Raw genomic sequence first — 72,089 nt, forward strand, 5'->3', positions numbered from 1 at the left:
CTCCACTGGCGGTTGTCAGAAAATATCCGGGAACAAAGGTGCCGACTTCTCGCGGATGAAACGGCGAGCAAGGTTGCAAGAAAACTCTCTACGTACGAGTGTCAGTGTCTGCAGTCGAACGTTCCAGAGGACACATTGTACAGCAGACCCCAGGCCACATTCCTGGAAAAATAGAGGGTTACGGGATAGTGTGGGTTTAGTACATTTTTTAAGGAAGATATGGGTCGGCACTACATGGAGGTCTGAAGGGTCTGTACTCTGCTGTAATCTTCTATGTTACATTGGTTCTATGGCAAAACCGCTGATTGGTTTGTTTTCAGTTACTCTATTGTTGGCTTCTTTATAATTGCACAGTTAGAGCGGCAGGGGTCACTGGCAAGAGAGTTGAATGTTCTTCTTGCAGGACATGGGACGGAAGAGAGACCTCCAGTCACAGCGACGACGTCACCTGTGTGAAGTGCATCCAACTGGAGCTTCTAGCACTCGGCGAACACTAGGGGGCAGCACATTCTCCCGCCTGGTTGCCTCGCCACACCGCCCCACGTTGCACAGCCACTTCACTGTCTCTCCAAGTGAGTCACCTCTCAGTTTAAACCTGAACTGGAGTGGAGATAACACCCCAGCGGGAGGTTTGCATTAAAAAGGAGGAGTGGTGGGGTTTAAATTACAGTTGCAGGGGAATGAAAACCAGACTGACACAACAGAGAGTGGAGTGGTTTTTGGGGCAGATGTTGGTAAGTCCTCAGACAAAGTCAGGAAGTAAAATGTTGAGCCTGCTGGGACTCACTGAGCTGCGAACGTTTCAATGCAGGAAGTTTTGTACGAAAGGCAAATGAGCTCAGGACTGGGACAAAGTCTGGAATTATGATATTACAGTCATTAGAGGAGGTGGTTGCAGGGCGGGCAGGGCAGTTAGCTCAACATTCCGGATTTTGGTTGAAGAGGAAATAATTCAAGGGAGATAGGCGGCTTTAACTGTCATATCAGATGCATTGACAAACACAGGGGAAGAGGGGTTCAAGTGGCTGTTTCGCTCTGAGTCTGACTGATGGATTTTTTTTTCATTGGGACAGCGTCTCGCGTTTCGTTGAACCACAAAAAATTAGGGAATCGGATTCATCAGCAAGGACAAAAATTTAAGAAGCTGGCCAACCTCTGATGGATTTGTTTTCAGTTTATTTATTGTTTCCTTCAGTTAGAGCAGTAGGCAATGCCTATCAGGAGAGTTGAATGCTCCTCTTGCAGGACGTGGTACGGCAGGGAGTCCTCAGTGTCTCTGACGACTTCATCTGTGAGAAGTTCATCCTGATGCAGCTTCTCGGAATCGGCATTAAGGGGATGGAACTGGATGAAATCGGTATCATTCGGGAATCTGAGGGGTGATAGGGAGGACATATTGGGAGGATGCTATTCCCAATGTGCAGTTAACAGGATACTGGGTGACAGTCAGTCGAATGAAAGTTGTTAAAAAGACCTGCCCAGATTAGAGCTCCCCCTGTGGCCAACCCTCTCAATAACAGGTCTACCACTTTGTTATATTTTGGATGGGAGGAGAGGGGTGAAATTACCAAGTAGAGGGAAGTATCTCAGGTCAGGTCTCTGGCATTGATTGTGTCTCTGTGGTTCAGAAGGGAAGGGGAAGGGCGAGATGAGGCGAACTGTAGTAATAGGGGATCATTTGTTAGGGGATTATAAAGGAGGTTCTGGGTGCAATTGAGAGATTCCTGGATGGTATTTGGCCTCCCGAGTGTCAGGAACACTACCACTCTGATGGGATCTTCAGCAATCTTTAGGTGGGAGGGTGAGCAGGCGAAGTTCGGTACGTGCTGGTGAGGCCTGAAACAGGAAGACAACACCGATTAACACGTGGCTAAGGTGGCGTGATATGAATGAGGGCTTCTGATAGTTGGATCATTGGGTTCTCTTCCGTGGAAGGTGCGACCAGTGTATAAGTCCTATTTCAATACAATGAAAAGTTTAATTTTCATTCAATCTTACATGAATAGCCATTAATACAGCTGGAAGAAACAGCGTTACTCCAGGACCAAGGTGCAAAAACACCTATAATATATAAGGCTTAAAATCGGCCACAACGCAGCTTGAGTCCCGGGGTCCGCAGAATGCGACCGAAATCTGGATTCGACACCAACAGAGGTTGTCTTCTGCCGAGTGAACACTAGGGGGAGGCACGTACGACTGTCCGGAGGGCGCCCCACACCATGTTGCGCAGTCCCTTCATTTTCTCCGCTACTGAGCAAATCTCACCGTTTCCCCCGCGACTGGACAGGACTAATATCCCAGCGGGAAGCTCTGCCAAGTATTGTACGAATGACCGATGAGCTCAGGGCAGGGGTCAACGGCTGGAATTATGATATTGTAGACATTAGTGAGACGCCGTTGCTGCGGGCAGGAGCGTCAGCTCAACATTCCTGGTTTCGGTTGTATTAGTCGTGATGAAGCGGGAAGTATTCAAAGTTGAGGGGCGGCTTTACTAGTCACATGGGATTCATTGACAAACTTAGGGAGAGAGGGGTTCATGTGCCTCTTTGACAGGGACGTTAATGTACGGGGAATGAAGGGAGATGGTTGTTGTGCAGTCAGAAGTGATTTAGAGCAACTGGTATAACACATCATTGTGGGCCGTAGGGTCTGTTCAGTTCGGTGACTTACGTTCACTGCTCTGCAGGAGCGGCAAAAAGACAGACTTAAACTCATCGAGTGGGCAGAGAAGGGAGTGGGGTAGGTCAAGGACTTTGACGATAGATTGCGAAACACAGAGAACAGCAACTACACAGACAGCATAGGCAGTGAGCGAGCCACACAGCTGTCACCGTGACACCTACACACCCCTCAACATGACATAGACACAACGTCGACCGGACGCTAAGCGACTCCACACCGTGACACCCACACGCATCTCGCCGTCATACTCTGTGTAACAGCGTTGGAACTGGAACTGGATGAACTCGGGATCATTCGGGAAGCTAAGGGGATGATGTGGAAGACATGTATTCAGGTATTTACAACCACGGTGTCGGATACAGAAATCTGGGTGACAGACAGGAACGTGAAAAGGGTTAATCAGCCAGGGCCAGTGCAGAGACCCCTTGTGGCCATCACACTCAATAACAGGTAGACCACTTTTGATAAATCTGGATGGGAGGAAACGTGCAAATGACCAACCAGGGGAAAGTCTCACCGGTCAGGTCTCTGGCACTGACTATGGCTCTGTGGCTCAGCAGGGAATAAGGTGTGAAATCTGGCGAGCTGTATCTATAGGGTTGTCTTCGTCTGGGAACGGAAAAAAAGGTACTGTAGACGAGAACGAGATTCCTCAATGATATGCGGTCGTTAAGGTCACCAGTGTATAGGTAGGAAATGGGAGTCAATTCTCCAAACTTATGTATGGGCAAAGTTATAGAGAACATTCAGTTTAAAATGTTGGTTAAAGGGTTTGGGTTGCAGCGTACAAAATATGTATGAAATATAAAGATAGCCAGTATATGGAGATTATCAGTAAGTACATTCACCCATTATGTATACACAGACAAGCTCACACACACACACACACACACACACACACACACACACTCGCAAGCACAAACACAAACTCACACACACACACACACACACGCACACACACACACACACACACACACGCACACACACACACACACACACACACACACACACACACACACACACATTTATGCAGCTTGAGGCCCTCTGGGCATTTTGAATACCACAGTAATCTGCAATTGTTCACAACTGAGATTTTATTCTGCCGAACGAACACTGAGGAGCAGCACAGACTCCTGCCTGGAGGCGGCGCCTCACCGTCTCCACCTTGCTCAGCTCCGTCATTTCGTCTCCCATGAGCAACTCTCTCAGTTTACACATGAACTGGAACAGAACTAATATATAACAATATAACGATATAACAATTACAACACGGAAACACCTTACTCTCACCTAGTCCCACTGACCCGCATTCAGCCCTTAACCCTCCATTTATTTCCTGTCCATATACCTATCCAGTTTTCCCTTCAATGGCAATACCGAACCTGCTTCTACCACCTCCACTGGAAGCTCGTTCCACTCAGCTATCACTATCCCAGCGGTAAGGGTTGCAATGAAAAGGGGAGAGTGGTGGTATAAACGAAAGTTTCAGAGGGATGTAAACAAGAACGCAATTACAGATAGTTGAGTGGCTGTTGGGACAAATGTTGTTAAGACCACTGACAAAGTGAGGAAACAAAAGGTTGAGCCTGCTGGGACTCATGTTCTGAGCTGCCTCCGTTCCAATGCAGGAAGTGTTGTGCGAAACACCGATGAGCTCAGGACAGGGGTCAACGGCTGGAATTATGATATTGTAGAGACGCCGTTGCAGGGCGGGCAGGAGCGTCAGCTCAACATTCCCGGTTTCGGTTGTATTAATCGTGATGAAGCGGGAAGTACTCAAAGTTGAGGGGCGGTGTTGCTGGCCACATGGGATTAATCGAAAAACTCAGGTACAGAGGGGATCATGCGCCCCTTTGACAGGGATGTTAATGTTCAGGGAATGCAGGGAGATGGTTGTTGTGCAGTCAGAAGTGATTTACTCAATTGATATATCACAACATTGTTGGCCGAAGTGTCTGTTCCGTTCGGTGATTTACGTTCACTGCTCTGCAGGAGGGCAAAAAGACAGATATAAACTCATCGAGGTGACAGATAAGGGGATGGGGTAGATCAAGGACTTTGACGATAGATTGCGAAACACAGAGAACAACCACTTCACAGACAACATAGGCAGTGAGCGAGCCACACAGCTGTCACTGTGAAACCTACACACCCCTCACCATGATATGGACACAACCCCGACCGGACACTAAGCGACCCCAAACCGTGACACCCACACGCATCTCGCCGTGACGCTCTGCATAACAGCGTTGGAACTGGAACTGGATCAACTCGGGATCATTCGGGAAGCTGAGGGCGTGATAGGGAAGACATGGAGAGGTATTTACACCCACGGAGTAGGATACAGGAAACTGGGTGACGGACAGGAAGGGGTTAAACAGACAGAACCTGTGCAGAGACGCCTTGAGTCCAACCCGCTCAATAACAGGTAGATCACTTTAGATACTTCAGCATGGGAGGAGAGAGGTGCAAATGACCAAGCAGGGGAAAGTCTCACCGGTCAGGTCTCTGGCACTGGGTATGGTTCTGTGGCTCAGCAGGGAAGTGCTGAAATATGGCGAGTTGTATCGATAGTGTTGTCTTTGTTAGGGGAACGGAAAACAGGTACTGTGGACGAGAACGAAATTCCTCGATGGTATGCGGTCGTTACCGTCACCACAATACACGTAGAAAGAGGGGGCCGATATGCAGGTGTGCACAAAATTAGAAAAAAAATACATTCAGTTTAAAATGTGGCTAAAGAGTTATGGTTGGAGCGTACATAATATGCATAAAATATCAAGATAGCAAGCATATGCAGGATATCAGTCAATACATTCACGCATTATGTATACACACACGCACACACACACACACACACACACACACACACACACACACACACACACACACACACACACACACATTTATGCAGCTTGAGACCCCCTGGGCATTTTTGATGCCACGGTAATCTACAATTGTTCAGAGCAGAGATTGTCTTCTGCCGAGCGAACACTGGGGGGCAGCACAGACTCCTGCCTGGAGGCCGCGCTACATCGCCCCCACCTTGCTCAGCTCCTTTATTTCCTCTCCCATGAGCAACCCTCTGAATTTACACCTGAACTGGAATCGAACTAATATCCCAGCGGTAGGGTTTGTCATTAAAAGGAGAGAGTGGTGGTATAAACTAGAGTTGCAGGGACATGTATACAAGAACGCCATTACAGATAGTTGAGTGGTTGTTGGGACAGATGTTGCTAAGACTTCTGAAAATTCAAGAAGCAAAAGGTTGAGCCTGCTGGGACTCATGTTCTGAGCTGCGTACGTTTCAATGCAAGACGTATTGTTTGAAGGGCAGATGCGCTCAGGTCAGGGGTCAACGCGTCTAAGCCTGACACGGCAGATATTAGTGAGACTAGATTGCAGGCGGGACAGTACCGTTTGCATAAGCTATGAACCAGACACACAACCCTCACTGTGACACGGAGATGTTCTTCAATGGGACACTGAAAGTGTTTCGATGTCACTGCCACAACCCACATCTGACATGAACACGCCCCTCATCGTGACACTGATACACTGACAGGCTCTGCACCACAGCAGGATCTCACCACTCAACGATACCAACACAGAGTCAGGCCCTGCACTGTAACTCGAATACAGTCTTCCCCGTATGCATAACACCCTCCCTCTCCAAAACCACACCCCTACTCCATCACCCTACTCCTACACGATTCCCAGTCACTGTCACACAGACTGCAGTACACCACTCCCGTCTCCGTCACCCATCCCTCGCCTACAAGCAACCCCGTTTCGTGACCCACATCCTCTCCTGTACAACACACACAAAGTGCTGGTGGAACACAGCAGGCCAGGCAGCGTCTACAAGGAGAAGGACTGTCAAAGTTCCGGGCCGAGACCCTTCGTCAGGACTAACTGAAAGGAAAGATAGGAAGAGATTTAAAAGTAGTGGGCGGGGGGGAATGCGAAATGATAGGAGAAGACCAGAGGGGGTGGGATGTAGCTAAGAGTTGGAAAGGTGATTGGCGAAAGTGATACAGAGCTGGAGAAGGGAAAAGATGATGGGACGGAAGGCCTCGGGTGAAAGAAAGAGGGAGGGGAGCACCAGAGGGAGATGGAGAGCAGGCAAAGAGTGATGGGCAGAGAGAGTGAAAAAAACAAACAACTATGTCAGGGATGGGGTAAGAAGGGGAGGAGGGTCTTTAACGGAAGTTAGAGAATTCAATGTTCATACCATCAGTTTGGAGGCTACCCAGCCGGTAAACTGATGGCATGAACATTGACTTCTCTATCTTCCGCTAATGCCCCTCCCCTTCTTACCCCATCCCTGATATATTTAGTTTTTTCCCTCACTCTCTGTATTACACCTCCCCCCCCCACCCCCCCCCCCCCCCCCCGTTCCACCGGATATCGATCACCAGGATCTGAGCCTCTCCACAACTCTGCATGCACAGGCCGGTCACGTGTTCCACACCACTAGCATCAGTGCTTGCAAACTCACCACCCGTTCCCTGGCCTCCTCTCTCCTCCCCTTCCTTCCTCTAACGACAGCACACAATCCGCTCACAGATCCGCACACCATCTCCGAGAGACACACACGATTCAAGACTGCTGGAAAGCCGAAACGCTGGGTATTGGTGAGTGGGGAGACCGGAGGAGGGAGAGGGCTGCGCACTTTTGCTGACTCCGGTAGGGTGTGCTGCGACGGAGCGGGAGGTACTTCACATGTCCAACCACGGGAGTGTGATGGGTTAATATTTAGGGACCTTCGCCGGTTATCCGAACGAGGGACTGCGTGTTTGGGCGTTGTGGACGGAGCTTCACTCGGTGTGTGACCCCGGAGTGTGTGTTGAAACAATATGGAATGAGTTGCACTCTGTGTATGATCCCGGGGGTGTGTGATGGATCGTTGCGGAGGGAGCGTTACTCAGTGTTTGTTTCCAGGAGTGTGTGATGGAGGGATTCTCACTCTGTCCGTGACTCCTGGCCGCCATGGGTCAGTGGATTTCGGCGTTTAAACAGACTCCATTCAGAGATAGGGAGCAGGAAAATGGTGCCTGACACGTTCTGCTCCAACGGCTGCAAACTGAACACCCTTTCTGTGGCCTCACTCTCCTCCCCTTCCTTCCTCTTTCACAGCACACCGTTCCTTCTCTATGATTCTTTTTTATTTGTAATATATTTTTTATTGAAAAGGTCACTGTACAGAATAATAATGAATTACATTTTCCTCCATTTTGCTTTTGTATCTTACCCCGAAACAAACCTCCCCTCACCCGCCCTCCCCGAACATATAATGGCAACTAATGTATTTACAATACAACCTTTCACAAATACAAGTACGGACATTTCACAGCCATACCCCCACACTGCTTCAAGACGAATCCCCACACACATCTACAACATCTCTGATGATCCAGGATACACTCATATTACAATTCATCCACCAGTCTGTGAGGTAAACCATAAACGTGTTAAAAGGGAAGCAACTTTCCAAGTACAATCAAATGCCCTCAGCTAGTAGGTAATTCCTTAAGACTCCCAAAATATGACAAGAAGGGCCCCCATTTCGAATAGAACTTTCTCACAGACGCCCTCAGAGTGAATTTAATCTTTTCCAATTTCAGAATAAAACATTACGTCCTCTAACCAAGCAGCAGCAGATGGGGGAGTGGCAGATTTCCAGACCAGCAAGATTCTCCTACGGGTCAAAAGCGATGTAAGTGAAATGATATCCGACTGGTTTGCATTTAAACCCAAAACATCATCTGCCACACCAAATACAGCTATAAGCGGGCAAGGTCTCAGTGTCACCCCCAAAACCTCACTGATAATTTTAAAAACAAGTGTCCTGTAGCTATCAAGCCGAGGGCAAGACCAAAATGCATGCACTAAACCAACCGGAGAGAAGGAACACCTGTTACAGCCAGCGTCTGTCCCAGGATATATGTCAGCACGCCCGGCTTTACTTAAATGTAACCTGTGTAAAAGTTTAAATTGTATGAGCCCTCGTCTCCCACATGATAATGAGGAATGAACCCTATTCAGTGCTTTTGCCCAATATCCCTCAGCCAGATCCACACCAAGGTCATCCTCCCAGCTAGTCGTAGTTTTGTTTAGATCATGAACTTCCAAATACATCAGCTGAGAGTATAGTACGGAGATCAGCTCTTTATTATTAAAGCTAAGAGTGAGTTTGTTCCACAACATAGCACGTAGTAGATCAGGAAAAGAGGGAATTTTTTCCTTGACAAAGTGGAGAATACGCAGGTATTGAAAAAAATGATTATGCGGAAGGCCATATTTACTGCACAGGTTTTCAAAACTATTGAATATATTTTCAGTGCACAAATCCTTAATGCGCATAAGGCCATTCAAACCCCATTGTCTAAAAACTGAATCGAGTGTGGAGGGAAGAAATAGATGGTTTCTGTGAACGGGACCCAAAACTGAACTGATGTGAACGTATAGTAGCAGCGAAATTGATAAAACATTTTGAGGGTGGATAACCCGACAGGCTCAGATCCGAATTGACAGGATTTCAATGGGAATGTTCTATGACCCCTCTCCTAACACCTTGAAATAATGTAGTTGACTTAAGTGCCATAGAAAGAGGCTCAACTGCAAATGCAAAAAGATTCTATGATTCTTATGTGGGTGAGTGAGCAGCTCGACGTCTTGATCCATATATGTACCAATGAAATCGATATGCATGGGAAGGTGTTTCTGTAAAGTGAGGTCAGAGATTTAACTATTAAATTAAAGGATAGGACCACCACCCGTCCCAGTGTGCCCAGACACAGGAAGACCATACAGTTCAGCACGTGGCTCAAGCTACGGTGCAGGTGGGAGGGCTTCAGAATTCATTGTGTTTATTCCAAGGAACGTGGGATGTCTGCTGAAGAGATGGAAGACAGTTTACACATATAGACAATAGACAGCAGGTGCACGAGTAGGCCATACGGCTCTTCTAGCCAGCACCGCCATATACTGTGATCATAGCTGATCATACACAATCAGTACCCAGTTAATGCCCTCTCCCCATATACCTTGACCCAGCTATCTGTAAGAGCTCTATCTAACCTCTCTTGAAAGCATCAATAAATTTCGCTTCCACTGCATTCTGGGGCAGAGCATTCCACAAATCCACCACTCTCTGGGTGAAAACGTTTTTCCGCATCACTGTTCTAAATGGCCTACCCCTTATTCTTAAACTGTGGCCTCTAGTTCTGGACTCACCCATCAGCGGGAACATGCTTCCTGCCTCCAGCCTGTCCAATCCCTTAAAAATCTTATATGTTTCAATCAGATCCCCTCTCATCATTCTAAATTCCAGTGCATACAAGCCCAGTCTCTCCAATCTTTTAACATATGAGAGTCCCGCCATTCCGGGAATTAACCTTGTGTACCTACGCTGCACTCCCTCAATAGCAAGAATGTCCTCCCTCAAATCTGGAGACCAAAACTGCACACAATACTCCAGATGGGGTCTCACCAGGGCTCTGTACATCTGCAGAAGGACATCTTTACTCCTATACACAAGTTATCTTGTTATAAAGGCCAGCATGTCATTAACTTTCTTCACTGTCTGCTGTACCTACGTGCTTGCTTTCATTGACTGATGTACAAGAACACCTAGATCTCGTTGTACTTCCTCTTTTCCTAACTTGATTCCATTTAGGTAGTAATCTGCCTTCCTGTTCTGGCCACCTAAGTGAATTACCTCCATTTATCCACATTAAACTGCATCAGCCATTAAAGGGACCCATTAATCGCTACTCTTTGTTTCCTGTCAGCCAGCCAATTTTCAATCCATGTCAGTTCTCTGCCCCCAATACCATGAACTTTAATTTTGCAAAATTACCTCCTATGTGGGACTTTATCAAAGGCTGTCTTAATGTCCAGGAACATTACATCCACTGGCTCTCCTTTGTCCAATTTGACAGTTACATCCTCAAAAAACTCCAAAAGATTAGTCAAGCATGATTTTCCCTTCGCAAATCCATGCTGACTCGGACTGATCCTTCGACTGCTATCCAAATTTGTCGTAATTTCCTCTTTTATACTTGACTGCAGCATTTTTCCCACCACTGACGTCAGGCTAACCTGTCTATAATTCCCTGTTTTCTCTCTCCCTCCTTTCTTGAAAAGTGGGACAACTTTAGCCACCTATCCGCAGGAACTGATACTGAATCTATAGAACATTGGAAAATGATTACCAATGCGTCCACAATTTCTGGAGCCACCTCCTTAAGTACCCTGGGATGCAGACCATCAGGTCCCGGGGACTTATCAGCCTTCAGACCCAACAGTCTATCCAACACCTTTTCTTGCCTAATATCAATTTCCTTCAGTTCATCCATTACCCTAGTTCCTTTGGTCGCTATTACATCTGGGAGATTGTTTGTTTCTTCCCTGGTGAAGACAGATCCAAAGTGCATTTTCAGCTCGTCTGCCATTTCCTTGTTCCCCACAATAAATTCACCCGTTTCTGTCTTCAGTGGCCCAATTTTGGTCTTAACTGTTTTTTTTCTTCTTTTCACATACCTAAAGAAGCTTTTACTATCTTCCTTCATATTCTTGGCTAGTTTGCCTTCGTACCTCATTTTTTTTTCTCTGTGCATTGTCTTTTTTGTTATTTTCTGTTGCTCTTTAAAAGCTTCCCAGTCCTCCGGCTCCCCGCTCATCATTGCTATGTTATACTTCTTCTCTTTTATTTTTATACTGCCCTTTACTTCCCTCGTCAGCCACAGCCGCCCCTTACTCCCCTTAGGATATTTCTTCCTCTTTGGAATGAACCGATCCTGCACCTTCTACATTATTCCCAGAAATTCCTGCCATTGTTGTTCCACTGTCTTCCCTGCTAGGGTATTGTTCCATTGAACTTTGGCCAGCTCCTCCCTCATAGCTGCTTAGTTCACTTTGTTCATCTGTAATACTGACACATCCGATTCTCCCTTCTCCTTCTCAAATTGTAGTTTAAAGTACATCATATTATGGTCACTACCTCCTAATGGCTCCTTTACCTCGAGGTCCCTGATCAAATCCGGTTCATTGCACAACACTAAATCTAGAATAGCCTTCTCCCTGGTAGGCTCCAGTACAAGCTGTTCTAAGAATCCATCTGGGAGGCACTCCACAAACCTCGTTTCTTGGGGTCCAGTACCATTCTGATTCTCCCAGTCGACCTGCATGTTGAAATCCCCCATGACAACTGTATCATTACCTTTGCGACATGCCAATTTTAACTCTTCGTTCAACTTACACCCTACATCCAGACTACTGTTTGCATGCCTGTAGATAACTTGTATTAGGGTGTTTCTACCCTTAGAATTTCTCAGTTCTATTCACACTGACTCTGCATCCCCTGTGGGCTTTGTGGGGGGAAATATAGAAACATAGAAAACTACAGCACAATGCAGGCCCTTCGGCCCACAAAGTTGCGCTCAACATGTCCCTACCTTAGAAATTACTAGGCTTACACTTAGCCCTCTATTTATCCAAGCTCCATGTACCTGTACGAAAGTCTCTTAAAAGAGCCTATTGTATCCGTCTCCACCACCGTTGCCGGCAGCCCATTCCACACACTTACCACTCTCTGCCTATAACACTTACCCTTGACATCTTCTGTGTACCCAGTCACCAGCACCATAACCCTGTGTCCTCTTGTGGCAACCATTTCAGCCCTGGGAAAAAGCCTCTGATTATCCACACTATCAATGCCTCTCATCATCTTATACACCTCTATCAAGTGACATCTGACCCTCCGTCGCTCCAAGGAGAAAAGGCCAAGTTCCCTTAATCTGTTTTAATAAGACATGTTCCCCAGTCCAGGAAACTTCCTACATACTTCCTATAGCGAGGAGACCAGAACTGAGCACGGTCCTCCAAGTGGGGTCTGACCAGGGTCCCATAAGGCTGCAACTTTACCTCTCTGCTCCTAAATTCAATCCCAGGATTGATGAAGGCCAATACATCGTATGCCTTCTTAAACACTGAATTAAACCTGCGCAGTTGCTTTGAACTTCCTGTGGACTCGGACCCCAAGATCTCTCTCATCCTCCACACTGCCAAGCGCCTGATCATTAAGACTTTATTCTGTCATCATACTTGACCCACCAAAATGAAACACCTTACAGTTATCTCGGATGAACACCATTTGTCACTTCTCAGCCCAGTTTTGCATCATATGAATGTCCCGCTGTAACGTCTGACAGCCCGCCACACTATCCCCAACACATTCCTGAGAAATACCTGATCTGCTACTGCGGCATGAAACAAGGCAGGTGTCAGAGTTTTATGCCAGGGTACACATTGTACTTAGTGATCAGAAAGTCATTAGTTTCAAATAATTATCGGAAACGATAGGACGTTCCTAAAGTTTAGATTCTAAATTGGAAAAAGGCGAAGTTTACCTTGGATCAGAAAGCATCTGGAATGTGTGGGTTTTGAGAAGATGTTTTCTGGCAAAGGTGCTCTTGGTAACTTGGAACCCAAGCGGTGCTTACTTCGTTGTAGCAGGGAACGACCGACACTGTGAATAGTAGGAAGTGTTGAAGGAGAGATGGATTTTGGTGTGCAAGGCTGGGGAATACACAATGTGAATATAGGGACCCCTGACGCCCCCTTCACTCTACCCTCCCTTAAAAAACTCCATGACTCAGAACCGAATTCCCTCCCCCATAATCCTCTTCGTAGGCGTCACCCCGTCCTCCCCTACTCCCCTCTCCATTTCCGTCTTCCCATACCTCCACTGCCCCCTCAGTATATCTGCACCTCACTCCGCTACACCACTCCCTCTCCGTGATCAGAGGGATGTGTGATGAGGAAAGGGAATATTGGTGCCAGTTGTCACACCTCCTCCTTTCCACCGGATATTGACCTCTGGGTTCTGAATCACTCCACAGCTCTGCGTGGACACCACTCCCCCCTAGTGTCCGCTATATCACCAGCAATATATTCCCATTCCGGCCTCTGCCCACCCCCCTTAGTGTGTGTGTGTGTGTGTGTGTGTGTGTGTGTGTGTGTGTGTGTGTGTGTGTGTGTGTGTGTGTGGTGTGTGTGTGTGTGTGTGTGTGGTGGTAGTTGCTGACAGCAGTTTGGTGGCTCTGTTTAATGTTCTGTGACTCAGAAGGGAATGTGAGGGAGAGCAGAGGCGAGCTGTCCTGACAATGGATTCGTTACTATGGGTAACAAACGGAGACTCTGTGGAGAGAACGAGAGTCCTGGATGGTATGTTGCTGGGACCCATTTTCTATGTTCCGTAATTTTCATAGAATCATAGAAAACTTACCGCACAATACAGGCTGTTCGGCCCACAGTTCTGTGCCGAACATGTCCCCTGCCTTAGAAATTACTAGGCTTACCTATAGTCCTTCACTAAGCTCCATGTACACATCTAAAAGTCTCTTAAAAGACCCTATTGTATCAGCCTCCACCACTGCTGCCAGTCGCCATTTCCACGTACTCACCTCTCTCTGATAAAAATCATACCCCTGACATCTCCTCTGTACCTACTCTCCAGCTCCGTCAACCTGTGGCAGCCATTCCAGCCTGTGGGGGGAAAAATCCCTGATTATCCACACGATTAATGCCTCTCAGCATGTTTTCCACCTCTGCCATGTCACCTCTCATCCTCTATCACTCCAGGAGAAAAAGCCGAGTTCACTTAACATATTATCATAAGCATGCTCACCAGTCCAGGCAACATCCCTGTAATTCTTCTCTGCACCCATTCTATGGCTTCCACCTTCTTCCCGTAGTGAGGCCACCGGAACTGAGCACAGAACTCCAGGTGGGGCCTGGTCAGGGGCATATATAGCTGCCACATTACCTCTCGGCTCTAATTTGTATTCCACGATTGATGAAGGCAAATACACCGGACGCCTTCTTAACCACAGAGTCAACCTGCGCAGCTGCTTTGAGCGTCTTCTGGACTCGGATCCTAAAGTCCTCTGATCCTCCACACTGCCAAGAATATTACCATTAGTACTCTCAGATTATTGAGCTACTAAACAGAACCACTTCACAAGTGTTTGGGTTGAACTCCATCTGCTACTTCTCAGACCAGTTTTAATCCAATCAATGTCCCGCTGTAAAGTGTGACAGCCCTCTACACTATCCACACACCACTAACCTTTGTGTCATCATCAAACTTACGAACCCACCCCTCCGCTTCCTTATCCAGGTCATTTATAAAGATCACGAACAGTAAGGGTCCCAGAACAGATCCCTCAGGCACCCCACTGGTCAACGACCCCCATGCAGAATATGACCCGTACACACCCACTCTTTGGCTTTTATGGGCAAGCCAGTTCTGGATCCACAAGGCAATATTCTCTTGTATCCCATGCCCACATTACCTTCTCAATAAGCCATGCGTGGGTACCTTATCAAATGCCTTGCTGAAATCCATATACACTACATCTACTGCTCTTCCTTCAGCAACTTGTTTTGTCACATCCTCATAAAATTCAATCAGGCTCGTACGGCACAACTTGACCTTGACAAACCCATTCTGACTGTTCCTAATCATATCATACCTCTGAAAAAGTTCATAAATCCTGCCTCTCAGGATCTTCGCCATTGACTTACCAAACAGTGAGGTAAGACTCACTGGTCTATAAATTCCTGGGCTATCTCTACTCCCTTTCTTGAATATAGGAACAGCATACACTACCCTGCAATACTGCAGATCCTCTCCCGTCCCAACTGATGATTCAAATATCATCGTCAGAGGCTCAGCAGTCTCCTCCCTCGCCTCCCATTATAGCTGGGGTACATCTCATCCGGTCCCGGCGACTTATCCAACTGGAACCTTTCAAAAGCTCCAGCACAACCTCCTTCTTAATATCTACATGCTCAAGCTCTTCAGTCTGCTGAAGTTATCACTACTATTACCAAGATCCTTTTCCACAGTGAATACTGAAGCAAAGTATTCATTAAGTATCTCTGCTATTTCATCCGGTTCCATACACACTTTCCCACTGTCACTCTTGATGTGTCCAATGCTTTCACGTCTTATCCTCTTGTTCTTCACATACTTGTAGAATGCCTTGGGGCTTTCCTTAATCTTGCTCGCCACGGCATTCACATGGAAACTTCTGGCTCTCCTAATTTCCTTGTTAAACTCCTTCCTTTTAGCCTTATAATCTTCAAGATTTCTAATATTACCTAGCTCTGTGAACCTTTCGTAAGCTTTTCTTTTCTTCTTGACAGAGATTCGTCACTCTCCGATCACTTCCGACCGAACCCAGAAGGCTCTTTGGGAACAATATCAGCAGATGAACAGCAACCGGTGCTAATACCGTCTAAATGTCTATGAGTTGTATTCGAACATTCAATACGGGATAAACGCGAATTCCATTCTGTTCCTCTGCCAGACAAACTGTCTCGAGAATGCTTACACCCTCAACAAACTCCTCTCTATCTACAAAGCAAATTCTTCTGCCAACTGTTGACCAGCAGGAAAGGTGAGGTAAAATTCCCCATCCCCCGCTCCTAATCTTAAGGAGAAAGAGAGAGAGAGAGAGAGAGAGAGAGAGAGAGAGAGAGAGAGAGAGAGAGAGAGAGAGAGAGAGAGAGAGAGAGAGAGAGAGAGAGAGAGAGAGAGAGAGAGAGAGAGAGAGAGAGGGAGAGAGAGAAAGACTCGCTGTCTAACCCCAGGAGTGTGTGATGGGACAGTGTGGAGGGAGATTCACTCTGTGTAGATTCACTCTGTGTCAGACCCCGGGAGTGTGTGATGGGACGGTGTGGAGGGAGATTCATTGTGTCTGACAATGTGAAAAGATAATTGGACGGTGTGGAAGGAGATGCACTCTGTGTCTGACCCCGGGAGTGTGTGATGGGACGGTACGGAGGGAATTTCACTCTATGTCTGAGACCGGGATTGTGAGATGGGACGGTCTCTCTTTCTACGCGGACGCTCTTCTCTTTTGTTCAAAAGAACAAATAGAGTTTGACACACACTTTTTAACCTCTCTCACATCCTGTACGTTCCCTACACCTATTTGTGTCTCCGAGATACACGCCATCTGCTAAACGCTCCCAAACTACCTCGCCCCCCGCTTCCTCCTCCCTCCCTGTGTCACAGCCTATTGTGGCGAGTGTAAGGGAGAGATGAAGTCCAGTATCACACCTCGCCCCTTCCACTGGATATCTATCACCAGGTCCTGAGCTTCTCCACATCTCTGTATGTCCAGACCGGACGTGTGGTTCCACACCACTTGCTTCAGTATCTGCAATCATAACACCCTTTCCCCTCGCCTCGTCTCTCCTCCCCTTCCTTGCTCTTCCTGCAGCAATGATCCATCACACACACACACACACACACAAACACATACACACACACACACACACACACACACTCACACACACACACACACACACACACACACACACACACACACACACACACACACTCACCACACACACACACACACACACACACACACACACCATCTCCGAGAGTCACACCCAATTCGAGACTAGGGGAACGCCGAAATGCAGGTATTGGAGAGTGGGGAGAACGAAGGAGGGGGAGGGCTGTGCACTTTTTCTGACTCCATTAGAGTGTGCTGCGATGGTGCCGGAGCAACTTTACATCTGTGACCGCCATGTCTGCGTGGACAGCACCCGCTGTAGTGCACATTGTATCACCATATCATTCTGTCTTTTAGCCCGCACACGTACACAATCAGTTTGGTGTGTGTGTGTGTGTGTGTGTGTGTGTGTGTGTGTGTGTGTGTGTGTGTGTGTGTGTGTGTGTGTGTGGTGTGTGTGTGTGTGGTGTGTGTGTGTGTGTCTGTGTGTGTGTGGTGGTAGTTGCTGACAGCAGTTTGATGGCTCTTTTTAATGTTCTGTGGCTCAAAAGGGAATGTGAGGGAGAGCAGAGGCGAGCTGTCTTGACAGGGGATTCGTTCATGTGGGTAACAAAAGGAGACTCTGTCGAGAGAACAAGAGTCCTGGATGGTATGTTGCTGGGACCCATGTTCTGAGTTGCGCAGTTTTCATAGAAACATAGAAAACCTACAGCACAATACAGGCTCTTCGGCCCACAAAGTCGTGCCGAACAAGTCCCTCTTTTAGAAATTACTTGGCTTACATATAGCCCTTCACTAAGCTCCATGTGCCTATCTCGAAGGTACATTTCCACGCACTTCCCACTCTCTGAGTAAAAATATACCCCTGTCATCTCCTCTGTACCTATACCCCAGCTACTTAAACTGTGTTCTCTTGTGGCAACCATATCAGCCCTGGGAAAAATGCCTTGGACTATCACGATTAATGCCTCTCATCATATTTTCCACCTCTGTCAGGTGACCTCTCATCCTCCATGGATCCAAGGAGAAAACCTCAAAGGATTATCATAAGGCATGCTCCCCACTCTGGGAAACATCCCTGTAAATGTTCTCTGCACCCTTTCTATGGCTTCCAAATCCTTTCCGTAGTGTGGAGACGGGAAGTGAGCACAGTACTCCAAGTAGGATCTGGCCAGGGGCATATATAGCTATAACATTGCCTCTCGGCTCTAAATTGAATTCCACGATTGATTAAGTCAAATACGCCGTACGCCTTCACAACCAGAAAGTCAACATGCGCAGCTGCTTTGAGCGTACTATGGATTCGGACCCCAAGATGTCTCTGATCCTCCGCAGTGCCAGATTCTTACCATTAATACTATATTTTGCAATATCATTGACATATCAAAATAGACCACTTTTCAAGTATCTGGGTTGAAATCTTTCGGCTACTTCTCAGACCAGTTCTGCATCCAATCATGTCCCGCTGTAACATCTGTCAGCCCTCTACACTACCCACAAATACTCCAACCATTTTTGTCATTATCACACTTACTTTTCCACATGCTCAATCTTTTCAGTCTGCTGCAAGTTATCACCACTATCACCAACATCCTATTCCATAGTCAATACTGAAGGAAAGTATTCATTAAGTACCTCTGATATTTCCTCTGCTTCCATACACACTTTCCAATGTCACATTTGATGGGTCCAATTCTTTCACGTCTTCCCCTCTTGCTCTTCACACATTTGTAGAATGCCTTGGGATCTTCCTTAATCCTGCCCGCCAACAGCTTCACATGGCCCCCTCCGGCTTTCCTAATTTCCTTCCTAAGCTCCTTAGGTAATCTTCGAGATCTCTAACATTACCAAACTCTATGAACCCCTTTTAAAAGCTTTTATTTTCTTTCTGACGGATATTCGTCTCTCTCCGCTCTCATCCGACCGAGAATAGAAGACCTTTGGGAACAAGAAGAACAGGAACCGGTGCCGATATCGTCTAAATGTCCATAAGTTGCATTCAGACGTTGAATCCTGACTTAACGTTCTGGTCCTCGAACAGACCAACTGTCTCAAGAATGCTTACACGCTCAACACGAATCTCTCTACACCCGAAAGCAAATTCTGCCAATTGTTGACCAGCGGGATATGCGAGGTAAACCCCCCACCCCCCCCCCCCATTCCCCCGCCCCTAACCTTAAGGAGTGAGAGAGAGAGAGAGAGAGAGAGAGAGAGAGAGAGAGGAGAGAGAGAGAGAGAGAGAGAGAGAGTGAGAGAGAGAGCTGGAGAGTGAAAGATGCAATGTCTGACCCAGGGATTCTGTGATGGGACGGTGTGGAGGGATCTTCACTCTGTGTCTCACCCAGGGAGTGTGTGATGGGATGGAGTCTTGGAAGTTTCACTCTGAGTCTGACCCCGGTCGTGTTAGCTTATTGTTCTGTATCTCTCTCGCTCCCAGCCCCCCCCCCCTCTCTCTCTCTCTCTCTCTCTCTCTCTCTCTCTCTCTCCTCTCTCTCTCTCTCTCTCTCTCTCTCTCTCTCTCTCTCTCTCTCTCTCTCTCTTCTCTCTCTCCCTCTCTCTCTTCCTGCTTCACGATACGCCAACACACACTCTCTCTGTCCACAACCCAAATGTCAATGTCTCGTCTCTACCTCCCTCTCCCTCTCTCTCTTTCTCAGCTGACTCTCTTCTCTTTTGCTGTACAGCCTCTATTTGACACTATCTCTCTACCCCCCTCTCACATACTGTACGTTCCCTACGCCCATCTCCGTATCCGAGATACAATCCATTTGCTAAACGCTCCCCATCTACGTCGGCCCCTCTCCCTCCTTCCTCCCTCTGTGTCACAGACAATTGTGGTGAGTATAAGGGAGAGATGACGCCTAGTATTACACCTCGCACCTTCCACTGGATATCTATCACCAGGATCTGAGCTTCTCCACATCTCTGTATGCACAGGCTGGTCGTGTGGTTCCACTCCACTTGCTTCAGTATCTGCAATCTTAACACCCTTTCCCTGGCCTCTTCTCTCCTCCCCTTCGTTGCTTTTCTCGCAGCACATTATCCGGTCACACACACACATACCATCTCCGAGAGGCACACTCAATTTGATACTCGAACGCCTGAAGGCTGGGTATTGGTGAGTGGGTAGCACGGAGGAGGGAGAGCGTTGCTCAGTTTTTCTGACTCCATTAGAGTGTGCTGCGATGGTGCCGGAGCAACTTTGCATCAGTGACCCCATGTCTGCGTGGACACCACTCCCTGTGGGGCCCACTATATCACCACCCATATATTCCCGTTCCGGTCTCAAGACTCCCACACCGCCCCCTACCACACACACACAACCACACTGGTGTGTGTGTGTGTGTGTGTGTGTGTGTGTGTGTGTGTGTGTGTGTGTGTGTGTGTGTGTGGTGTGTGTGTGTGTGTGTGTGGGTGGTAGTTGCTGACAGCAGTTTGGTGGCTCTGTTTAATGTTCTGTGACTCAGAAGGGAATGTGAGTGAGAGCAGAGGCGAGCTGTCCTGACAGGGGTTTCGTTAATTAGGGTAACAAATGGAGGCTCTATGGAAAGAACGAGAGTCCTGGATGGTATGCTGCTGGGACCCATGTTCTGTGTTGCATAGTTTTAATGAAAACAGAAAACCTACAGCAGAATAAGGTCATTCGGCCCTCAGTTATGCCGAACATGTCCCTACTTTAGAAATTTCTTGGCTTACCTATAGCCCTCTATTTTACTATGTTCCATGCACCTATCCAAAAGTCTCTTAAAAGACCCTATCTATTCGCATCCACCACCGTTGCCGTCAGCCCATTCCACTAACTCATCACTCTCTCAGTAAAGAGCTTACCGCTGACATCTACTCTGTACCTACTGCGAAGCTCCTTAAAACTGTTGCCACTCCTGATAGTCATTTCAGCCGCAGGAAAATAGTCTCTGACTGTCCACACGATCAGTGCCTCTCATTATCTTCTACATCTCTGTCGGGACTCCTCTCATCCTCCGTCGCTCCTAGGAGAAAAGGCCGGGTTTCCTCAACCTATTCTCACAGGGCATTGTCCCCAATTATGACAACAACTTGTAAATCTCCTCTGCAATTTTTCTATGGCTTCCACATCTTTTCTTCAGCGAGGCGACATCTGAGCACAGTACACCAAGTGGGGTCTGAGCAGGGTCTGACATAGCTGCAATATTACGTCTCGGCGTCTAAATTCAGTTCCACGATTGAAGAAACCCAACACACCCTGCGCCTTCTTAACCACAGAGTCAACCTGCGCAGCCGCTTTGAGCGTCCTATGGACTCGGACCACAAGATCCCTCTGATCTTCCACACTGCCAAGAGTCTTAACATTAATACTATACTCTGCCATCATATTTGACCTACCGAAATGAACCACCGCACACTTATCTGTGTTGAACTCCACCTGCCACTTCTCAGCCCTGTTGTGCATCCTATTAATGTCTCGCTGTAACCTCTGAAAGTCCTCCACACTATCCACAACACCTCTAACCTTTGCGTCATCGACAAACTTACTAACCCATCCCTCCACTTCCTCATCCAGGTCATTTATAAAATTCAGGAGGAATGAGGGCCCCAGAACAGATCCCTGAGAACTCCACTGCTGACCGACTACCATGCAGAATATCACACGTCTACAGCGAAACTTTATCTTCTGTGGGCAAGCCAGTTCCCGATCCACAAAACAATGTTCACTTGGATCCCATGCCTCCTTACTTTCTCAATAAGCCTTGCCTGGGGTACCTTATCAAATGCCTTGCTGAAATACATATACACTACAGCTACTGCTCTTCCTTCATCAATGTGTTTAGTCACATCCAGAAATAATTCGTACGGCGCAACCTGCCCTTGTCAAAGCCATGATGACTTTTCCTAATCATATTATACCTCTCTAAATGTTTATAATTCCTGTCTCTCAGGAGTTTCTGCACCGTTACCAAACAGTGAGGTAAGACTCACTGGTCTATAAATGAGCTATCTCTGCTCCGTTTAGGGAGCAACATCCGCAACCCTGCAATCCTTCGGAACCTCTCCCGTCCCCATTGATCATCGCCAGAGGCTCAGCAATATCATCACTCGCCTTCCACGGTCGACTGGGGTTCATCTCATCCTGTCCCAACGACATATCCAACTTGATGCTTTCCAAAATATCCAGCACATCCTCTTTCTTAACATTTACATGCTCAATCATTTCAGTCTGCTGCAAATCATCACTACTATCGCCATGATCCTTTTCCATAGCGAATAGTGAAGCAAAGAAGTCCTTAAGTACCTCTGCTACTTCCTCCGGTTCCATACATACATTCCCAATGTCACAACTTGATAGTTCCAAATCTTTCAGGTCTTATCCTTTTGCTCTTCACATACTTGTAGAATGTCTTGGGTTTTTCCTTAATTCTGCCCGCCAAGGCCTTCACATAGCCCCTTCTGGCTCTCCTAATTTCCCTCTTAAGCTCCTCCTGTTAGCCTTATAATCTTCTAGATCTCTAACATTACCTTGTTCTTGGAACCTTTGGTAAACTTTTTTTTTTCTTCTTGACAGAGATTCGCCGCTTTTTTGATCGCTTCCGACCGCGACTTCCAATGGGTGCAATATCAGGAGATGCACAGGACCTGGTGATAATATCGACTAAAAGTCCTTGAGTTGCATTCGTCCCTTGAATCCAGGATGACAGGGAATTCCCTTCTGAATCTTTGACAGACTACCTGTCTGAAGAAGATTTACGCCCTCAGCAACAACTTTTCCATCCTCGAAAGCAAATTCTTCTGCCAAGTGTTGACCAGCAGGAAAGGTGAGGTAAAAATGACGCATTCCCCCGCTCCTAATCTCAAGTGAGAGAGAGTGAGACAGAGACAGAGAGAAATAGCGAGGGAGAGAGAGAGAGAGAGAGAGAGAGAGAGGAGAGAGAGAGAAGAGAGGAGAGAGAGAGAGAGAGAGAGAGAGGAGAGAGAGAGAGAGAGAGAGAGAGAGAGAGAGAGAGAGAGAGAGAGAGAGGGAGATAGGTTTACTCAGTCTCTAAATTAGGCAATGTGTTTTGGGACGGCGTGATGTGCGCCACTTCCAGTGTTTGACCTCGCAGGTGTGTTCATATTGCTTCTAACCCTGGCAGTGCGATGAGAGGGCGTTTGACATCTGGCATTTGTGATTGAACATGGGGAGAATCTTGAAGATTAGGGCAAACATCATTGTAAATCTCCTCTTCAATCTTTTTATGACTTCCTCATCCTTTCTTCAGTGAGGCGACAACAACTGAGCACAGTACTCCAATGGTATGACCAGGGACCTATATAGCTGCAACATTACCTCTCGTCTTCTAAATTCATTTCCACGATTGATGAAACCCGATACACCATGCTCCTTCTTAACCACAGAGTCAACCTGCGCAGCTGCTTTGAGCGTCCTATGGACTCGGACCCCAGGATCCCTCTGATCCTCCACACTGCCAAGAGTCTTACCATTAATACTATATTCTGCCATCAGATTTGACCTACCAAACTGAACCACTTTACACTTATCTGGGTTGATATCCATCTGCCACTTCTCAGCCCCGGTTTTGCATCCTATCAATGTCCAGCTGTAAACTTTAACAGCCCTCCACACTATCCACAACATCTCTAACCTTTGTGTCAGCAGCAAACTTACTAATCCAACCCTCCACTTCTTCATCCAGGTCATTTATAAAATAAGGGTCCAAGAACAGATCCCTGAGGCACTCATCTGGTGACCGACTTCCATGCAGAATATGACACGTCTAAAACCATTCATTACCTTCTGTGGGCAAGCCAGTTTGGATGCACAAAACAATGTCCCCTTGGATCCCATGCCTCCTTATTTTTTCAATAATCATTGTCCTGGGGTAACTTATCAAATACCTTGCTGAAATCCATATACACTACATCTACAGTTCTTCCTTCCTCAATGTGTTTAGTCACATCCTCAAAAATCAATTAGGCTCGTACGGCACAACCTGTCCTTGACAAAGCCATGCTGTCTATTCCTAATCATATCATACCTTTTCCAATGTTCATAAATCTTGACTCTCAGGATCTTATCCATCAACTTACCAACCACTGAGTTAAGACTCACTGGTCTATAATTTCCTGGGCTATCTCTGCTCCCTTTCTTGAATAAAGGCACAATATTCGCAACTCTCCAATCCTTCGGTACCACTTCTGTCTCCATTGATGATGTAAAGATCATCCGCCAGAGGCTGAGCAATCTGCTGTCCCGCCTCCCGTTGTAGGCCGGGGTACATTTCATCCGGTCCGACGACTTATCCAACTTAATGATTTCCAAAAGTTCTAGCACATCCTCTTTCTTAATATCCACACGCTCAAGCTTTTCAGTCTGTCGCAAGTCATCACTACAATCACCAAGATCCTTTTCCATAGTGAATACTGAAGCAAAGTTTTCATTAAGTACCTCTGTTATTTCCTGCGGTTTCATGCACACCTTTCCACTGTCTCACTTGAGAAGTCCTATTCTTTCACGTCTCATCCTCCTGCTCCTCATGTACGTAGAATGCCTTGGGTTTTCCTTAATCCTGCCCGCTAAGACTTCACAATGCCCCTTCTGGCTCTCCTAATTCCCTCTTAAGCTCCTTCCTATTAGACTTTTAATCTTCTAGATCTCCAACATTACCCAGCTCTATTAACCTTTCATAAGCTTTTCTTTTCTTCTTGACAGAGATTCGTCATTCTCCGATCATTTCCGATCGAGTGCAGCAGACTCTTTGGGAACAATATCAGGAGATGAACAGGAACCGGTGTCAATATCGACCAAATGTCCTTGAGTTGTATTCGAACCTTGAATCCAGGATAATCGCGAATTTCCTTCAGGACCTCTGCCAGACCACCTGTCACAGGACTACTTGCCACAGCGACTCTACCGCCGAAAGCAAATTCTTCTGCCAACTGTGAAACAACAGTAAAGGTGAGTTAAAATCCCCCATCCCCCACTACTAGTCTCAAGTGAGAAGAGAAAGAGAGACTCGAGAGAGAGAGCAGAGAGAAAGAGCGAATGAGGGAGAGAGAGAGAGAGAGAGAGAGAGAGAGAGAGAGAGAGAGAGAGAGAGAGAGAGAGAGAGAGAGAGAGAGAGAGAGAGAGAGAGAGAGAGAGAGAGAGAGAGAGAGAGAGAGAGAGAGAGGACAAGAACCACTGGACGGTCCCGAACAAACACGACCTGGGTCAGAGACAATTTGAAACTCCGTTCACATTGTTCGATCACACAGCCCCGGGGTCAGACCCAGAGTGAAGATCTCGCCCCCTCACACACTCTTGAGGTGATGCACAGAGTGAAACTTCCTCCACAACATCCCATAACACACTCCCGTGGTCGTACAGTGAAGCTCCCTCCACATCCTGTTTGAACCCCATTCTCAAGGGAGAGACAGAGAGAGCGAAAGAGAGACAGAGAGAGGGAGAGCAGAGAAAGAGAGAGGGGAGAGAGAGAGAGATCGGTTTACTGAGTCTGTGATCTGGGGTATGTGTGTTGGGCCGGTGTGGTGGGCGTCGCACCTATTGTCTGACCACGCAAAACAAATCTTCTGGAAGTTTTTGAGGATGTAACTATGAAAATGGACAAGGGAGGGTCAGTGGATGTAGTGTACCTGGACTTTCCGAAAGCCTTTGATAAGGCCCCACATAGGAGATTAGTGGGCAAAAAGGGAGCACATGGTATTGGGGGTTGAGTACTAACATTGATATAAAATTGGTTGGCTGACAGGAAACAAAGAGTAGGGATTAACGGGATGGTATTCAGAATGGTATGAAGTGACTAGAGGGGTACTGCAAGGCTCGGTGCTGGGACCGCAGCTATTTACAATATACATTACCGATTCAGATGACGGGATTAAAAGTAACATTAGCAAATTTGCAGATGACACAAAGCTGGGTGGCAGTGTGAAATATGAGGAGGATGTTAGAAGAATGCAGGGTGATTTTGACAGGTTGGGTGTGTGGGCAGTTGCATGGCAGATGCAGTTTAATGTGGATAAAGGTGAGGTTATCCTCTTTGGTGGCAAGATCAGGAAGACAGATTACTACCTGAATTGTGTCAAGTTAGAAAAAAGGGAAGAAAAACGAAATATAGGTGTCCTTATTTATCAGACACTGAAAATAATCATGCAGGTACAGCAGGCTGTGAAGAAAGCTAATGGCATGTTGGCCTTCATAACAAGGGGAGTTGAGTACAGGAGCAAAGAGGTTCTTCTGCAGTTGCACAGGGCGCTGGTGAGACCACACCTGGAGTATTGTGCTCAGTTTTGGTCTCCAAATTTGGGGAAGGACATTCTTGCTATTGAGGCAGTGCAGCATAGGTTCACGAGGTTAATTCCCGGGATTGCGGGACTGTCATATGTTGAAAGGTTGGAGCGACTGGGCTTGTATACACAGGAATTTAGAAGGATGAGAGGGGATCTGATTGAAACATATCTGTCTATTAAGGTATTGGACACTTTAGAGGCAGGAAACATGTTCCCGATATTCGGAGAGTCCAGAACCAGAGGCCACTGTTTAAGAATAAGGGTTAGACCATTTAGAACGGAGTTCAGAAAAATATCTTTTCACCCAGAGAGTTGTGGAAGCTATAAAATGTTCTGCCTCAAAAGGCACTGGAGGCCAATTCTCTGGATGCTCTCAAGAAAGAGTTAGATAGAGCTCTTAAAGATAGCGGAGTCACGGGATATGGGGAGAAGGGAGGAACAGGTTATTGATTGTGTATGATCAACCTGGATCGCATTGAATGGCGGTGCTGCCTGGAAGAGACGAATGGCCTATTCCTGCACCTATTGTCTATTGACTATTGTCTGTTTATAGAGGAACAGAGTATAGGAGCAGGGATGTAATGTTCAGGCTCTACAAGGCACTGGTAAGTACTCACTTGGGGTACTCTGTGCAGTTTTAGGCTCCTTATTTAAGAAAGGATTGGGATGTTGGAGAGGGTTCAGAGAAAATTCACTGGAATGATTCCGGGAATGAGAGGGTTAACATATGAGGAACGTTTGACCGCTCTTGGACTGCCCTCCTTGGAGTTTAGAAGAATGAGGGGGGACCTCATAGAAACATTTCGAATGTTGAAAGGCATGGACAGAGTGGATGTGGCAAAGTTGTTTCCCATGGTGGGGTAGTCTAGTACGAGAGGGCATGACTTTAGGATTGCAGGGCGCCCATTCAGAACAGAGATGCGAAGAATTTTTTTTAGCCACAGGATGCTGAATCTATGGAATTGTTTGCCACGGGTGGCAGTGGAGGCCAAGTAATTGGGTGGACTTAAGGCAGATAGGTATCTGAGTAGCCAGGGCATCAAAGGTTATAGTGAGAAGGCGGGGGAGTGGACTAAAAGTGTGACTGGATCAGCTCATGATAAAATGGCGGAGCAGGTTCGATGGGCCGAATGGCCGACTTCAGCTACTTTGGCTTATGGTCTTACGGTCTTATGTGTATCCAGCTGCAGCTTCTAACACTCCGCGTTAAGGAGTTGGAAATGTAACTTGATGAACTCAGGGTCATTCGGGAAGCCGAGGGTGTGATAGGGAAGTCATATTTGGAGAAGGTTAACCTGCACTGTAATTCGAAAACAATCGAAAACACTTCACCCCGAATGCATAACACCCTCCCTCTGCAAAATCTCTCCACAAATCTGTCAAACTCTCCCTCTCCTACACTACTTCTCGTCACCCGTCACACACTGTCTCCAGTACATCACTACAGCCTCTGTCACCCATCGCTCGCTTACAAGCAACCCCGTCTGCGTGACCCAAACCCCTCCTGCACACTTCGCCATCTTCAACATCCCGTACGTCCCCATACGCCCCACCCCCGTCTCGGTGTTACACTCCATGTGCTAAACCCTCCCCATCTACGTCGTCCCTCCACTCTCCTCCCACTCTGTGACACAGGTAATTGTGGGCAGTATGAGGGAGAGATGGTGGGTGGTGTTTCACCTCCCCCCGTCCCATGGATATCGATCAACAGGATCTGAAACTCTCCACAACTCTGCATGCACAGGCGGTCATGTGCTTCCACACCACTTGCATCAGTGCCTGCAAACTCACCACCCTTTCCCTGGCCTCCTCTCTCCTCCCCTTCCTTCCTCTAACGGCAGCACACAGTCCACTCACACACACACACACATACCATCTCGAGAAACACACACAATTCAAGACTTTTGGAAAGCAGAAAAGCTGGGTATTGGTGAGTGGGGAGAATGGAGGGAGGGATTTCGTAATTTTCTGATTATCGTAGAGTGTGCTGCGATGGTGCGGGAGGTACTTCACATGTCTGACCCCGAGAGTGAGATTGGATAATATGTACAGAGATCCGCGGGTTATCTGACCCCGGAAGAGTGTGCTGGGACGGTGTGGACGGAGCTTCACTCCTTGTAAGACCCCCGAGTGTGTGTTGGGACAATGTGGAGGAGCTGCACTCTGTGTCTGACCCCGGCAGTGTTTTTATGGGACGTTGCGGAGGGAGCGTTACTCAGTGTATATTTCCAGGAGTGTGCGATGGGATTTTATGGACGGATTCTTGCTCTGTCTGTGATTCCTGGTCATGGGTCAGTGGATTTCGGTGCTTAACCAGACTCCGATCAGAGATAGGGAGCAAGAAAATTGTAAATCACATGTTCTGCTCAAACGGCTGCAATCTAAACACCCTTTCTGTGGCCCCACTCTCCTCGACTTCCTTCCCCATTTCTCAGCACACCATTCCTTCTCTATGATTCTTAAGTGAGAGAGTGAGCAGCATATATGTACAAATGTAATGGGTATGTATGGGAAGGTGTTTTGCAATGTGAAGTCCGGGATTCAGCTATTAAATTAAAGGACAGGACCACTACCCATCACAGTGTGTCCAGAAATAGGAAGACCATGCAGTTTAGCACGTGGTGTAGATGGGAGGGCTCCAAAATTTGGAAACATTGTATTTTTTCCAAGGAAGGTGGGATCTGTATAGATGAGATGGAAATCTATTTACATATAAACTGGAGGAAACTGATTTCCCAGCGGGAATGTTTGTCAGGACTGCGCATGAGAGTTTTTGGGAGAGTTGTTAAACTTGAATTTCAGGGGTATGTGATTCAGAGCTCCTGAGCAAACAGCAGAGTCGATATGGAGACAGATGTTGTTAAGACCTCATACAAAGGAAGATAGCCAGAGTTTATGCACAATGCGACTGGTGCCCTGAGCTCCGTATATTTCACTGCAGGAAATTTTAAAGAAAGGAGGGCAGTTGAGATCAGGGAATGATTCAATACTGTGAATTATGATATTGCAGCCATTTCTGAGAACTGGGTGTAGGAGGAGCAAGCAGGAGACCACTATATTTCGGGTTTCCCTATTTTTAGTCATGAGAAAGTGGAAGGAATTGAAGGAGGAGGGGTGACATTACTAGGCTGAGAAAAATGTTACCACAGTGGACAGTCAGGACTGGCAAGAAAATTCCTCTAAGTGAGGCTTTAGGGGTGGAATTGACGAATAAGAAATGTATGAAAATGTTACAACATAGAATGGTACAGCTCAGTACAGGCTCTTCGGCCCACAATGTTGTGCCGACTCCTAAACCCTACCACACATATAAACCCCACCGTAAATTCTTCCATATACCTGTCTAGTAGTCTGTTAAATTTCACAAGTGTATCTCCCTCCACCACTGACTCAGGCAGTGCATTCCACGCACCAACCACTCTCTGAGTAAAAAAACCTTCCTCTAATATCCCCCTTGAACTTCCCTCCCGTTTCCTTAAAGCCATGTCCTCTTGTACTGAGCAGTGGTGCCCTGGGGAAGAGGCGCTGGCTGTCCACTCTGTCTATTCCTCTTAATATCTTGTGCACCTCTACCATGTCTCCTCTCATCCTGCTTCTCTGCAAAGAGTAAAGCCCGATCTCCCTTAATCTCTGATCATAATGCATACTCTCTAAACCAGACAGCATCCTGGTAAATCTCCTCTGAACCCTTTCTAATGCTCCCATATCCTTCCTATAGTGAGGCGACCAGACTGGACACAGTACACCAAGTGTGAGATAACCACGTTTTTATAGAGCTGCATCATTACATCGCGATACTAAACCTCGGACCCTCGACTTATGAAAGCTAGCACTCCATAAGCTTTCTTAACTATCCTATCAATCTGTGAGGTAACTTTCAGGGATCTGTGGACATGTAGCCCCAGATTCCTCTGCTCTTCCGCACTACCAAGTATCCTGCCATTTACTTTCTCCTCTGCCTTGGAGTTTGTCCTTCCTAAGTGTATCACCTCACACTTCTCCGAGTTGAACGCATCTGCAACTTTCCACTGGGAAATCAATATACAAATGTATACGTCCTATCGAAAGGACAGACAGGTGGGCAGAGTTGTTGTGGTGGCTCTGCTGGTGACAAATGAAATTCTGTCCCGTGCGAGGGCTGACATAGTTCAGCAGATGTAGAGTCTATATGGAGAGCACTAAGAAATTGTAATGGAAAGAATACCCTAATGGGAGTTATTTACAGACCCCAAATAGTAGCCTGAATATAGGTTGCAAGTTGAATCAAGAGCTAAAATTAGCATGTTGCAAAGTTAATGCTAAGGTTATAATGGGGGATTTCAATATGTAAGTAGACTGGGAAAATCAGGTTGGTACTGGACCCCAAGAAAGGGAGTTTGTGGAGTGCCTCCGGGATGGATTCTAAGAGCAGCTTGTATGGGGCCCTACCAGCGAGAAAGCAATTCTGGAGCTAATGTTGTGTAATGAACCGGATTTGATGAGGGAACTCTAGGTAAAAGAGCCGTGAGGAGGTAGTGACCATAATATGATAAGTGTTAATCAGCTATTTGAGAGGGAGAAGGGAAAATCGAAAGTGTCAGTATTACAGTTGAACAAAGGGGACTATGTAGCCATGAGGGAGGAACTAGCCAAAGTTGACTGGAAGGATACACAAGCAGGGATGACAGTGGAACAACAATGGCAGGTATTTCTGGGAATAACACAGAAGGTGCAGGATCAGTTTATTCCAAACAGGAAGAAAGATTTTAAGGGGAGTAGGGGGTGACCGTGGCTAACAAGGGAAGTCAAGGATAGTATAAACATAAAAGAGAAGAAGTATAACATAGCAAATATGAGTGTGAAACCAGAGGATTGGAAAAATGTTAAAGAGCAACAGAAGATAACGGATAGAAGAGAAGAGGTACGAAGGTAAGCTAGCCAAGAATGTAAAGAAGGATAGTAAAAACTTCTTTAGGTATGTTTAGAGGAAAGATAAAACATAGTTAAGACCAAAGTTGGACCCTTGAAGGCAGAAACCAGTGAATTTATTATGAGGAGCAAGGAAATGACAGACGAGTTGAACAGGTACTTTGGATCTGTCTTCACTAGGGAAGACACAGACAATCTCCCAGCAGCAATAGTGGCCAGAGGACCTTGGGTAACGGAGGAACTGAAGGAAATTCACATTAAGCAGAAAATGGTGGTGTGTAGACTGATGGGACTCAAGGCTGAAAATTACCAGGGCCTGATGGTCCGCATCCCAGGGTACTTAAGGAGGTGGCTCTAGAAATCATGGACTCATTGATAATCATTTTCCAATGTTCTATAGATTCAGGGTCAGTTCCTGAGGATTGGAGGGTAGCTAATGTTATCCCATTTTCAAAGACGGGAAGGAGAGAGAAAACAAGGAATTATAGACTAGTTAGCCAGACAGCAGTGGTAGGGAAGATGCTGGAGTCACTTATAAAAGATGAAATAGCGGCATATTTGGATAGCTGTAAGAGCATAGGTCTGAATCAGCATGGATTTACGAAGGGAAAATCATGCTTGACTGATTTTCTGGAATTTTTTGAGGATGTAACGATGAAACTAGACAAGGAAGAGCCTGTGGGCGTAGTGTACCTTGACTATTGGAAAGTTTTTGATAAGGTCCTACATATGAGATTAGTGGGCAAAATTAGAACACATGGTATTGGGGGTAGGGTACGAACATGGATAGAAAATTGTTTGGCAGAAAGGAAACAAAGAGTAAGGACTAACTGGTCCTTTTCAGAATGGCAAACAGTGACTAGTGGGGTACTGCAAGGCTCGTTGTTGGGACCGCAGCTATTTACAATATATATTAATAATTTAGATGAAGGGATTAAAGGTAACATTAGGAAATTTGCAGAAGACACAAAGCTAGGTGGCAGTGTGAAATATGAGGAGGATGTTAGCAGATTGTAGGGTGATTTTGACAGGTTGGGTGAGTGGGTAGTTGCATGGCAGGTGCAATTTATTACGGATATATATGAGGTTATCCACTTTGGTGCCAAGAACAGGAAGGCAGATTACTATCTGAATGGTGTCAAGTTGGGAAAAGGGGAAACATAACGAGATATAGCTGTTCTTGTTCGTCAGTCACTGAAAGTACGCATGCAAGTACAGCAGGCTGTGAAGAAAACTAATAGCATATTGGCCTTCATAACAAGAGGAGTTGAGTACAGGAGCAAAGAGGTCCTTCTGCAGTTGCACAGGCCCCTGGTGAGACCACACCTGGAGTATTGTTTTCAGTTTTAGTCTCCAAATTTGAGGAAGGACATTTTTGCTATTGAGGGAGTGCAGCGTAGGTTGACGAGGTTGATTCCCGGGTTTGCGGGACTCTCAGATGTTGAACGATTGAAGCGACTAGGCTTGTATACGCTGGAATTTAGAAGGAGTGGGCCATTTAGAACGGAGTTCAGGAAAAAAAAGTTTTTCAACCAGCGAGTTGTGGATCTGTGGAAGGCTCTGCCTCAGAAGGCAGTGGAGGCCAATTCTCTGGATGCTTTCAAGAAAGAGTTAGATGGCGCTCTTAAAGATCGCGGAGTCAAGGCGTACTGATTGTGGATGATCAACCATGATCATATTGAACAGCGGTGCTGCCTCGAGAGTTCGAACGGCCTACTCCTGCACCTATTGTCTATTGTCTATTTTCATCCCAGTATTGCATCCTATCAATGTCTCTGCAATCTACGACAATCCTCCGCACAATCTACAACACCACCAAACTCTGTGTCGTCTGCAAACTTGCAAACCAATTCTTCTATCCCACATCCATGTCGTTAATAAAAATCACGAAAAGTAGGAGTCCCAGAACTGATCCTGGGGGGGGGGGGGCGCAACGAGTCACAAATCTCCAATCCGAATGTACTCCATCCACTACGATACTCTGCTTTCTGCATGGAAATCAATTCTGAATCCACCTTGCCAAACTTCCCTGGATCCCAGGCCTTCTGATATTCTGAATAAGCCTACCGTTTGGAATCCTATCAAATTTCCTCCTGGTGCAGCCTGGGAAATATTCCGTCAGGCTCCTGGGACCTATTTGTCGTAATGTATTTTAACAACTCCAACACCTCCTCTCCTTTAATATCAACATGCTCCAGAACATCAACCTCACTCATATTGTCCTCAACGTCACCAAGTTCCCTCTCAGTGGCGAATACCGAAGAGAAGTATTCATTGAGGACCTCGCTCATTCCCACAGCCTCCAAGCACATCTTCCCACTTTTATCTCTAATCGGTCCTACCTTCACTCCTGATATCCTTTTATTCTTTACATAATTGAAGAATGCCTTGGGGATTCTTTTACTCTACTCGCCAAGGACTTCTCAAACCTCCTTCTTGCTCTCAGCCCCTTTTAAAACTCCTTTCTTGTTACCCTCAATAGACTCATCTGATCCTTGCTTCCTAATCCTCACGTATGCTGCCTTCTTCCATCTGATTAGATTCTCCACCTCACTTGTCACCCATCGTTCCTTTACCCTGCCATTCTCTATCTTCCTGACCGGGACAAATTTGTCACTAACATGCTGTAAGAGATCCCTAAACATCGATCACATGCCCATAGTACATTTCCCAGTAAAAGCATCATCCCAATTCACACCCTCAAGTTCTAGCCTTATAGCCTCATAATTTGTCCTTCCCCAATTAAAAAAAAAGTCCTGTCCTCTCTGATTCTATCCTTTTCCATGATAATGTTACAGGCCAGGGAGAGGTGTCACTGTCCTACAGATGCTCACCCACTGAGAGATCTGTGACCTGACCCGGTTCTTTAACCAATACTAGATTCAGCACAGAATTCCCCCTAATCCGCCTGTCAATATACTGTGACAGGAAAATACGTTCTGGACGCACTTGACAAACTCTGCCCCGTCTGAACCATTGGAATTAATCAGGTGCCAATCAATATTTGGGAAGTTAAAGTCGCCCATGATAACAACCCTGTTATTTTTCTACCTTTCCAAAATTTGCCTCTCAATCTGCTCCTCGGTATCTCTGCTACTATCAGGGTACATATGGAATTCCCCCAATAGAGTAACTGCTCCCTTCCTGATCCTGACCTCCACCCACACTAACTCAAAAGAGGATCCTGCTTCATTACCCACCCTTTCTGTAGCTGTAATAGTATCCCTAACAGGTAATACCTCCCTTCTCCCCTCCCCGCCCTCCCGCATCTCTATCCCGTTTAAAGCACTTAAATGCAGGAATATTAAGAATCCATTCCTGCCCTGGCGCCAGCCAAGTCTCTGTGATGGCCAGTACATCATAATTCCAGGTATTTATCCAAGCTCCCAGTTCATGACCTTTGTTCCTGATGCTTCTTGCATTGAAGTGCACGCACCTGAGCCGTTCTAAACGTACTACCTTTACACCCGTTATTCTATTTCTCTTCCCTCAAAGCCTCTTTATATGCTAGATCTGGCTTTAATCCATGCACTTTACTTCCTCTCGCATGACATTTATCCTTCTCCGCCTCACTATCTGCTCTAATACTCTGGTTCCCCTCCCCCTGAAAATCTAGTTTAAACCCCGCCAGATCAGCACTAGCAAACCTTCCCGCAAAGATGTTAGTGCCACACCCAGTTCAGGTAAACCCGTCCCGTCGGAACAAGTCGAAACATCCCTAGAAACAAGACCCAGTTGTCCAGGAACACGAACCATTCTTCCGGCACCAACACCTTAGCCACGTATTTATCTGCATTATCTTCCTTTTCTGGCCTCATTCGCACGTGGCACGGGTAGCGATCCTGAGATTGCAACCCTGGATGCCCTGTCCTTCAATTTTGCACCTAACTCACTAAACTCTCTTTGCAGTGAGTTTTTCTTTTCTTTTCTTCCTATCCACTCATCTGCCTGTACATGGACCACGACATCCGGCTGCTCACCCTCCCTCTTGAGCATACTGAGAACTCGATCCGAGATATCGCGGACCCTGGCACCAGGGAAGCAACAGATCATCCGGGATACTCGATCTCTTCCGCAGAACCTCCTATCTGTTCCCCCCAACTATCGAATCCACTATCACTACAGCTCTCCACTTTTCCCTCTTTCCCTTCTGAGCTGATGGTCCATTCTCGGTGCCTCTGACTATCCAGAAGATCAAAGCCTCTCATCATTTGATATACCTTATCAGGTCGTCTCTCATCCTCCGTCTCTCCAAGGAAAACTGGCAGAGTTCATTCAACCTATTCTCATAAGGCATGCACCCGAAACCAGGGAATATTCTTGCAAATATCCTTTGCATCCTTTTCCATCGTTTCCACATCCTTCCTTTAGAGAGGCGACCAGATCTGAACACAGTCCTCCAGGTAGCGTCTGGCCAAGGTCCTATAAATTTGCAACATTGCCTCTCTGCTTGTAAACTCAGTCTCACGATTTATGAAGGCCAATATACTGTATGCTTTCTAACCACAGAGACAAACATGTGCAGCTGCTTTGAGTGTCCTATGGACTCGAACCTCAATATCTCTCTGATCCACCACACTGCCAAGAGTCTGACCATTTAATACTATATTCTGTCATCATATTTGACCTACAAAAGTAACAGCCTTACTCTTACCTGAGTTAAATTCCATCTGCCACTTCTCAGTCCAGATTTGCATCCTATGAATGCCCCGCTGTAAGCTCTGACAGACCTAATAATTGGGGGTATCTACAACACCCCGAACCTTTGTATCATCCGCAAATTCATCCCATCCAAATCATTCATGCAATCACGTAGAGTTGACGTCCAAGAACAGATTGCTGAGGAACTCCACTGTTCACCGGCTCCCATGCAGAATATGACACGACTGCAACCTCTCTTTGCCTTCTGTGGGCAAGCCAGTTCTGGATACACAAAGCAATGTCTCCGTGGGCCACGTGTCTCCTTACACGGGATACATTATCAAATGTTCCGTGAAATCAAAATGCACTACAACTACTGCGCTACCTTCATCAACTTGTTCAGTCCCATCTTCGAAAAAAAAAATCAGGCTGGTAAGGCTACGACCATGCTGACTATTACCAATCATATTATGCCTCTTCAAATGTTCATAAATCCTGCCTCTCAGGATCTTCTCCATCAACATACCAACCACTACAGTAAGACTCATTGGTCTATAATTTTCTGGTCCATAGCCCTTCATTCCTCCGGAATCTCTCCCATCCTCATTACATCATCGCCAGAGGCTCAGCAATCTCCTCCGTCGGTTCGCACAGTAGTCTGGTCTTCCATTCCCGGTGACTTTTGCAGATTGATGCTTTCTAAATGCTCCAGCATATCATCTTTATTAATATCTACATGCTCAAGCATTTCAGTCTGCTCTGTCATCCTTACAATCTCCAGAATCATTTATCAAGTGAATACTGAAGCAAAGTATTCATTATGTACCTCTGCTATCTCCTCCAGTTCCATACACACTTTTGCACTGTCACACTTGATTCGTCCTAACCTCTCCAGTCTTATCCACTTGTTCTTCTCATACCTACAGAGTGCCCTGCAGTTTACCTTACTCCTGTCCTGCGAGGCCTTCTTATGGCCCATTCTGGCTCTCCTAATTTCTTTCGTAGGCTCCCCCGCTAGCTTTATAATCTTCTAGATCTCTGTCATCAACTAGTCTTTTGAACTTTTCGTAAGGCACTCTGTTATTCTTGACTAGATTTACAACAGCCTTTGTACACCACGGTCCCTGTACCCGACCAGCTTTTCCCTTTCTCATTGGAACATACCTATGCAGAATTGCGCGCAAATATCCCTGAACATTTGCCACATTTCTTTCGAACATTTCTGAGAGCAATTGATCACATTGAGCCATAACCACAGGGAATGGCGTTGCTGGCTTGAAGGGCCGAATGGCCTACTCCTGCACCTATTGACTGTTGTCTGTTGACAGTTTATGCTTCTAACTTCCTGCCTGATAGACTCATATTTTGTCCTACTCCAGTTTAAACGCTTTGCTGACTTATCTGTCCCCATCCTTCTCCAGTGCTATGATAAAGGAGGTAGTGTGTGATTACTATCTCCTTTGGAGATATGATGTTTGTGGCCATTACAGAGACTTCGATGGCTCAGGGACAGGAATGGTTTCTTCAAGTGCCGGGGTTCAGATATGTCAGAAGGACAGGGAAGGAGGCAAAAAAAGAGCTGTGGGCGTGGCACTGTTGATCAGTGATACTGTCAGGGCTGCAGAAAAGGTGGACCCCGTGGAGGGTTTTTTCTATGGAGTCCCTGTCGGTGCAGGTTAGGAACAGGAAGGGGTCAATTACTTTACCGGGTGTTTTTTTTTTTTTTAGGCCGCCCAATAGTAACAGGGATATCGAGGAGCAGACAGGGAAACAGATCCTTGAAAGGTGTAGTATAACAACGATGTCGTGATGGGAGATTTTAATGGCACAAATATCAATCGGCATCTTCCCAGAGCAAGGGGTTTAGATGAGATGGAGTTTGTTAGGTTTGTTCAGGAAGGTTTCTTGAACCAATATGTATGTAATCCCACAAAGAGCAGAGGTGCATTCATTTGGTATTGGGAAATAAACCTGGTCAGATGTCACAATTCTCAGTCGGAGAGATTTTTGGAGATAATGATCAGAATGCTATCTCCTTTACAATAGCATCGGAGAGAGATAAGAACAGACAAGTTAGAAACGCATTTTGTTGGAGTAAGAGGGATTGGTCAGGCTATTGAATAGGAACCTGCAAACTTAAATTGGAAACAGATGTTCTCAGAGAAAAAAGCATTGCAGAAATGAGGCAAATGTTCAGAGGATATTTGTGTGGAGTTCTGCATAGGTACATTCCAATGTGACGAGGAAGTTATGGTAGGGCACAGGAAACCGTGGTGTACTACAAAGGCGGTACAAAACCTGGTCAAGAAGAAAACAAAAGCTTCCAAAAGTTTGAGAGAGATAGGTAATGTTAGAGATCTGGATGATTACAAGGCTAACAGGAAGGAGTTTAAGAAGGAAATTAGGAGAGCCCGAAGAGGCCATGAGAAATTCTTGCGTGCAGGATTATGGAAAACCCCGAGGCTTTCCTCAAGTATGTGAACAGTAATAGGATAAGACACGAAAGAATAGTACCTATCAAATGTGTCAAGCAGAAAAATGTGTTTGGAACCCGGAGGAAATAGTAGAAACTTAATGAATACTTTGCTTCAGTATTCACTGTGGAAAATGATCTGGGTGATAATAACGATCTTGATATTCAGAAAGAGGATGAGCTGGAGTTTTTGGAAAGCATCAAGTTGGTAAGTGTCCGGGACCGGATGAGATGTACACCAGGTTACTGTGGAGGGAAGGGAGGAGATTACTGAACCTCTGGCGATGATCTTTGCAACATCAAGGGGGACGGGAGAGGTTCCAGAGGATTGGAGGGTTGCGGATGTTGCTCCTTTAACCAGAAAGGTTTCGAGATATCTCAGGGAGTTATAGACCAGTGAGTCATAACTCAGTGGTTAGTAAGTGGATGGAGAAAATCCTGAGAGGCAGGATATATGAACATTTGGAGAGATTTAATATGATTGGGAATAGTCAGCATGGTTTTGCCCAGGGCAGGTCGTGCCTTACGGGTCTGATCATTTTTTTTCTAGGATGTGACTAAACAAATTGATGAAGGAAGAGCATTAGATGTAGTGTATATGAATTTCAGCAAATCATTTGATAGGTTTTCCCTGGAAGGATTATTGAGAAAGTAAGGAAGCATGGAATCGAGGGTGGAAGGAGAAGTGAAGGAATAAGTGAGCTGGATGTGGAAATATATGAGAAGAGGAGGAAATAAAGCAGTTAAGGTCGGATATAGAAAGAAGGTGTAGAGGAGAGAGGAAGTGGAGAGGGAAGGTACGTGATAGAGAAGACGTTGAGGTGGGGAAGGTAAGTGGGACAGTAGGAGCCAGTGCCATGCGAGGGTGGGAGAATGAAGAGAGTGATTGAGGGAAACGAAAGGAAGAGGAAGAGTGGGGAGGGAAGGAGGAAGGTGTGGTGGGAGAGACCGAGAAGCTCGGAGGTAGGATGGGATAAAGTATGGAGGGACGGTGGAGATGTGATGAAGGAGATGAAGGCGGACATTGGGAAGGGAGGGGGAATACAGAAAGCATCTGTGAGTGTGTAAGCACTCCTGCGTGTCAGGGTGACAGGAGTGTTGGTCGTGGAGAGCAGAAAAAGAGAGGGGAAGATGGAGGAGGGTGTGGAATAAGATAATGGAGAAGAAGAGACAGTGGGGCAAAGGTGGGCGAGAGGAGGTAGAGAAAAGAGCAATGGTTGAGGAGGGGAGGAAGATGGGATAGAAAGAGAGAGAGAATGGGGAGGGAAAAGGAGAATGAAAAGGGAGAATGGGGGAAGTTTGTGGAAGGAGAACGAGAGGAAAAAGTGAATTCCACGGAATAAGGAGGGAGAGAGAGAGAGAGAGAGAGAGAGAGAGAGAGAGAGAGAGAGAGAGAGAGAGAGAGAGAGAGAGAGAGAGAGAGAGAGAGAGAGAGAGAGAGAGAGAGAGAGAGAGAGAGAGAGAGAGAGAGAGAGAGAGAGAGAGAGAGAGAGAGAGAGAGAGAGAGAGAGAGAGAGAGAGAGAGAGAGCGCCACTGGACGAGGAAGGCGAGGAAAGCCAGTGAAGGGAAGCAAATTCGTGGAGAGCTGTTCACTTCACTCGGAGGGAGATGGGCTTTGGGTGATTCTCCTGCTGCCCTGCTTTCTCGCAGACAGGGAGTCTGAAGCCCCGGCCGTGAGCAGGAGCAGTGGAAGCGTCCAATGCTTAAAAAGGGAAGCAGCTGGCGGTGCATTTGTCCTGGGTAATTACGGCTCTGTATGATAATAAAATCCCTTGGACGTTCCCTCCTTCCTCATTCACCCTCATTCTCCGGTCCTGTTCACCCTGTACACATCAGACTTCCAATATAACTCGGAGTCCTGCCATGTGCAGAAATTCGCTGATGACACGGCCATAGTGGGGTGTGTCAGGAATGGACAGGAGGAGGAGTATAGGAAACTGATACAGGACTTTGTGATATGGTGCAACTCAAACTACCTGCGTCTCAATATCACCAAGACCAAGGAGATGGTGATGGACTTTAGGAGATCTAGGCCTCATATGGAGCCAGTGATCATTAATGGAGAATGTGTGGAGCAGGTTAAGACCTACAAGTATCTGGGAGTACAGTTAGACGAGAAGCTAGACTGGACTGCCAACACAGATGCCTTGTGCAGGAAGGCACAGAGTCGACTGTACTTCCTTAGAAGGTTGGCGTCATTCAATGTCTGTAGTGAGATGCTGAAGATGTTCTATAGGTCAGTTGTGGACAGTGCCCTCTTCTTTGTGGTGGCGTGTTGGGGAGGAAGCATTAAGAAGAGGGACGCCTCACGTCTTAATAAGCTGGTAAGGAAGGCGGGGCTCTGTCGTGGGCAAATTACTGGAGAGTATAACATCGGTAGCAGAGCAAAGGGCGCTGAGTAGGCTACGGTCAATTGTGGAAAACCCTGAACATCCTCTACATAGCACCATCCAGAGACAGAGAAGCAGTTTCAGCGACAGGTTGCTATCGATGCAATGCTCCTCTGACAGGATGAAGAGATCAATACTCCCCAATGCCATTCGGCTTTACAATTCAACCGCCAGGAGTAAGATATGTTAAAGTGCCGGGGTTAGGACTCAATGTATTTAAGTAAACTACTTAAGAACTTTTTAAAAGCTATTATTAATGCTTTTTGAGAGAGTGATTTAGATGCATATCATATTTTTACTGAGTTAAGTATTGTATGTAATTAGTTTTGCTACAATCAGTGTATGGGACATTGGAAAAAAATGTTGAATTTCCCCATGGGGATGAATAAAGTATCTATCTATCTATCTATCTATCTATCTATCTATCTATCTATCTATCTATCTATCTATCTATCTATCTATCTATCTATCTATCTATCTATCTATCTATCTATCTATCTATCATTCCTGCCCTCCTTCTCAACTCACCTCCTCCAAATCCTTTCCTTTCTTCGATTCCACATTCTCTACTTCGATTCCACATTCTCTCCGTCCTTCCAGAATCCCTCCCCCATCTCCACCGCGCTATCCATTCTTCCTCTCCTCCTCTCTGCTGACTTGTTCCCTCCTGACCTCACACCCTAATCTCCATTCACAGGCCCTCTCTCACCAATCACTCTCCAACTCTCCCGCCTTCATTTCTCCAAGTCTCACCCTCTCCGCTCACTTTTCCCCATCTCCATCACTCCTTCCACCCTGCTCTCTCCACATGCCCCTTCTCTCTCCCTTCGGCCCAGTCTGTCCATTGTCACCCACATCTCTATCACTATCCGAACACGAATCCTCCCCTCTTTCTCCCCACTCTCATTACTCTTCCCCCAACCACTCTCATTTCTCACGAACACCCTCTGCAACACCCTCAATCTCTCTGCTCCCCGCACTTCCTCCCCCTGCTCTCGGTTCCTCTATTCATCAGCTCTTCATCCGACGTACCGGTCTAACCCACTTATTAACACAGGCTTCCTCTGAAAACGGTTGCTTCCCCTATCTCAAAGACGCAGAGAATCCTAGGCAGGATGGACCGGAGCGAGAGCTACATGACTGTGAATATGGGAAGAAATGACTCACGGTCTCCTTCCCGAGGTGAGTGCGGCAGAGACAGGCGGCTGATCTATTCTGCAGCTTACCCTGATGTGTGTGATCGGACGGGTGGAGTGAGATTCACATTATGACTACTCGGGAGAGTGTGATGAATGAGTGTGGAGGGAACGTCACTCTGTGCCTGACCCCGGGAGTGTGCGATGGGATCGTGTGGAGGGAGATTCACTCTGAGTCTGACCCCGAGAGTGTGTGATGGGAGGGTGTGGAGGGAGATTCACTCTGTATCTGACCTGGGATTGTGTGAAGGACGGTGTGGTGGAAGCTTGTCTCAGATCCCGTGATTTTGTATTGGGACGGCGTGGAGGGAGATTCACTCTGTTTATGACCCCCGACAGTGTGTGACGGGACGGTTTGGAGTGAGATTCACTCTGTGACTGACCCCGGGAGTGTGAGATGGGACGGTGTGGAGTGAGATTCACTCTGTGTCTGACCCCGGGAGTGTGTGATGTGACCGTGCGGAGGGAGATTCGCTCTGTGTCTGACACCGGGGTGTGTGATGGGAGGGTGTGGAGCGAGATTCACTCTGTGTCCTACCCGGGATTGTGTGATGGCACGGTGTGGAGAAAGATTCACTCTGTGTCTGACTCTAGCTGTTCTGCCTCCAGGTGAACCTGATGTAGCGTACGCGGAAGTTAATTTCAAACGCTTCTCGGCACCCCGAGTCCGGGCAGATCGAGGTCAGTTTCATCTTTGTTGGTTTGAAGCTGTTCAGCTGACGTGTCCAAACCTGTCGAGAGATATCCGGGCAAAAGTACCTAATGATTGCCTGTTTGAGCATAAGACGCAGGGATCGCGTGGGAGAGATGATTGTGTGGTAAACTTTGTGGGAGGGACGGTGTGGAGGGTGCTGTGATGAGTGAGCTCCCTTGGAGGGGCGGTGCAGAAGGCGAGCGGTGGGATGGTTTGAGGAGAGTGGGCTGTGAGAAGGGTCGGTGAGGAGAGAGAGCATGGGATGTGCCGTGAGGAGGAAGGGACAATCATGAGCGAGCGCTGTGGGATTGGGTTGCCGAGATGAGTGAGCGCCGTGTGGGTGTAGTCAGGTGGGAACGCGGTATAAATCCATAACCACTCTGTCACTTTTCTGAACCCCACTCTCTTTTCCTTCTTTCCACTTCTCTCCCCTTCCTCACCTCCTCACACCCTGTCCTCTTTTCGTCTCTCCCCTTTGCCCTCTACCCGTTGCCCCCACTCTCTCCCACTGTCCCGTTCTCTTCGCTCTCTCTCATTGTCTCCTCTCCCTCCCGTCTCTCCTCTATCACAGTCGCCGTCTCTACCACTCTCAGTCTCACCCTCGCGGTCTTTTCATCTCTCTGCGCTCCATCTCATCCTTCCCCGTACGCCCATCCCGGACTTCCAGCCTCGATCTGTCCCTATATTTGCCCCTCAATTCCCGTCACGCCCTCTCCTGCTCTCTATCCACGGCTCTCTTCCTTTCCCCGTCGTTCCCCACCCCCCCCCCCCCCCGCTCTTCTCCCATCTCTCTCAAATTATATTTTTATCTCTTCTCCATCGCTCTCCCACGTTTCTCCTCCCCACACACTCCCTTCTCTATCCCCCTCTCTTTCCCCTCTCACACCTCTCCCTGACCTCTCACTGCTCCCGACTCTCTGCCCTGTCCCACCCCCTCTGTCTCCGGCTCTTTCACCCCGTTCTCCCACCCCATTCCTTCTCTGCATCATCCCGCCCATCGCACCTGTCGCTACCTCCTTCTCTAAGTCGATCGTTCTCCTCTGCTGCCCCCTCTCTCCTCTCTCTACCACTCTCCCTCACCCTCTCTCCCGAAATCTCACCCCTTCTCTCTCCGTCACTTACCTCTCTCTCTTCTCTCACCCCTCTCTCTTCTCTCTCTTCCCAACACCCTCCTCCATTCGCTACCGCTCACTTTCTTATCTGCTCTCTCTCCCTCTCCCAGACGGTCTGAACTCCACCTATTCAGAACTGAACTTTAGGAAAGTAGAACCCCGCATCGATGAGCATGAAGATCCTCCCATTGCCTCGGGATCCAGCGGGCTGTCAGCCACTGCACAAACAGGTGAGAGTTCACAGCGATGACGTCAATTTGGAAAGGTCACGTGTCCAAGTTCCTAATGCATCTTTCTCGACAACTTCCTCTGTCAGTTCATCCCATAGACTGACCAAGGAATAAAATCCCGACCTGCCCAACCAGTCGCCATTCCTCACTCACCCGAGTCCAACATCCTCGTAAACCTTCCGGCACAGTGGCCTTTCCTATATCCGGGCGACCAACCCTGAACAACAGTGGCGTCACTGTACATCTGCGATTTGACCTCCCGCCTCCTGTACCATCATCTTCCAGAACAGTGTACCATCTGTGACCTTGTTAATGTGTAGATACATTATATCTACTCCCCGTGCTTGATCTGTCCTTCCCGTGCAAATTAGCCCGACAAATATTCCTGTGTCTCAGTCCATCCAATATCTCTCTCCCTCCTCCATCTGCCACCCTCCGGACCTTCCCCCCCACTTTCTCTCACTACTCCTTTATTACTCCGTCTCTCCCTCCCTTCCTTTCTTCCATCTCCAAGGGTGATCTAACATCTGGGATCTTGTGACAGTATTTGATAAAGTCAGTGTACATGGTATCTACTAATCAGGACAAACAGGTCCTCCGCAATCAAATCGGTCAGTCTAATCTCCCCCGGCCCCACCATCTTATACAGAACAGCCCCACAATAGCTCATTGAAGTCCTATCTATCACGCCTATTCAGAATGGCAGGCCGTGACTAGTGGGGTACCGCAAGGCTCAGTGCTGGGAACACCAGTTGTTTACAATATATATTAATGATTTAGACTAGGGAATTAAATGCAGCATCTCCAAGTTTGCGGATGACACGAAGCTGGGCGGCGGTGTTAGCTGTGAGGAGGATGCTAAGAGGATGCAGGGTGACTTGGATAGGTTAGGTGAGTGGCCAAATTCATGGCAGATGCAATTTAATGTCGATAAATGTGAGGTTATCCACTTTGGTTGTAAGAACAGGAAAACAGATTATTATCTGAACGGTGGCTGATTAGGAAAAGGGGAGGTGCAACGAGACCCGGGTGTCATTGTACACCAATCATTGAAGGTGGGCATGCAGGTTCAGCAGGCGGTGAAAAAGGCAAATGGTATGTTGGCATTCATAGCAAAAGGATTTGTGTACAGGAGCAGGGAGGTTCTACTGCAGTTTTACAAGGCCTTGGTGAGACCGCACCTAGAGTATTGTGCAAACACGAGGAAATCTGCAGATGTTGGAAATTGAAACAACACACACAAAATGCTGGTAGAACACAGCAGGCTAGGCAGCATCAATAGGGAGAAGCGTTGTCGACGTTTCGGGCCGAGACCCTTCGTCAGGACTAACCGAAAGGAAAGATAGTAAGAGATTTGAAAGTAGTAGGGGGAGAGGGAAATGCGAAATGATAAGAGAAGACCCTATCGGGTCCACCTCCACCACTGCTGTCTGCAGCCTATTCAAAAAAAAACTTACCCCGGACATCTCCTCTGTACACACTTCCAAGCACCTTAAACGCATGTCCTCTCGTCCAAGCGATTTCAGTCCTGGGAAAAAGATCTGTCTATCCACACAATCAATGCCTCTCATCATCTTGTACACCTCTATCAGGTCACCTCTCATCCTTCGTCCCTCCAGGAAAAACAGTCTGAGTTCACTCAACCTATTCTCATAAGGCATGCTCTCAAATCCAATAAACATTCTTGTCAATCTCCTCTGCACCCTTTCTATGGATTCCACGTCTTTCCTATAGTGAGGCGACCAGAACTGAGCACAGTACTCCATGGAGGGTCTGACCAGGGTCCTGTATAGCTGCAACATTGCAACCCGGCTCCACGATTCGCTGATCCAATTCCACGATTGATGAAGGACAATGCACCGTACGCCTTCTTAACCACAGAGTCAACCTGCGCAGCTGCTTTGAGCTCGGACCCCAAGAATCCTCTGATTCTCCACAGTGCCAAGAGTCTTACCATTAATTCTATATTCTGTCATCGTATTTGACCTATCAAAATGAACCACTTCACACCTAGCTTGGTTGAACTCCATTTGCCACTTCTCAGCCCGGTTTTGCATCCTATCAATGTCGCGCTGTAACCTCTGACAGCCCTCCAACTATCCACAACACCCTTAAACATTGTGTCGTCAGCTAACTTACTAACCCATACCTCCACATCTTCATCCAGTTCATTTCTAACAGTCACGAGTATAAGGGACCCAGAAGAGATACCTGTTGAACTCCACAGAGCACTTAATTCCATTCAGAATATGACCCGTCTACAACCACTCTTTGCCTTTCGCGGGCAAGCCAGTTGTGGATCCACAAAGCAATATCCCCTTGGTTCCAATTCCTCCTTACTTTCTCAGTAAGCCTTACACGGGGTACCTTATAAAATGCTTTGCTGAAATCCATATACACTACATCAACTGCTCTTCCTTATCAATGCGTTTAGTCACATCCCCACAAAAATCCAATAAGTCTCGTAAGGTACGATCTGCCCTTTCCAATGCCATGCTGACAACTCCTAAACAAGTTTTACCTCTCCAAATGTTCACAAATCCAGCCTCTCAGGATCTTCTCCAACCGCTTACCAACCGCTGAGGTAAGACTCACTGGTTTATAATTTCCTGCGATACCTTTTCTGACTTTCTTGAATAAAGGAACAACATTCGCAACCTTCCAATCCTCCGGACCCTCTCACGTCTCCATTGATGATGCAAAGATCATCGCCAGAGCCTCAGCAATCTCTTCCTTCGCCTCCCACAGTAGCCCGGCGGCTTATCCGATTTGATGCTTTCCAAAACATATCGTAACATTTACATTTTCAGGCTTTTCCGTCTGCTGCAAGTCATCACTACAATCACTAAGATAATGAAGTAAAGTATTAATTAAGCAGCTCCTATTGTCTTATTAAATATTTATTGTGATCTTATGGTCGTATGGTCTCTCCACAGCTGCGCAAGAACGGGAGTCGAAAGTGAAGATCGGAAATAGGCCGTACCGTCTGATGTGCCTACTCTGCCTAGTTACGTTCGCCCTCATCGTGATTGTGGTCGGACTCTCGATCCATGGTGAGTGGAACCGTCTCCGTGTAGAGTCAGACCGGAAAGCGAGTGGAATATATTGAGATTGTAAAACACAACCGTGAAACTAACACCGATGGAAGAAGGCAGCATTCATGAAGTTTAGAAAGCATGGATGGGTCTATAGGGTAGCAAGAAAAGAGATGAAGAGGGGCTGTGGAAAGAGAGAATGAAGCAAGGGAAGGCCTTGGCGAGTAGGGTAAAGGAAAACCCCAAGACAGTCTTCAATTATGGTGAAGAACAAAAGAATGACAGGAGTGAAGGTAGGACTGATTAGAGATAATGGTGGGAATATGTGCCTGGGGACTGTGGAAGTTAGCGAGGTCCTCGATGAGTACTTCTCTTCGGAATTCACCACTGAGAGGGAACGATGACGGTGAGGACAATGTGAGAGAATTTAATGTTCTGGAACATGTTGATATTAGGGGGGAGGAGCTGTTGTACTTGTTAAATACATAAGGACGGATAAGTCACTGGGGCCTGACGGAATATTCCCCAGGCTGCTTCATGAGGAGAGAGAAGAGATTGCTGAGACACTGGCTAGGATCGTTATGTCCTCGTTGTCCACGGGAATGGTACGGGAGGATTGGAGGGAGGCGAATGCTGCCCCATGTTCATAAACGTTAGAGGGATAGTCCGGGTAATTATAGACCAATGAGACTTACGTCTGTTTTGAGAAAGCTGTTGGAAAAGATTCTTAGAGATAGAATCAATGGGCATTTAGAGAATCATGGTCTGAACAGGGACAGTCAGCATGGCTTTGTGAAGGGCCGATCGTGTCTAACAAGCCTGATAGAATTTTTGAGGAGGTGACCAGGTATATAGATGAGGTTAGTGCAGTGGGTGTGATATACAAGGAATTTAGTCCGGCATTTGACAAGGTTCCAGGAGGTAGAGCTTATTTAGAAAGTCAGAAGGCATGGGGTCCAGCGAAGCTTGGCCGTGTGGAGTAGGAATCGGCTTCCCTGGAGAGTGTCGTGACGGAGGGTGTACATTCGGATTGGAGGGCCGTGACTAGTGGTGTTCCACAAGGATCGGTTCTAGTACCTCTGTTTTTCGTGATTTTATTAACGACATCGATGAAGTGGGGGTAGAAGGGAGGGTTGACAAGTTTGCAGACGACACAAAGGTGGGTGGTGTTGTAGGTAGTGTAGAGGATTGTCGAAGATTGCAGAGAGACATTGATAGGATGCAGAATTGGGCTGAGCAGTGGCAGATGGAGTTGAACCCGGAGAAGCGTGAGGTGGTACACGTTGGAAGGACAAACTCCAAGGCAGAGTACAAAATAAATGCAGGATACTTGGTAGTTTGCAGGAGCAAAGGGAGCTGGGGGTACATGTCCTCAGATCACTGAAAGACAACTCACAGGTAGATAGGGTATTTAAGAACGCTTATGGTTGTTAGCTTTCATAAGTCGAGGGATAGAATTTAAGAGACGCGATGTAATGATGCAGCTCCATAATACCATGGTTCGGCCACACGTGGAACACTGTGTCCAGATCTGGTCGCCTCACTGTAGGAAGGATGTGGAAGCATTGGAAAGGGTACAGAGGAAATTTACCAGGATGCTGCCTGGTTTAGAGAGTATGCATTTTGATCAGAGATTAAGGGAGATAGGGCTTTACCCTTTGGAGAGAAGGAGGATGAGAGTAGGTATGATAGAGGTATGCAGGATATGAAGAGGAATAGCTAAACTGGACAGCCAGCGCCTCTTCCCCAGGGAACCACTGCTCAATACAAGAGGACATGGCTTTTATGTAAGGGGTGGAATGTTCAAGGGGGATATTATAGGAAGGTTTTTTACTCAGAGAGTGGTTGGTGCGTGGAATGCACTTCCTGAGTCAGTGGTGGAGGCAGATACACTACTGAAATTTAAGAGACCACTAGACAGGTGTATGGAGGAGTTTGATGCGGTGGTTTATATGGGAGACTGCGTTTAAGGGGTCGGCACAACAGAGTGAGACGAATGGCCAGAATTGTGCTGTATTATTCTATGTTCCATAACACGGACAGACCACAAACCGTGATACAACACGGCCTATACCGTTACTTAATCAAGACTCATGCTGACACAGACACGCCATTCACCATCACATCAACAATGCTGTTACCGTAGCACGGTCACGACCTTCAACAAAACGCAGATGCACTCCTGACCGCGACACTGACACGACCATCTGTAACATCGACAGGCCCCCTGACTGTGTCACTGATAAACTCCTCAAGGCGACAACGACACACACCTCACAGTGACACCGACACGCTCATCACCGTGACACTGAGGTACCGTACACCGTGACGTGATCCGCTCTGCACCGCATCGTGACAAAGACTCACACGTCACTGTAACAACCCTTACCGCGACAGTATCACTCCTCAACATAACACCGATGTACCGCTCACTGAATCAATTACTCTCACCGCACCCTGACAACGGTAAACCTTTTAACAGATACCGACACCTAAATTTAGAATGACACAACGACATCATCATAGAACTCTCCGTTACACCGACACACACCTCAGCGTGACACTCTCACACACAACGTGGCCATATGCGACTGAGCTGGGAGAACCACTACAGCGCATCCTCAACATGAGCCTGGAGCAGAGAAGAGTACCCAGACAGTGGAAAGCATCCTGTATTGTCCCGGTACCGAAGAAACCACAACCCAAGGAGTTGAATGACATCAGACCTGTTGCCTTGACGTCGCACGTGATGAAGACCATGGAGCGGCTGATAATACAGAATCAAAGGCCACAAACCAGGCACGCCCAGGATCCTCTTCAGTTTGCGTATAAGGAGAAGCTGGGAGTGGAGGATGCTATCACGTATTTGCTGCACAAATCACTCTCTCACCTAGATGGGGTCAGTTGTGCTGTGAGGATTACATTCCTTGACTTATCTAGTGCCTTTAACACCATCCAGCCCAAGATCTTAAGGCACAAACTAACCGAGATGGGAGTAGACTCTCACATGGTGGATTGGATAGTGGACTACTTGACAGATAGACCTCAGTATGTGCGGTTGGGAGACTGTAGGTCTGACACGGTGGTCAGCAGCACAGGAGCGCCGCAGGGAACCGTACTCTCTCCGGTCCTGTTCACCCTGTACACATCAGACTTCCAATATAACTCGGAGTCCTGCCATGTGCAGAAGTTCGCTGATGACACGGCCATAGTGGGGTGTGTCAGGAATGGACAGGAGGAGGAGTATAGGAAACTGATATAGGACTTTGTGATATGGTGCAACTCAAACTACCTGCGTCTCAATATCACCAAGACCAAGGAGATGGTGGTGAACTTTAGGAGATCTAGGCCTCATATGGAGCCAGTGATCATTAATGGAGAATGTGTGGAGCAGGTTAAGACCTACAAGTATCTGGGAGTACAGTTAGACGAGAAGCTAGACTGGACTGCCAACACAGATGCCTTGTGCAGGAAGGCACAGAGTCGACTGTACTTCCTTAGAAGGTTGGTGTCATTCAATGTCTGTAGTGAGATGCTGAAGATGTTCTATAGGTCAGTTGTGGAGAGCGTCCTCTTCTTTGTGGTGGCGTGTTGGGGAGGAAGCATTAAGAAGAGGGACGCCTCACGTCTTAATAAGCTGGTAAGGAAGGCGGGCTCTGTCGTGGGCAAAGTACTGGAGAGTTTAACATCGGTAGCTGAGCGAAGGGCGCTGAGTAGGCTACGGTCAATTATGGATAACTCTGAACATCCTCTACATAGCACCATCCAGAGACAGAGAAGCAGTTTCAGCGACAGGTTACTATCGATGCAATGCTCCTCAGACAGGATGAAGAGGTCAATACTCCCCAATGCCATGAGGCTTTACAATTCAACTGCCAGGACTTAAGAACTTTTTAAAAGCTATCATTAATGCTTTTTGAGATAGTGATTTAGATGCATATAATATTTTTTTTACTGAGTTAAGTATTGTATGTAATTAGTTATGCTACCAACAAGTGTTTGGGACATTGGAAAAAAGTGAATTTCCCCATGGGGATGAATAAAGTATCTATCTATCTATCTATCTATCTATGACATGTCTCTCACCGTGGCACAGACATACCCTTCTCTTTGCGACCAGCACACCCCACGCCAGGATACCGTGACACGTCATTGTGACCCGGTACACTTCCCGCCTATCACAGTGACACCGACACGATCCTCACAGCAACTCGGACATGCTTCGCACGATACAGACGCAGACCCCTAAGGTAACAACAAAACCTTCACTGGAACATTGATTTTCCTCCAAGGTGGCGCCGACGCCTCTCACTGTGCCCAAAGGATGTGTTTCACTGTGACACCCTTCACCGTGATACCAACACAACACTCGCTGTGAACGGTTCGGTAGCGTGATGACTGACTCACGTAAAGGCTAAATATCCTTCACCATCTCTCTCAGTATCACAGATCCGTCACAAGTTCACTGACATGGAAACGAAGTACAGATCTGTCAACGAAACCAAGGCTCAAATCTGTGAATTGTTGACCAGCAGAAGAGGTGAGGCATCATCCCCCTCTTTCACCCGCTCCTCATCACAGGGCAGGCTTGGAGAGAGGAAGCGTCCCTTTGTGCTTGACATCGGCAGGGTGTGAGGAGATGGTATGGAGGGTGATCCACTCTGTGTTTGACCCGGTGAGTGTGTGATGGGGCTGCGTGGAGGAGGTTTCACTCTATCACTGAATCCAGGAGAGTGTGATGGGACGGTGTGGAGGGAGATTCACTCTGTGTCATCCACGGGAGTGTGTGATGGGACGGTGTGGAGGGAGATTCACTCTGTGTCTGACCGCCGGAGTGTGTGATGGGGCGGTGTGGAGGGAAATGCACTCTGTGTCTGACCCCCGGAGTGTGTGATGGGACCGTTCTGAGAGAGCTGCTCTCTGTGACTCGCCAGGAAGTGTGTCATGGGACGTAAGCAGAGAGGTTCATACTGTATTGAACTCGTGAATGTGTGATGGGACCGTGTGGAGGCAGCTTCTCTCTGTGTCTGACATTTTGCTGTGAGGTGTGTTGAGCAGCTGTAGAGCGAGAATCACTCTTCCTCTGAGAGAACGGGAGAGTTTATAAAACGAGCAGATTGAGAAGGGGGGTGTCATTTCTTCGGCAGTTTGGACCGGGCACGACTACGCAAGCGCGTGAAAGTTGGCCTCTGAAGTAGCGAGAGGGTTTAAAAAACGAACAGATTAACGGAGCGGGCACCGGAGTAGTGGGAGACAGAGTAGGAAGTGTTTGTCTCGAGAGGCTTCGGCGAGCAGAGATTGAGGACGAGCTTGCTCCCAATGAGGTAAGGCTTGGTAAGCTACTTTAATCTAATTCGGTTAGAAATAGGTAATGAAGGCAGCAGGTAGGGCAGTCGAGTTCTCCGTTTGAAGGACGTGGGAAGTCACGGCGAGCCAAATTGTCCCTGATCACTACACCTGTTAAAGGTGCATCCAGCTGCAGTGTTAGGGATCTGGAGCTGGAGCTGGATCAACGTCGGGTCATTCGTGAAGCAGGAACAGAAGTAGACAGGAGTTTCTGGGAGATAGTCACCCCTAAGAGTCAAGAGACAGGTTGCTGGGCGACCGCAGAACATCCCTGTGGCCGTTCCCATCAACAATAAGTACACCGTTTTGGAAACTGTTGATGGGGACAACCTACCAGGGACAAGTTACATTGGTCACGTCTCTGGCACGAGGCAAGGCCCTGAGCTCAGAAAGGAAGGAGCAAAAAGAGGAGAGCAGTCGAGATAGGGGATTCAATAGTTAGGGGGCAGATAAGAGGTTCTGTTTGAGAGATTGAGAATCTCGGATGGTCTGTTGCCTCCCCGGTGCCAGGGACCGTGATGTCTCAGAACGAGTTCTCAGCATTCTCAAGAGGGAGTGTGAGCACTCAGATGCCGTGGACCATGTAAGGATCAATGACGTGGATGGGAAGAGGGAGGAGGTTCTGCAAAGAGAGTTTAGGTAGTTTGATACAAAATTGAATGACGGGACTCCAGGGTTGCAATGTCAGGATTGCTACCAGAGCCACGTGCCAGTGAGGCTGGAAATAGGTGATAATGCAGCTAAATACGTGGCTAAGGAGTTGGTGCAGGAGGGAGGGCTTCATGTTTCTGGACGATTGGGTCTTGTTCCAGGGAATGTGGGACCTGTTACGATGGGACGGGTTGCACCTGAACTATAGGGGGACTAAAATCCTTGCGGGAAGGTTTGCTAGTGCTGCTGCGGTGGATTTAAACTAGATTTGCAGGGGGAACGGAACCAGAGTGATAGAGGAAATAGTGAGGTGGAGGAGGATAAAGGTAATGAGAGAACTGCAAGGTTAGTGGATGGAGCAAAGCCAGATCTAACATATAAAGAGGCTTTGAGGAATGAGAAGCAGAATAAAGGGTGTAAAGGTAGTAAGGTAGAAGGGATAAAGTGCGTGTTCTTCAATGCAAGAAGCGACAGGAACAAAGGAGATAAACTGAGAGCTTGGATAGGTACATGGAATTGGGATGTAGTGGCGATTATGGAGACGGCTGGCACCAGGGCAGGATTGGATTCCCAATATTCCTGGATTTCAGTGGTTTAAAAGGGATAGAGAGGGGGAAAGGGGGAGAAGGGGTGGCGTTACTGGTCTGGAATAACACTACGGCTACAGAAAGGGTGTCTAATGCAGCACGATCCTCCTTTGAGCCAGTATGGGTTGGTATCAGGAGCAGGAAGGGAGCGGTTACTCCACTGGGGGTATTCTATCGACTTCTAGCAGCAGAGACATCGAGGAACAGACTGGGTGGCATATTTTGGAAAGGTGGAAAAATAACAGGGTTCTTATCATGGATAACTTTAACTTCCCAAATATTGATTGGCACCTGATTATCTCCAATGGTTTAAATGGGGCAGAGTTTGTTAAGCGTGTCCACGACGGATTCATGTCACAGTATGTTGATAGGCCGACTAGGGGGAGTTCCATATTGGATCTAGTATAAGGATTTAAAGCCTGAACTTGCGGGTGGGGATTGGGACGACGTATTTGCAGGGAAATGTAATATGGATGTGTGTTTGATGTTTAGGGATCCCTTGCAGGATGTTAGGGATAAATTTGTCCCCGTGAAGAAGATAAAGAATGGTAGTGTGAAGTGATAAGTGAGGTGGAAAATCTAGTCAGGTGGAAGAGGGCAGCATACATCGGTTTATGAAGCAAGGATCAGATTGGTCTATTGAGGAATATAGGGTAGCAAGAAATTAGATTAAGAAGGGACTGAGGAGAGCACAAAGGGGGCATGAGAAGGCCTTGGCGAAACCCCAAGGCATTCGTCAATTATGTGAAGAACAAAAGGATGACCGGTGTGAAGGTAGGACCGAATAGAGATAAAGGTGGGAAGTTGTGCCTGTTGGTTGTGGAAGCGAGCAAGGTCCTCACTGAATATTTCTCTTCGGTGTTCACGAATGAGAGGGAACCTAATGACACTGAGGACAATATGAGCGAGGTTGAAGCTCAGGAGTATTGCTGATATTAAGGGAGAGGAGGTGCTGGAGTTGTTGAAGTACAATAGGACGGATAACTCCCAGGGGCCTGACAGAATAGTCCCCAGGCTGCTCCACGAGGCAAGGGAAGAGATTGCTGAGACTGGCTCGGATCGTTCTGTCCTCGTTGTCCACTGGAATGGCACCGGTGGATTGGAGGGAGGCGAATGTTGTCCCCTTGTTCAAAAAAGGAAGTAGGTGTAGTCGAGGTAATTATAGGCCTTACGTCTGCGGTGGGAACGATGTCGGAAAAGTTTCTTAGAGATCGGATCTACAGGCATTTGGAGAATCATAATCTGATCAGGAACAGTCAGCATGGCTTTGCGAAGGGCAGATCGTGTCTTGGAAACCTGTAAAGTTCTTTGAGGAGGTGACCAGGCATATAGATGAGGGTAGTGCAGTGGATGTGATCTCTATGGATGTTAGTTAGACATTTGATAAGTTTCCACACGATAGACTTATTCAGGAAGTCAGAAGGCATGTGATCCCAGGAGGTTTGGCTTACCTGCAGAAAGCTGTGTGACGTGACGGAGGGAGTATTTTCCGATTGGAAGTTGTGTCTAGTGTTGTTCCAAGAGAATCGGTTCTGGGAACCCTACTGTTCGTAATTTTTAATAACGACCTGGATGTGGGGGCAGAAGGGTGGTTTGGCAAGTTTGCAGACGACACAATGGTTGCTGGTGTTGTGGATAGTGTAGAGGATTGTTGAAGATTGCTGAGAGACATTGATAGGAAGCAGGAATGTGCAGAAGGTGCTCAACCCGTAGAAGTGTGAGGTGGTACACTTTGGAAGTACAAACACCATAGCAGAGCACAAAGTAAATGGCAGGATACTTGGTAGTGTGGAGGAACAGAGACAGCTGGATTTACATGTCCACATATCCCTGAAAGTTGTCTCACAGGTTGATAGAGTATTTAAGAATGCTTATGGGGTGTTGGCTTTCATAATTCAAGGGACAGTGTTTTTAGAGTCGCGAGGGAATGATGCATCTCTATAAAACCCTGGTTAGGCCACACTTGGAGTACTGTATCCAGTCTGCTTGCCTCACTATAGGAAGGATGTGGAAGCATTGGAAAGGCTACAGAGGAGATTTACCAGGATGCTGTCTGGTTTAGAAAGCATGCGTTATGAACAGAGATAACGGCAGCTAGGGCTTTACTGTTTGCAGAAAGAAGGAGGATGAGAGGAGAAATGATAGAGGTATACAAGATATTAAGAGGAATAGATAGAGTGGCCAGCCAGCACCTCTTCCCCAGGGCATCACTGCTGAATACAAGAGGACATGGCTTTAAGGTAAGGGGAGGGATATTCAAGGGGGTATTAGAGGAAGGATTTTTACTCAGAGAGTGGTTGGTGCGTGGAATCCACTGCCTGAGTCAGTGGTAGATGCAGATACACTGGTGAAATTTAAGAAACTGCTAGGCAGGTATATGGAGGAATTTAAGTTGGAGGATATATGGGAGGCAGGATTTCAGAGTCGGTACAACATGGTGGGCCGAAGGGCCTGTTCTGTGCTGTACTAATCTATGTTCTATATCTGTGTCTATTTGACGTGTATGCTGAGGTATTTTCCTCCGGGAGTGTGTGATGGATGGTGTGGAGGGATATTCACTGTGCCTGATCCTGTTAATGTGCGATGGGATGATGTTGGGGGCGGGGAAATACTCTTTGTGCCTGACCTCAGGTGAACGTGATGGGACCGCATGGCGTGAAATTCACTCTCTGCGTCCCACGGGTGTGTGTGATGGAAAAGAGTGCAGGGAGATTCACTCTGTGTATCACTATTCTTTGTTCCTGATTTCCAGAGCAAACCTGTTCCGAGAATTGGGTCACAAATAAAGACCGGTGTTATTACGTTTCCACGTTTGTAACATCTTTCTACAAAGCGATTCAAGATTGTTCAAACCGAGATTCAAGGCTGCTCGAAATCAATGCAAAGGATGAAGCGGTATGTGTCACAGCACGAGAAGATCCCACAGAAACACAGGAATCATCACACACTCCCGGGGTCAGACACAGAGTGAATCTCCCTCCGCACCGTCCCATCACACACTCCCGGGGTCAAACACAGAGTGAAACTCCCTCCGCACCGTCCCATCAGACACTCCCGGGGTCAGACTCATAGTGAATCTCCCTCTACACCGTCCCATCACACACTCCCGGGGTCAGACACACACTGAAGCTACCTTCACAGAGTCCCGGAAGAGATTCCTGTTGTAATCAACTGAGAGAAGCTCGGTATCATAGTTTTCGATTCTTGGCATTAATACAGTAAATTTAAATTTCCCAGAACTTTGTATCCCGCAACCTTGTGGACCAAACCCTTATATACTGGATTGGAAAATGCGAAAACGGGTGAGATTTGGACTGATCTGTCGGGTGAGAGTTGGGTATTGTGATAGTCCTGACGGGAGAAAATAGAATTCGTTTACAGTCTGAAGTAGTTTTGAGGAAAAAGTGAGGGGTATTGGGATTTGTTTGTATGTGTGTAGGGGGTCGCATTTTGGGACCGCACATGTCTGCTGGGGAAGGACAGGGCAGTGTGAATATTTTGGAAAATTGACGCATGTCTGTCAGGAGAGCGCGGTGCAGTGGGATAATTTTGGAGATAGTCGCCGGGCTGTGAGGCGAGGAAGCAGCAGCGGGATTAGTTCAGTGAATGACTTAGATCTCAGGGGCGTGAGTAGGACAACTGCATTAGTTTGGAGAACAGTACAGGGCGATGGGCACACAGTGAGTTAAAGTGATTAGTTCGGAGCTAGTCGCCAGGCTGCGAGGCGGGGGAGGAACAGTGTGATTCGTTTGCTGAATGACATAGATCTGAGGGAAAAGAGCTGGGCAGCGGGATGTGTTCAGGGACTGAAACATATCAGAGCGGAGAGGCTGGTCCTGTTTGACTCGTATGGGGACTGAAAGAGGAATCTGGTGAGGAAGCGGTTCGGTGGGATTAGTTTCGGGTCACAGGATTGTGGGGTGACATTGGGACCGTGGTGTCTGCCTGGGTACTGACACGGGGCCGTGGGGGGGGGGGGGAGAGTGGTTGAATGGGATGAGTTTGGGGACTCACGCAGGCAGTTAGGAGGGATCGAATTCATGGGATTAGCTTGGGGACGGACTTCACTCGGGACATCTACTGAAGCTGTTTTATCTCTGTTGAAATTGTTTAACCCTCCTGGATAGGAATGTGGACTGGAGTTTCCTGTACAAGGGGTCCTCTGGAACGCCCGTCTGCAGACAGTGCGGAAGGAGTAACCCTTGTGCTGGTGATCGGCGTTTCATCTGCGAGAAGTCGGCACCTTTATTCCCGGATATTCCTGAAAAGATCCAGGGTCTCTGTCAACAGCCAGAGGAGTCGACGTGAATCTAGTGACTACCCCTATTTTCTCCTCCTTCTCTCCCCTTCACTTTCACTCCTAAATCCTGTCAAATTCCATCCCCACACTCTCTGACCCTCCCTCCTACTCAATCTCATCCTCTTGTCGCAACCATATTCTCCCCACTGGACACCGACAAAGCCCTCTCGCCATCTATCCCCTTCTTTCTCGCCATTTCCCCCGTCCCGCTCTTCCCCGCTCCCTCTACATTTCTCTCTACCCACTCTCCTCCCCTTATTTCCTCGAACTTTCTCCGCCCGCACTTTCCCTGCTCCCTCTGCCCACCTCTTACACCTCTCTCCCCTTCCCTCCCCCAGGCACTCCCTACCTCCCCTTCCCGTTCTATCTAAACCCTCCGTCTCTCTGATCTTTCCCTCTCTTTCTGCTTTCCACCCACTCTCACCTCAATCCTGTGCCGTCTGGTTCTCGATAACCCAACCCAGGGTGAAAGTCTGTGCGCATTCCCTCTGTCTCTGACCTTCTCAGGTTTATGTAACTCTGTAAATTTACAACTGCGCTCCAGGGAATGAAGTCCCAATCTTCCCTCCCTCTCTCCATAACTCAGTCCTCCGAGTTCTGGTAGTATCCCTGTAGAACACCCTGTAGAATATATCCAGTTCACTGACATTTTGTCCTAAATCAGGGCGGCCTGACCGACGTCTTGTCCCACGGCAACGTGACCTCCCAACTTCTGTATTCGGTGCCCTGATTGCTGAAGACCAGCGGGCCTAGTGTCCTGTCCACCCTATCGGATGTTTTCCACAGGAATCTCTGTCTGAGTTATTATCTGAAACTTATAAGGCCTGAAATTAGTTCTTTTGAATAATCAGTACGGTGCAAAGATGTACAATTAAAGTAAATCACAAATATTAATAAACACCGCAGAAATGTCATGTTAGTGTTGCTGCATTGAAAGATGTGATGGCGCAGGGGAAGAAGCTGTTCCTGAATCGCTGTGTGTGGGTGTTCTGTCTCCCGGAGCTGTCAAATACTCCTCCTATAATACCATGTCCAATCCCGTTATCATTCCCGTGAACCCTCTCCAATGTCTCACATCCCCTGTGAGATAAGCGATCGAAACCTGCTCACAAAACTCCAAATGTGACCTCACCAGTGACGTATTAAACCTGAGAATGACGTCCTTGCGTTTATGTCCCAGTCCTCTCGGATTGAATGCTGTCATCGCATTTGCCTTCCTCACCACCGGCTCAAGCTGCAGGTTAAACTTCTGGGAAAGCTGCACGAAGTCTCCCAAATCCCTCTGCACCGCAGATTGTTTTTAACCCTTACACACTGTGCCGGTCATGTTTGACCCGTTTTCACACGTGGCAACAGTAAAAACACCCTGAAGGTTTATACTTTTCTACAGGTACTACAAATGTTTGTACATTGAGGCTGTTCCGGGTCGGATTTGACCCGTAAATATTGAAATGGATTTTAGATTTCTGAAAAATCAATTAAATATTCATCACCCATTTATTAACGTCAGATAGGCTATTTATACATACTAAATAGATCTGCGGTTCAAACTTTGTATAGTCACATGTTATGAGGGGATTCTTGGGCCGGCTCAAAATTGACCCAGACCATTCTGTGAATGTATAGAATATGAACAGGTTGCCTGGGTTAAAAAAAAAATCCCTCCCTTTCGAAAATATTCTCCGATTTAATTTCTTTTTTTTTTTCAAATTGCATGACCATCCGCTTCGCGGCACTGTATTCTATCAGCCGCGTATATTCCCATTGTCCTAATCTGTCTGAGCGCTTCTGCAGGCCCGCTGCTTCCTCAACACAACCTGTCGATCGGGAAGTTGCTACCGACTGTGGTTTCCGGATGAGGGAGTCTATCATCCCGTCGCAGAGGGACGGACCCCAGCCCGGGATTTGGAGTCGGTGATTAAAACTGGGAGCACGTGCGCGCTGAATAATCCACATCCTGTCACGCGCACTCACAGTATCCGGGACAGAATTCCAGACGACTGGGATGGCGGAGTGATGGGGATTGCTGAGAGGGGAGAGTGGAGGACGGAGGGGGTTTAGTTCTCCTATTGACATGGGTAGTGTATGATAGGATTGTGCGGGTTTTGTGCTGGGAAGTTGCAGTTGAATTAAACAATATCTGAACGGTGAATGTGTGAAGGAATGGGGAACAGGGAACTCACTCTGTGTCTGTACCAGAAAGAATGTGATGGGACAGTGTCGAGGTAGAATCACGTGTTTGACCACGGGGATCTGCCATGGGACGGTGTGGAAGGAACTGCACTCTGTGTCTGCTCCGGAAAGTGTGTGACGGGATGGTGTGGAGGGATCTTCGCACTGCGTCCGATCCCGGGAGTGCGTTTTAGCACGGCGTGGAGGGAGTCGCACTCTGTGTCTGACCCCGGCAGTGTGTGATGGGACAGTGTGGAGGGAGATTCAGTCTCTTTGACTCCGGAAATACGTTATACGACTCTGAGTCCAAGCTTCACTCCTTTTCCGAAAATTTGGGAGAGCGCGGAGGGAGCTTCATTCCTTGTCTGACCCGGAGCTTGTGTGATGTAATGTTGGAGAGGGAGCTTCACTCAGCGTCTGACTCCGGGTGTGAATGATGGGATGGTATGGAGGAGTCTCGCTCAGGGTCTGACTGATGGTGTCAGAGACTCATCAGCAAGAGAAAATAAAGATAGAAATATAGGAACATAGAAAACCTACAGCACAATGCAGGCCCTTCGGCCCACAATGTTGTGCCGAACACGTCCCGACCTTAGAAATTACTCGGCTTACCTCTAGTCCTCTATTTTTCTAAGATCCATGTACCTATCCAAAAGTCTCTTAAAATACCCTATCGTGTCTGGCTCCACCACCGTTACCGGCAGCCCATTCCACACACTCACCACTCTCTGAGTAAAAAACTTACCCCTGACATCGCCTCTGTACCTACTCCCCAGCACTTTAAACCTGTGTCCTCTGGTCGCAACCATTTCAGCCCCGGGAAAAAAGCCTCTGACTATCCATACGATCAATTCCTCTCATCATTTTGTCGTTATACGATGACTCTCTGTCAGGTCATATTGGGAGGAAAATAGACCGAATGTTCAGTTCGCAAGAAACTGGGTGACGGTCCGGAGATTCAAAGGGAATAAACTTCCAGTCCCTTTACAGCGGCTCCCTGTGGCCAAGAGGCTCAATAACAGGTATACCAGTTAGTATGCCTCTGGGTGGGAGAGACAGGTTAAAATGGCCAAGTGGAGATATATCTCACAGGTCGGGGCGACACATGAACATCCATGGATACAGCCAACGCTGACAACGTTACTCCAGAAACAAGGTGCAAAACACATTGTCAGCATTCAAACACGGCAGAAAGCACAAAAATATGTATAAAATAGAAAAAAAATACCAGAGCAGTTTGAGGCCTTGTGTCAACTGAATACCACTAATAACTGCAGTCGACCACAACAGAGCCTGTCGTCTGCCGAGCGAACACTGGGGGGCAGCACAGACTCCTGCCTGGAGGCCACGCCACACCGCTCTACCGTGAGAGGAGACACAGAACTGTTGTTTGATTTGTTTTCAGTTTACTTATTGTTTCTTTCTTTATTATCGCAAAGTCAGAGCATTAGCAATGTCTGGCCGGAGAGTTGAATACTCCTTTGCGAGATGTGGGAAGGCAGGGAGACCTCAAGAGTTCCTGACAACTTCACCTGTAAGAAGGTCATCCAGCTGCAACTTCAACACTCCCTGCCCTGCACACGTCCTGACCCCCTTATCGTCTACCTTCCTGGCTCCCTTACCTCCTGAATCCCCGAAAACTATCCCTACCTACGTCGTCCCTCCACTCTCTTCTCTCTCTCTCTGTTCACAGGCAATTGTGGGAGTATGAGGGGGAGGTGACGTCTGGTGTTACACCACCACACCCCCACACCCTACACCCGATATCTATCTCCTCTACATTCGTGTTCATCACTGCCGTCTTCTTTTACATACCCCGTCTCCATCAACCCTTCGTCCCCTACAATCCTTGCTAACTCCGTTATGTCCTCCTTCTCCATCTACTCTCTCCGTCTCCCTGACCCGCTCCGTCCCCTACTCTCTCCACGGTTCCATCAACACTCTCGCTCCTCTATACACCTCTGTTCATCTGGAATATGAACAGACAAGCTCTGTTCATCTGCATTTCTAGGGAGAAAAGGGGAGACGTGACGGCTGGTATTACAACACCCAACCCCCTCTTCCGGATGTTGATCTCTCGGTTCTGAGCCTGTTCACTGCTCTGTGTGGACAGGACGGTATTGTGGTTCCACACCATTTTCTCCCAGTGACCACTATCTCAACACCACGTCCCTACTCCCTCCCCCTGAACCTCTCCCACTTCTCCGCTCTTCACTGCTCACCATCTGAACAGAAACAAACGCACAGTCTCCAGGATGGAGACACAATGAAGGACTACTGGAACGGCGGACTGCTGGGGGTGGGGAGAGGAAAACAGCTTCTGAACCCGGAGTGTGTGAAGGGACCGGGGGGGAGGGAGTTTCAATCTGTGCCTGACCCCGGGTCTGGGTGCTGAGACGGTGTGGGGTGAATTTCATTCATTGTTTGAATTTGTATCCGTGTGATGAACCGGGGCAAAGGGGGCTCCTATGGTTAGAGTAAACCGTATTTGAGTGAAAGTTGGAGGGCTTATCAATTTCATGCTATAAGGAGGAGAGTCTCGCGTGAGAGAAGGCACAAAACTGTTGGCAAATGTGTTTTTCAATTTATTTATTGTTTCGTTTGTAATTGCAGTTAGGAAGAGCAGTAAGCATGCCTGACAGGAGAGTTGACTGCTTGCCTTGCACGTTGTGGGAGGTCATGGAGACCTCCAGAGTGCCTGACAACTTCCCCTGTACGAAGGTCATCCAGCTGCACCTTCAAACACTGTGCGTTACAGAGTTGGATCTGGAACTGTATGAATTCGGGACCATTCGGGAAGCTGAGCGGGTAATAGGGAGGATATATAGAAAGGTACTTACAGCCAAGGTGTAGGATACAGGAAACAGTGTGACGGACAGGAAGGTGAAAGGGGTTAAACAGCCAGAGCCAGTGCAGAGACCCCTTGTGGCCAACCCGCTCAATAAAAGGTAGACCACTTTGGATTTTCTGGATGGGAGGAGGGAGGTGCAAATGACCAAGCAGGGGAAAGTCTCACCGGTCAGGTCTCTGGCATTGACTATGGTTCTGTGGCTCAGGAAGGAATGGGGTGAGATGTGGCGAGCTGTATTGATAGAGAGTTCTTTGTTAGAGGAACAGAATAGAGGTACTGTGAACGAGAACGCGATTTATCGGTGGTATGTGGTCCCCAGATTTACAACGATGTGGCCTGGATTGGGGAGCATGCCTTATGAGTTTGAGTGAACTCGACCTTTTCTCCTTGGAGCGACGGAGGATGAGTGGTGAACTGATAGAGGTGTACAAGATAATGAGAGGCATTGATCGTGTGGATAGACAGAGGCTTTTTTCCAGGGCTGAAATGATTAACATAAAAGGGCATTATTTTGTGGTGCTTGGAAATAGCTACAGAGGAGGTGTCAGGGTCATTTGTTTACGCAGAGAGTGGCGAGTGCGTGGAATGGACTGCCGGAGGCGGTGGTGGAGGCGGAAACGATAGGGTCTTTTGTGATTCTCCTGGATAGGTACAAGGAGCTTGGTATAATAGAGGTTTATGGGTAAAGCCTAGGTAGATCAAAGTTAAGGACATGTTCGGCACAGCTTTGTGGGCCGAAAGGCCTGTGTTGTGCTGTAGGTTTTCTATGTTTCTATGTTTCTGTGTTATGGGCACCGGTATATAGGAAAGAAGAGGGAGCCGGTTCTGCAAACTTATGTATGTGCAAGCGTGCACAAAATTATAAAGAACATTCAGTTTAACATGTGGCTAAAGAGTTAGGGTTGGAAAGAGGTCTTCATATATTTGATTCACTGTACTCTCTTCAACGGAAGGTGCGACCTCTACCGACGAGGCGGTTTCATTTCAGATCGTTTCAACTCAATTTGTTTTATTAGAATTCTATCACACAGAAAAGCCCAGGAATTCAGCCAGGATCAAGCTGCTGAGCACAATAGAAACAGTCACACACGGCACAAAGCACATAGTTGAAGTCAGAAGTCTATGTAAACCTTAGTCAAATGCATTTTTACTCAGATTTTCCCAATTCCTGACATTTAATCCTGGGAAACATCCCCTGTCTTAGTTCAGTTAGGATCACTACTTTAATTTAAGAATGCAGAATGTCAGAATAATGGTAGAGAGAGTGATTTATTTCAGCTTTTATTTCTTTCATCACATTCCCAGTGGGTTACAAGCGTATATACACTTCGAGTGAAGTCATTAAACCTTATTGTTTAAACACTCCACAGATTTCAGATTCGCATACTATAGTTTAGGCAAGACGTTGAGATCATTTAATGTTTTGCATATAAACACATAAGAATTACAGCACAAAAAACAGAGAAGTTACCCATATAACCATATAACAATTACAGCAAGGAAACAGGCCATCTCGGCCCTTCTAGTCTGTGCTGAACATTTACTCTCCCTTAGCCCCACTGGCCCGCACTCACCCCATAACACTCCATTCATTTCCGGTCCATATACCTATCCAATTTTAATTTAAATGGTAATACCGAACCTGCCTCTACCACTTCTACTGCCAGCCCGGTCTACACAGCTACCACTCTCTGATTAAAGTAATTCCCCCTCGTGTTACCCTTACACTTTTGCGCCCTAACGATCAACTCATGTCCTCTTGTTTGAATCTCCCCTGCTCTCAATGGAAAAAGCCTATCCATGTGAACTCTATCTATCCCCCTCATTAGTTTAAATAGCTCTATCAAGTTCCCCCTCAACCTCCAACGCTCCAAAAAAGATAAAGACCTAACTTGTTCAATCCTTCCCTGTAACTTAGGTGCTGAAACCCAGGTAACATTCTAGTAAATCTCCTCTGTACTCTCTCTATTTTATTGACATCTTTCCTATAATTCAGTGACCAGAAATGTACGTAATACTCCACATTCGGTTTTACAAATGCCTTGTAAAATTTTAACATTACATCCCAACTCCTATACTCAATGCTCTGATTTATAAAGCCCAGCACACCAAAACCCTTCTTCACCAGCCTACCCACATGAGATTCCACCTTCAGGGAATTATGCACCATTATTCCTACAACACTGTTCTACTGCATTCTTCAATGCCCTACCATTTAACATGTATGTCCTATTTGGATTATTCCTACCAAAGTGAACCACCTCACACTTATCAGCATTAAACTCCATCTGCCATCGTTCAGCCCACTCTTCTAACTGGCCTAAACCTGTCTGCAAGACTTTTAAAACGACATCATTATCAACAACGCCACCTATCATAGTATCATCTGCATACTTACTAATCCAATTTGCCACCCCATCATCCAGATCATTAATATATATGACAAACAACATTGGACCCATAACAGATGCCGGAGGCGCACCACTAGTCAACGGCCTCCAACCTGACAAACAGTTATCCACCACTACTCTCTGGCATCTTCTCTCCATCCACTGTGGAATCCATTTTACTACTTTAATATTAATACCGAACGATTGAACCCTCCTAACTAACCTTCCGTGCGGAACCTTGTCAAAGGCCTTACTGAAGTCCATATAGAAAACATCCACTGTTTTACCCTCGTCATCTTTCCTCGGAACCTCTTCAAATAATCCAATAAGATTTGTCTAACATGACCTTCCACGCACAAATCCATGCTGACTGTTTCAAATCAGATTCTGTCTATCCAGATAATTATATATACCATCTCTAAGAATACTTTCCATTAATTTACCCACCACTGATGTCAAAATGACAGGCCTATAATTGTCAGGTTTACTCTTAGAACCCTTTTTAAACAATGGAACCACATGAGCAATACGCCAATCCTCCGGCTCTATCCCCGTTTCTGATGACATTTGAAATATTTCTGTCAGACCCGGAGATTTATCCGCTTTTATATTCCTTAAAAGTCCCAGTACTTCCTCCTCTTTAATTGTCATAGTTTCCATAAATTCCCTACTTGTTTCCCTTACCTTACACAATTCAATATCCTTCTCCTTAGTGAATACCTATGAAAATACATTGTTCAAAATCTCCCCCCTCGCTTTCGGCTCCACAAAAAACAGTCTACTGTAATTCTCTAAGGGACAATTTTATCCCTCACAATCCTTTTGCTGTTAATATAACTTTAGAAACCCTTCGGAATTATTGTCACCTTACTTGCCCATGCAACCTCGTATCTTCTGTTAGCTTTCCTAATTTCTTTCTTAAGATTCTTTTTTATATTCTTAATATTCCTCGAACAACTCATTTACTTCATCCTACCTATATTTATTGTAGCTCTCTCTCTTTTTCCGAACCAAGATTCCAATAGCCCTTGAAAAACATGCCTCTCTCAAACTTTTGACCTTTCCTTTTCAACTTGACAGAATCATAAAGGTGCTGTACGCTATAAGTGTCTCCTTTAAATGACCTCCATTTCTGTATTACATCCTTCCCATAAAACAAATTGTCCCATTCCATTATTTCTAAATCCTTTCGCATCTCCTCAACGTTAGCCTTTCTCCGATCAAAAATCTCAATCCTGTTCCCAGTCCTGTGCTACTCCATAATTTTATTGAAACTAATGGTATTGTGATCACTGGACCCGAAGTGCCCCCCAGATCATACCTCCGTCACCTGACCTATCTCGTTCCCTAACAGGAGATCCAACACTGTCCCTTCTCTAGTTGGCACCTCGATGTATTGCTGCAGAAAAACTATCCTGCACACATTTTACACGCTCCAAACCATCCAGCCCTTTACCAGAATGGACCTTCCAGTCTACGTGTGGAAAATTAAAATTTCCCACAATAAGAACCTTGTACTTACTACACATATCTGCTATGTCCTGAAAAACGTGCTCCTCCAATTCTCGGTCCCCATTAGGTGGTCTATAATACACCGCTATAAGTGTTAATATACCTTTTCCATTCCTTAATTCCACCCAAATCGGTTCCCTGCACGAGCCCTCTAATCTATCCTGCCAAAGCACCGCTGTAATATTTTCTCTGCGAAGCAACACCTCTCCCTTTTGCGCCCCAGGTTCTAAAACACCGGATGCAACGAAATCCAGGAATATTTAGTTGCCAATCACACCCGTCCTGCAACCATGTTTCACAAATAGCCACATCATATTTCCAGGTATCAATCCATGCTCTAAGCTCATCCACATTTCGTACTATGCTCCTTGCATTAAAATAAATGTATTTAAGAACCTCTTCACCTCTTAGTCTCTGTTTACCCCTAACTGTGCAAACAACTATGTTATCTTTTTCTTCCTTCTCCACTAGATCTTCGGTCTGAGCGCTCCACTTCTCTATCACCTGCCTATCCTCCCTCACACTCCGTCTACTAGCTTTCTCTATTTGTGAGCTAACCTCCTCTCTCCTAGTCTCTTCAATTTGATTCCCACCCCCCAACCATTCTAGTTTAAAGTCTCCTCAGTTTTTATGAACTGGAGCTTGTTTTTTAAGAACTGAGGAAATGATTGTGCTGAACGCTGAGCTATGGACAATAAACCGCATCCTGACGTAACTATTGCTGTTGTGCAATGGTCCAGGGCCCGGTGGAGAGAAAAGGAGATTGCACCCGTTGTGGACCTATCGTGGAGAGACACAATGTGCAGCTGGTCAACATTCAGGGCTCTCTATAGATACTCTGAGATGCTAACATCCGGGATATTCAGATAATTCGAGAGGCTTGCCGGGTGACAGACAGGACTTATGGAGAGGCAGTTACACCCAAGGTGGAGGACACAGGAAACTGGGTGACAGCGTTGCAGAGGAAGGCGGTTAATGAGCCAGTGCAGAATACCCCTGTTGTCATCATCATTAGTAGAATGTAGAACACTTTAGATACAGTCGCGCAAACGAGCTAACAGAGAGAGTCTGAAGAGCGGGTGTGGGGTGTGGGCTAAGCCTCATTGAAACCTACCGAATGCTGAAAGAACAAGACAGGATGGATACGGAAGGTCGCTTCCTTTGGTGGGGGGCTGCGGAACTACTGTAAACACCCTCAGAATTGAGGGGCACCCTCTCAGAACAGAGGTAGGGAGGAATTATTTCTTTAGCCAGGGAGTCGTGAATCTGTGGAATGTTCTGCCACAGACCGGATGAGGCCAAATTTCAGGGATTATTAAAGCCAGCTTTTTATCGTTGCTTTATCTTCTCCTAATCTGGAATTGAATGCTGACGTTGTATTAGCATTCCTCACTACCTACTCCACCTGTAACTTAATTTTGAGTGAACCCTGCACAAGGGTGCTCAAACCCATTTCTACGCAGACGGTTGAATTTTCTCAATATTCAGAAAATAGTCTACACCTTTATTTCTGCTGCGAAATTGCATGACAATGCCCCTTCAGAAACGGTATCCCATCAGGCACTAGTTTGCCCATTTTCCTAATCTGTATAAACCCCTCTGTAGCCTCTCTGCTACTTCAACACTGTTTGTTGATCGGAACTGTTATGGCCGATCTTCACCGAGTGTGGTTTCCCGATGAGGAAGTAAAGCATTCTGTTGCAGAGGGAGATGCAACGGCCCGGGATTTGGAGCTTGTTGATAAGAACTGAGGAAATGATTGTGCTGAACGCTGAGCTGTTGTCATAAACCGCAGCCTGATGTAGGTATTGCAATTGTCCAGATGGTCCGAGGCCAGGGGGGAGACTGTCTGATCTTGTTCCATTTGGCTACCAGTGGCATGGGTAGGATAAGTGAGGAGGTGATACAGGGAGTTAGGTTAAAGGGCAGGATCTCCAATACCATTGCTAGCCGTGCTAAGAACCATGAAGGTAGTACAGTTTACGCTCATGGGTTTCAGGTAATTACAGAGAGGTGGGAGACAGAGTTCCAGAACAACTATTAGAGAGGTTGTGGAGGCGGGTGGTGGTAAGAACTCACAGAAAGGTGGTGATCAGATGGTTGAGATCAGTGCAAATATTGTCCTGGGCTGCATACATTTCAATGCACAAGGATCTGCATTGGCTGAAAGCAATTTTGAAGATGAGTTAACTGGTTTACGAACAGAGGCAATGTTTACTGAGGAGAGGCTGTTGAGGGGGCAATATTGCAGTCAATTTGCTGAGTTGCAGCTTAGAATGTAGACACCGTAGAAAAGGATGAATACAGAACTGAAAGTGTTGAATTTCAATGTGCGGGGTATAATGAATAAAATAGTGTTTTAGTTTCAGGGGCAAAGTGTTTGGATGAACGGAGTCTTTTTGGTTGGCTGCCTGTGACTCATCACTTTCCACAGGGTTCTGTGTTGGGACCAATACGTTTTACGTTGTATGTCAGTCATTTGAATGATGGAGCTGATTGCGTTGTTGCGAAGTTTGCAGAGGATTTGAAGATAGGTGGAGTGACAGGCTGTTTTCAGGAAGCAGAGATTATAGATCCTATTTTTTTAATGGAGTGAAAATTCGGGGAAAAAAAACAAACTAAGGATGAATGGGTTCGAAAGCAAGGATCAGATGGGTCTATTGAGGAATATAGGGTAGGAAGAAAGGAGCTTAAGAAGGGGCTGAGGAGAGGAGGTATGAGAAGGCCTTGGCGAGAAGGGTAAAGGAGAAAAGCATGGCACAGTTCAATGATGTGAGGAACAAAAGGATGACAGGAGTGAAGGTAGGACCGATTAGAGAAGGTGGAAGGTATACATGGAGGCTGTGGAAAAGAGCGAAATACTGAATGAATACTTCTCTTCGGTATTCACCAATGAGAGGGAACCTGATGACGGTGAGGACAATATGAATGAGGTTGAAGTTCTGGGGCATGTTGGTTCTGGGATCCCTCATTTTTGGGATTATTATTAACGACCTGGATGTGGTGGTAGAAGGGTGGGTTGGCAAGTTTGCAGACAACAGAAAGGTTGGTGGTGTTTTGGATAGTGTAGAAGATTGTCGATGTTTGCAGAGAGACATTGATAGGATGCTGAAGTGGGCTGAGAAGTGGCAGATGGAGTTCAACCCGGAGAACTGTGAGGTGTTACACTTTAGAAGGACAAACTCCAAAGCAGAGTACAAAGTAAATAGCAGGATACTTGGTAGTGTGGAGGAGCAGAGGGATTGGGGGGGGGGGGTGGGTAAATGTCCTCTGATCTCAGAAAGTTGCCTCACAGGTAGATAGGGTAGTTGAGAAAGATTATGGGGTGTTAGCTTTCATAAGTCGAGGTATAGAGTTTAAGTTTCGCGAAGTAATGATGTTCTATAAAAATCTGGTTAGGCCACACTTGGAGTTCTGTCTCTAGTTCCGGTTTCCTCACTATAGGAAGGCTGTGGAAACATTGGAAACGGTACAGAGGAGATTAACCAGAATGCTGCCTGCCGAAGGGAGTATGTATTACGATCAGAGATTAAGGGAGCTAGGGCAGTACTCTTTGGAGAGAAGTCAAGTCAAGTCACTTTCTTTTCGTCTTTTCGACCATAACTGCTGGTATAGCACTTAGTGGAAACATGACAACGTTTTTCAGGACCATGGTGTTACATGACGCAGTAATAGAACTAGACTGAACTACGTTAAAAAAAACAACAAAAAATAGAAAACAAAATCTACACAAAACAACGGAGCTATGCAGGCATTACAATAAGGAATATACAGGACAATAGGGCAGTAAGGTTTCAGTCCCTGCTCTGGGTACAGAGGAGTCTGATAGCTTGGCTGTAGATATTGTTACAAAGCCTGGATGTGAAAGCCCGAATGCTTCTGTGCCTTTTCCCAGACGGCAGGAGGGAGAAGAGTTTGTGTGAAGGGTGCGTGGGGTCCGGCAGAATGTTGTTTGCTTTGCGGATGCACCATGTAGTGTAAATATCTGTAATGGCGGAAAGAGGGAAGGATGAGAGGAGTTATGATAGAGGTGTACAAAATATTAAGATGGGTAGATAGAGTGGACAGCCAGCGCCTCTTCCAAAAGGGCACCGCTGTTCAATGCAAGAGGACATGGCTTTAAGGGAAGGGGTGGGAAGTTCAAAGGGGATATTAAAGGAAGGTTTTTCACTCAGAGAGTGATTGGAACGTGAAATGCACTGCTGGACCAGTGGTGGAGGCAGATACACCAGTGAAATTTAAGAGACTACTAGACAGGTATGTGGCGGAATTTAAGGTGGGGTTTTATATGGGAGGCAGGGTTTAAGGGTCTACACAACATGGTGGGCCGAAGGGCCTGTACTGTGTATACTATGTTCTATGAACTATGTTATGTACCCTGCCCTAGGATTTGGAGCTTGATTTTAAGAACTGAGGAAATGATTGTGCTGAACGCTGAGCTATGGCCAATAAACCGCAGCCTGACGTAACTATTGCTGTTATGCAATGGTCCAAAGCCCAATGGAGAGGAAATTAGATTGCACCCATTGTGGACCTATCGTGGAGAGAGACAAAGTAGATCTGCTCAACGTTTTGAGCCCTGTGTAGATTCTCTGAGCTGCTAACATCCGTGATATTCAAATAATTCTGGAGGCAAACCGGGTAATAGATAGGACTTATAGAGAGGCAGTTACACCAAAGGTGGAGGACACAGGAGACCGGGTGACAGATAGGAAGGGGAAAGCGATCAGCGAGCTAGTGCAGAGTACCCCTGTGGTCATACTCATCAGTAGCCCAGGTAAAACACTTCAGATACAGTCGGGGAAACGAACTGATAGAGAGAAGGAGTTTCCAGTGTTCCTGTGGTCTGCCTCTTGACTCAGAAGGGAAGCGGGAAGAAGAGACACGCTGTGGTGATAGGGGATTCGTTAGTTCGGGGAACAGACAGGAGGTTCACGGTGCCAGAATTAGATTCCCGGATGGCCTGTTGCCTCCTGCGTGCCGGGGTCCTGAATATTTCAAACCGAATCGCCAGCATTCGTAAGTGCGAGGGCCAAAAAGCCAAAAGTCCGTTTACTGAAGAATTACGATTATTTACATCAATTTTTGTGAGAGAAGCATCAGTCACATGTATCAGTATCACAATGGAATAATGGGATTTACAGAGACATCAGAGAGGAACTTGCCCAGGTAGAACGGACGGGGATAATGGCTGGGATGGCGGCAGAGCAGGGATGGCTGAAATGTCTGGTAATTGTACACAATGAGCAGGATAGATATGTCCCACAGAAGAAGTTCTCAAATGGCAGGCACAGGCAACTGACGCTGTCAAAGGAAGTTAAGGACTGCAGTTAAGC

At 46.9% G+C, this 72,089-nt stretch overlaps 1 protein-coding gene across 1 annotated transcript; it reads left to right on the forward strand.

The window, feature by feature from the left end:
* The first annotated feature begins 28,148 nt into the window (after positions 1-28,148).
* Positions 28,149-58,725, forward strand: LOC140720417 (killer cell lectin-like receptor subfamily B member 1B allele B). Its single transcript, XM_073035270.1, has 9 exons — positions 28,149-28,194; positions 41,772-41,859; positions 42,483-42,554; positions 43,790-43,909; positions 46,846-46,962; positions 51,386-51,484; positions 56,281-56,423; positions 56,766-56,830; positions 57,656-58,725. Exons 2-9 carry the CDS (start codon positions 41,793-41,795, stop codon positions 57,834-57,836), a joined length of 864 nt encoding a protein of 287 aa, XP_072891371.1. The 5' UTR covers positions 28,149-28,194; positions 41,772-41,792; the 3' UTR covers positions 57,837-58,725.
* Positions 58,726-72,089: the final 13,364 nt, after the last annotated feature.

The sequence above is a fragment of the Hemitrygon akajei genome, unplaced genomic scaffold, assembly GCF_048418815.1.
Source record: "Hemitrygon akajei unplaced genomic scaffold, sHemAka1.3 Scf000042, whole genome shotgun sequence".
NCBI lineage: Eukaryota > Metazoa > Chordata > Chondrichthyes > Myliobatiformes > Dasyatidae > Hemitrygon > Hemitrygon akajei.

Coding starts and splice junctions, on each gene's coding strand:
- LOC140720417 (XM_073035270.1), top strand. CDS start 41,793: ATGGACCGGAGCGAGAGCTACATGACTGTGAATATGGGAAGAAATGAC. Junction 42,555..43,789: donor CCGAGTCCGGGCAGATCGAG/GTCAGTTTCATC, acceptor TCCCTCTCCCAG/ACGGTCTGAACTCCACCTAT. Junction 56,424..56,765: donor TCAATGCAAAGGATGAAGCG/GTATGTGTCACA, acceptor TAAATTTCCCAG/AACTTTGTATCCCGCAACCT.